This window comes from Dermacentor variabilis, chromosome 11 (assembly GCF_050947875.1).
Source record: "Dermacentor variabilis isolate Ectoservices chromosome 11, ASM5094787v1, whole genome shotgun sequence".
NCBI classification, from domain to species: Eukaryota; Metazoa; Arthropoda; class Arachnida; order Ixodida; family Ixodidae; genus Dermacentor; species Dermacentor variabilis.
Window position 1 is genome coordinate 47,995,741 of NC_134578.1, and position 71,613 is coordinate 48,067,353.

A 71,613-nucleotide genomic window follows, 5' to 3' on the forward strand; every position below is an offset into this window, starting at 1 on the left:
CGTCGGCGTTACGGCGGCTGAGAGGCGGCTTTGAAAATTTCGGACCTGAAAGACCAGCTCTGGGCCGTCTGGTAAGCCGAAGATGCCGCCCGAGTCCATAGACTTCGATACGCCACCTGAAGTCACCCCAACTAAAAGTGGTTTTGTTGTTGTTGCCTCAAAACTGCAGGCAATTCATTTTCATAAAGTTTATATTCTTCTTCTACCTGCACAGCCTAAGCTCTGCGAAAGCGGGCCACGGGGGGCTGGGCTGAGCAGACTGCGCGCCCAGGCGCGACATATGTCCCTGTACCCAAGGAGTGGAAGACCAAATACATAGAAGGTTCTAGGGCGTGTGCCGACGGGCTTCGGCGATAATATCCCTAGAAGCGTGGTAAGTGCGAGCGGCGCATGGCGTCGTAGCGGTTGTGCGCTGAGCTTCGGCGTGAAAAGAAATACGGAACTACCATAAATGCTCTCGGCCGCATAGTTCGAGGGGCTCGGTGGTGAAAGAAACCCAGTGTGGTGAAAGCGAAACTGTCAGAAAATGGTCACCCAAGAATCAAGTTATCCGTACTGTCCACCTTAAGTACTTCTCAAAACGCCGAACAAACATTTTATTCGGGGAACGTTCTACCCCTCTACCAGGCCCTTCCGACTGCCCCCTCATTTATAAAGAGCCTCTCATTGGCGCCACCATCCGAGATTCGTCAAGTCATTTACGAAGCTGTGACATTGTTAATAGCACGAACAAGACGAACGGCAAACAGGCTGGGAAAGGACACAGCGCTCCATGCTGCACCCCCCGTTTTTAAGCGAAAGCTTTACTGGCCCCGGACCTGCGATTTCGCCATGGCGGTGCTCCGAAGAGGCACATGACGTCCCAACGCGCGCCTCACAGCGGATATTTCTCTCTCGCTCCCTAGTCACTACTGCGCATGCGCCACTAATAGCACCGAGCCACAGGTGTTCCGCTTCTGCGCAGCGCCGCGCCTTTCCGCCGCCGCCATTTGGTATGACGTCACATCCCGTTCCTCTTCGTTGCGCTCGCCTCCACTCGCTTCGCCAGCTGCGTCGCATACCTGATAACATATCGGAGCATTGAAAAGGAGAGCTCGCGTGAGCCGCAACCACAATTGAGGCGGCAGTATGGAGGGCGAGAATTCTGATAAGCAGGAGGAGGCCTGGAATCGATGTCGGAACGAGATGAATAGGGAACGAATCTCTCAGGAAAGAGATGAAAAGCGCGCTGAACGACTGGCTAAACGCCGACACATAGCTTGACGACCAGACCAACCTGAACTTGCAATCAAGATTAGCCAAGGCTAACCGTGCTATGCTTTCGTTAATCTACCTATATCGTATGCCACTACGTATATCGTGGCATAGCGGAGCTAAACCACTGCCACTTTTTTTCTTTCGTATTGTTCGCACTATTAACTGTCACAGCAACTGTATCAACACCGGCTAGCCCAAGTTTCTGCGTTAATTACTTTCGCTGATGTTGAGTCGCCGAGCCGTGGCGGAGTTTCCCAGATCTTCGGTCATCGAAATAACTCCTCTGCTGATGTGGCCGTTATACCGAACGCTCTGCGTCGCCATAGCATTGCTGGTGAACGTAATGTAAGCGCGAAAGGCCGCACGGTAAAAACAACACCGTAAACGTAACACCAGGCACAAGCACAGCGGTAACGGTGTGGATTCCAACAACAAAGAAATTTTGATTTCTACGGAATTGTCTCTAGGTTGAGTCGAGACGATAAGGTACATACTGCCCCGTAATGCTAAAAAACAGCGGAACTTAGAATACTTGTTTTCAAATTTTAAATTTTATCCTTTTTCGACAGTAATGAAAGGGTTAAGTTGAACAAAAAAACATCCAGAAAACTCGCGTAACAATTTATGAAATACAGCACATTTTTAGAGCGAAGCTGTGTTTTCTTAGGTTCAGTCGGATCTCGTCTCCGTGGACGCAGACAAACAATTTTAACCCACTTGCGTTAAGAGTCCTGTGTCGCAGAAAATCTCATGTTGGTGTCGGTCGTCGCTTGGCGAAAAATCGCTCCCAGCCACAACCCCGCAGGCCCTCCGCGTGGCGCGGATGCGTTAGTAAACTGAGTGATTTCCTCAAAGTAGAATACGTCAAAAAATGGTAAAGTACAACCTAAGCATAACCTACAGACGTAGGAGCATAATTTGAATATTTAAGAAAGCAATTATGTTACGCGGAAACTCAAACACAAACCCCTTTTCCTGACGGCGAAGCCCGCTCGGTTCCTTGCATGCTTGAGAAATCTGCGGTTGCCGGAAAGCGTGAAAATTAAGCAGTCGGGGATCTTTAAAATCTATCGCGTTCCACTCTTAAAGGCGAAGCCTAAGCGTCCTCCAAGGTTTTTCATACGTGGGCGGATCTCGAATATAATGCAATACCGGGCCGGCCCCCGGCGGAGGTGAAGCAGGCGTTAATCACTCCACATACGTGGGCCGATCCCGAAGATAGTCCAATACTGGGCCGACCCGCGGTGGAGGCGTAATTGGCCACTAAGCGGCCCACTTTCACAGCTTCGCTGGACATCCTTCTTCATAGAGTGGAAGGGCAATCATTTATGTTTTTCACCATTTCTTCGTTAGGTACACGGCAACAGCATTCTCAGGGCTACGGTTTATGTCAAGAATTTAATAGATGTAACTGAGATATTATAACATTATCATAAGGAGCCAAAAAACATTGACACCAACGCCAACTTAGAAAAAATTGCTTTACACTATTTACACAGCAAATTAAAGAAATTTTAAATTAATGGAGAAGTGGAATAAAAAAGAAGTTGCTCCAGGTGCGGAACGATCCAATGTCTTCGAATTGCGCGTGCGATGCTGTACCAATTGAGCTATCGCAGTGCCGTCTTAAGATTCACTTTCTTGGGTATTTATGTTTCCTACCCGAACACTGGGATTGCTAGCCAGCGCCATCCGCCGTGGTTGCTCAGCGGCTATGGTGTTGGGCTGATGAGCACGATGTCGCGGGATCGAATCCGGCAGCGGCAGCCACATTTCGATGCAGGCGAAATGTGAAAACACCCGTGTTCTTAGATTTAGGTGCAGGTTAAGGAACCCCAGGTGGTGAAAATTTCTGGAGTCCTCCACTATGGCGCGCCTCATCATCAGAAATAGTTTTTGGCACGTAACACCCCATAATTTAATGTTTAGCCAACGCCACCACTCCCAAACCTTGGCGGCGGATGTGGACAATCTTTTCTGCTGCAGGCGGCACGAGTACGTGACGTTTTTGGGTGAAGACAACTGGTCAATAAACCAACGCATGCTAGCTGAAGGCCTCATTGTAGCCGGATTCGAGGCTCTCGTTATGCAATAAACTAGAGGAAAGGGGGTCAGCCGAGGGAAATTATTTATTAAGCATATCATAAGAAGCCAACAAACATTAACAGCAACACCAACATGGGGAAAATTACTCTTAATTAAATGAAATTAATCACAAATTGTTGCAAAACGAGAGTGGATGAAAAAATCGCTTGGCACAGATAGGGAAGGATCTCAAGTTTTCGCATTACGAATGCGATGCTCTACCAAGGACATCCCACTTGCCGCAGGCCTGCATCGTTTGCCACCTGCGGCAAGCTTTTCAACAACTTTCACTTTCGATTAATTTATAATTTCGTTAATTCATTTGGTAAATACAAGTAATGTCCTCTATGTTGCCGTAGGTGTCAATGCTAGTTGGCTTCTGATGATATGCTTAATATCGGACGCCTCGGTCAACCCCTCTTCTTCTCGTTTATGTTATGACATTAGGCGATTTTTGCGGTTTCTACGTAGACGTAATTGGTTGTGCTTCAACGCGTTAGAGAAAGACATGTTCCATGTTGATGTATCTTATACAAATGAAATCTTGATACTACTTGATAAAAAAAATATACTTAAAGAGGAAAGATAATAACTTGAGCATACTACCATGTCCCCTCTCTGTTGGCACGCGATATCCATTGTATGGTTTATTGTTGTTTGTTCCAATCAATGGAATGTGCACCGTTCCTCCGGGTTCATCGGCGAACCTTTAGAACAGCTGAACGCGGCCGCATACCGCTCCTGATTCCGGGCAGGTAGATTGCACCGCAGCACTTTGGCCGGGTACAGCGACGTTTTGTTCCATTTGTAACCGCCGACCGCGCAAAACTCGAAACAGCCGGCGATATAGAACAACTGTTCCTGGGTGTATCCCAGGATGCCCCCTTGCGCCGGCAGAGTGGAGAAGGCTAGCCGGGCCTTCTCGGTTCCCCCTGTGTCGGCCAACGTTTCAGAAAGCGCGTTCTTGCTGTGCACTTTGTCGTCAGTGAAGCCCTGTAGCTGTTTCCTGAGGCACTTGAGGCGGCTGCTGAAATTGGCGAAGGACTCCTTCGACCACCACGTGGCGGCGGCGCCGGTCCTAGTGACGTTGCTAAACAATGGGTCGAAGGCGTGCGTCAGTTCGTGTCCCAGTACTTTTCCAATGGCGCCGTAGTGAATGGCCGCTGGCACCGCCTGTGGCACGAACGGGGCGTTCATGATCGCCGGCAGGATGGCCATGACGTGCATTACAGGCACGTAATACGCGTTCACCACGTATGCCTGGTAGTCAATGTCATCACGATAAATTGTCACTGTGGATTTGTTCAGAAGGCGCTTCTGCTCATCAAGGCGTCGGTGCTTTGTTTTGAACAGCCACTGAATGAACGGCTGCGAGATATTCGGATCCAGGTAACTGTAGTACGCATCGAGTGCCTCGTTGGTTTGGACATGTTCTGGAAGAGCAATCACTGTGGCAAGGCTGTCGACGTGCTCGATGGCGCCTTTAGCTGTTGATTGGTCCATCCAAGAGAGATTAGCGAAGTTTTCTCGCGTGGCCTTCTTCACGGCGTTCCATGTGTTGTTCGTGTAATTGATGCTACGCTGTAGCTCCAGGCTGTCGACGACGAACCGACCGATGGCGAACGGCGCAACCTGCGTGTCGTACATTTCTAAGGTCAGTGAGTAACTACAACGGCTAAACACGCTAACTCAGGTTCATGGAAGATAAAGGCTTTCTATTCATAAATAATCATGGTCGAAATTCCTGTATAAAGACGCCTGCAAACCCAACCAGTTGCGATACTGGACCTATTGCTCAGCAACTCGATGGCGAGCGGCAAACAGGCCTTGCTCTCGATGGAAAAGCTAAGATACCCTCTTTCAAATACAGTAAGTGACTGCATCAGCATAGGTTGCAGATCCTTCAAAGACAAGCGAATTTAGCATGTTAATATTCAAAGTGTGCAGCTGTGCTTTAGCCTTTAAGGTGACAGCACGCACGATGCCTACTGGGTAGGTTACTTGGATAGGTTTTACTCGAATGAGTAAATATCTGTACTCAGAATGCGAGGTCAAATGTTAGAATGCGTCAAGCATGGCCACATACAGAATCACTGTCGCACTTCTCAGCGCTATATCCGTTTTGTATATAAAACGGCTTGGGAACTTGCCACCCGTGTAAGTTTAATGCGGGTGGTAGCCACGTACTTGTGGTGGGCTCTAACGTTCTACTTATGCGATAAAGAGCTCTTCATTTTAGCGTGTATTTGATGTCGAAATTTGCCGAACGCGACATGTAATAAATATATAATTAAGGAGCAGTTTTAGCCACGGTCAGTACAACTGTAACTTACAATGTTAGCGAACACTGACATACTGCGGGTACATCACTGCATTACAGCTGTTCATTCCGGAAACTCGATTAACTGGTGCCGCTATCAGACTTCGGAGGTACTAAGCTTCTTGTCAGCAGGCACGTGCCACATACTTTTAAGGTCGACTGTAACACCTACTACGACAACAAACTCTACGTTCCCAAACCTGGTTCGTGTAGCCCAAGCATAGAACCATGGAGTCCAGCTGGGCCGTCGAATCCCCTCCGGACATACAGTACAACAGCGAAGATGACAAGGCAGCACGCAGACTGACGACAATATTCCAGCCTGCGAAGAGCACGAGATCAGCGTAGCCGGAGCGCTTCGCGTTGTCGAGGATCGTTTTGAGAAGCAGGCCGCTGTTGTTGAGTGTCAGCACATGCTCGCTCTTGCCGATAGCCTGATCACGGGGTAGGCGTTTGTTGATCACCTTGAGCCAGGTTTCTCCCGTGCTGTGCCCGGCAGTATTGTTCGCTAGCTTCTCGACGGTAGTGTTGTCGAGCGTAATCCGTTGAGAGGGAAACAAGGCGTTCACGGCAGTCAAGTCCGAGAAGACAGAGCGGATTCGCTTGGCAAATTTCGAAGCTTTATCGCTTGTCGCAGATGGCGCAACCGATGAGATGCAACTGGCTATGACTTCTGTGTTGAAAGTAGCACTGTCGATGTTCAGTTGGATTTCGAAACGCAGGCCATACCGCTTGTCGGTCCGTAAGTCCGGTGTGAGGCTAAGCAATGCGGGCGTCGCGAGGTTGTACTCGAGCGACATGCCCAGTAGGTAATCCATCAGGTCGAAGTCGCTGGGAAGTGCCAAGGAAGGCCACTGGAAGTTGAACTTCTTGAATACGTCGAACAGAACCTGCGGGGATCAGATGAGTGGGTGAGTTGCAGGCGTCCATCTCTCTTTGCGTGACACTGAAAAACTCGACTTACGGAGCAAAGTAGGCAAGAATGGAGCCAAATGTTGAAATACATGCGCGCTAAGTTCCATCATCTCCTTCCCTCTCTACTGTGTTGCATAAGCTTCCGCGCCTACAACGAATTCCTACAATAAAAAAAAAAAACTCTCTCTGATCAGGCCACAGTTGGTCATAAATTTACGTGATGCGAATTGACTTTGTGAAGAGAATCGTAGATGACTGCAGTTGTATTGCCGGATATGACTGAATATACCTGCGGTGACATAGCGCCTGGAAAGCCGGCATTAATTATTCAGAATTGTGCGAAAAAATGCCGGAGATAGTGCAACGCCGGGCCGATGAGCGGCGGAGGTGCAGGTCTCCATTTAGGGGCCCACATGCACAACTCCACTGGTTATCCTTTTACACAGTGTTGAAGGTTACTGATTTTGGTTTTTTGCTTTGGTTAAGCATGGACAGGACAAAATATTTCACACGCCAATGGAAGGAAGATTAGCATGTATATTAGTTCCCTCAAACTGTTTTCGGCAGCCGAACGCTGACCACAATAAAAGAAGCTGTGCCAACTACTCGCACTTTTTTCATGCAAGGAACACGCAAACAAAAACTGAAAGTTGCACTGCAGTTTTTTTTATAAGGATACTGAGTACACGACACCGGATGGGGCCTATAGGTTTCATTTGTTTGAAGCGGCAGGCAGGACGCTCACATTTTTTTTCTGTCTGCCTTACACAAGACCTACTGATGAAAAACTATATAAGGAAGAGTACACGCGAGAGCTACATACTGCTTGAAGAATAAGAAAAATAATTGTTCTCCAAAGAGAACCGTACAATAACATAGTAGAATGAAAGCCGACACTGCGGCCGCAACGCAAGCCCTGTCGCCAAGCGGCCTTAAAAATGAAATAAAGAAGAGGGGCAAACGCATCTATTACTAAAGCGCAAATACATGCCATAATCAATTCTAAACACACCTTAAGCGGTCTGATCATAAACAGCAGCGCGCGAAGCAGTCCGAAAGAACCCGCCGAGCAGAATCGCGGGCAATTTCCAGACGCGCGAGCTTGATGCTGCCCAAGCCACTTCGATCGTAGCGTCGCCACAGTATTTTTCGTCGTCACGCGACTCACTGCAAAGCATGCGCTGCCTCAGTCGCTTGTCCCACTCAACCGTATTCGACTACGCTGCACTTAAAAGCGATCTGCGACGCAGCCATGGTGCGTGCCTGCCCTGTCCTCATGAGCCTCCCTCCCCCCCCCCCACTCTCACGTTCCAGCGATCGCCAAAGAGGGCGAAGAAACAACCGCGGCGCGTTCAAGCATGAAGCGCCTACGTGAGGCTACTGGAATATGATTGCATACTTTAATTTGTATTTTTTCCGCTAGAGGCGCCAAACACTGCTAAATTTTTGATCTTTTCATATACATAGAGCAACCGACAAGCGTAGCTAACATATCATTTTGTTACAAAAACGTAGACAGTTGTATTTAGTGGACTTGTACTTATAATGTTTGCGTTTTATTACGTGAATAAAGTTTTGGAGACCTCACTCACGTGCGATATGCAGCAGGCCACTGGTACCAATTGCAGTACGTGCTGTTTATCGATTCAAATTGTACAGCGGTAGTGCTTGCGAAAGGGGTAGTACTTTTCTTTGAGCAGCACCACGCAGGTTCATTTTAATAACATACTAATACCTCAGTCAGTTTATGCGTCCAGCATTCGATAGCCGCCACCAAGCGAACGTGTTAAAAGACGGTGAATTTTATCCGCTGGGGGCGTTTGACTGTCATAATGGTTTCATGCACTGCTTCTGTTGTTAGTGATCTGCTGCGTCTGGCCGAGTATTGACGTGTTGGTTTTTAAAAATATGCGCTAGGTAGCGTGAATATTGGCCGCTGGAACCGAGCACAGACTCTTTGGAAACTATCCATGAAAAGGGATTAACTTTGCTGCCTCTTGGCGTGTGCACAGGTGAGTAAAAAAACATTGCTTCGCATTTACAACTTTGAATTTCTTTGTGTGCGAGATGGATAAAACAGATATCGGTGGTCATTTCTTAAAAGTGGTAAGTGATATTTACGATGTAATTGCTCTTCAAAGGGAATTCAAACAAAGCGCTTGTAATTTTGCCACGTTGCTAAAATTCCCAACACGGAGTACAGTATAAATATTAAATAGTTTTGGCTGTTTCTACATAAATGATACGCTGAGAAATATCCACTGCACATTATTGAAAGTGTACTTCCGGTGAGAGTTGGAAAAATTGCATTTGGCACATAACGAAATTACCCAGTTTATTCCCTAGTAGCTAGCAAAAAGTTCATCTAATCGAGGTTTCACAAAGCGCAGCCCACACAAGGACACCATTGAAAGAAATGCACACTGAAAAGAGTGTTGTGTGTTTACGCTTTTCATTCATGAAGTCTTTTGTGCAATGTTCCAAGTCATAAATGAATCACAAGCTCACCCACACTTCCCCCATAGCAACTGAGGCTCTTTTTTTTTTTGCTACAGCGTCCAAGACGCTGCTCATATTTGTTAGACCCTTTAGACTCTGTTGTCTTTGGACGTACAAGGCAACACTGAATGTGTCACCACTGCGCCAGAATCCTCACAAGATATGTTTCTGAACACTTGACGTAGAACTACAATTTGTTCATTTATTTGAGTAGCTCTTGTTTCACCATATTTTGCTTGCATGTTTATCATGGTTTGATCATTTGGGGAAGAATTGGGGATAAAAGTTAATGGAGAATACCTTAGTAACTTGCGATTCGCTGATGATATTGTCTTGCTTAGTAACTCAGGGGACCAATTGCAATGCATGCTCACTGACCTGGAGAGGCAAAGCAGAAGAGTGGGTCTAAAAATTAATATGCAGAAAACTAAAGTAATGCTTAACAGTCTCGGGAGAGAACAGCAATTTACAATAGGCAGCGAGGCACTGGAAGTCGTAAGGGAATACATCTACTTAGGGCAGGTAATGACGGCGGATCCGGATCATGAGACGGAAATAATCAGAAGAATAAGAATGGGCTGGAGTGCGTTTGACAGGCATTCCCAAATCATGAACAGCAGGTTGCCGTTATCCCTCAAGAGAAAAGTATATAATAGCTGTGTCTTACCAGTACTCACCTACGGGGCAGAAACCTGGAGGCTTACGAAAAGGGTTCTACTCAAATTGAGGATTACACAACGAGCTATGGAAAGAAGAATGATAGGTGTAACGTTAAGGGATAAGAAAAGAGCAGATTGGGTGAGGGAACAAACGCGAGTTAAAGACATCTTAGTTGAAATCAAGAAAAAGAAATGGGCATGGGCAGAACATGTAATGAGGAGGGAAGATAACCGATGGTCATTAAGGGTTACGGACTGGATCCCAAGGGAAGGGAAGCGTAGCAGGGGGCGGCAGAAAGTTAGGTGGGCGGATGAGATTAAGAAGTTTCCAGGGACGGCATGGCCACAATTAGTACATGACCGGGGTTGTTGGTGAAGTATGGGAGAGGCCTTTGCCCTGCAGTGGGCGTAACCAGGCTGATGATGATGATGATGATGATGATGATGATCATTTCTCTTATCTGGATGGTGGTTAAAAGAGAGATTATTAGTCTGCAAGCTGCCCACGCCTAGCCAGAAGAAGCTCATCATTCACCATAAAGACAACAAGTCCTCTGGAACTATGTAACTCACCATGAAATGTTTGCAAGTTTATCAGATAGACGGAGGGTTGTGAACATCAGAAAGCCGCAGTCTACAGTTATGCATCATACCAAGCCGCAATGCTAAAACTTTACATAGAAGCTTAAATGAATTTCAGGCCATTTTATAACAACAGGAGAAGTAACATGTTGAGTGCCAACTTGTTTCTTTTCAGGTCGTTATAGCCATGACGACCAGAAAACAAAGAATGTAGCAAGCTCCTACTTGCTAATTCACAAACTATGTCATCTGCTCTTCGCAAATCAGTTTGACTGGCATTACTGCCAAGTATTAAGTGCCCCACAACGTTAATTTCTTACATGAAAATGCAAATAATTTTAAAACATTCAGAAACGCTCAATGCATCATCATCGTCATCATCAGCCTGGTTACGCCTACTGCAGGGCATAGGCCTCTCCCATACTTTTCCAGCTACCCTGGTTATGTACTAATTGTGGCCATGTTGTCCCCAAAACTTCTTAATCTCATTCGCCCACATAATTTTTGCACGCCTCCTACTACACTCCCCTTCCCTTGCAATCCAGTCCGTAGCAATTAATGACCATCGGTTACTTCCCTCCTCATTACATGTCCTGCCCATGCCCATTTCTTTTTCTTGATTTCAACTAAAATGTCATTACCTCGCCTTTGTTTCCTCACCCAATCTCCTCTTTTCTTATCCTTTAACGTTACACCTATCATTCTTCATTCTATAGCTCGTTGCGTCGTCCTCAATTTAGGTAGAACCCTTTTCGTAAGCCTCCAGGTTTCTGCCTCGTACGTGAGGACTGGTAAGACAAAGCGTTTATACACTTCTGTCTTGAGGAATAATCGTAACCTGCTGTTCATAATCTGAGAATCCCTGCCAAACGCACCCCAGCCCATTCTTATTGTTATGATTATTTCAGTCTCATGATCCGGATGCGCGGTCACTACCTGCCTTAAGCAGACGTATTCCCTTACCAATTCCAGTGCCTCGCTACCTATCCTAAACTGCTGTTTTGTATGGAGACTTACGCATTACTTTAGTTTTCTGCAGATTATTTTTAGACCCACCCATCTGATTTGCCTCTCCAGGTCAGTGAGCATGCATTCCAATTGTTCCCAGGAGTTACTAAGCAAGGAAATATCATCAGCGAATCACAAGTTACTAAGGCATTCTCCATTAACTCTTATTCCCAATTCTTCCTAATCGAGGTCTCTGAATACCTCCTGTAAACACGCTGTGAATAGCACTGGAGAGATCGTATCTCCCTGCCTGACGCCTTTCTTTACTGACATTTTGTTGCTTTCTTTATGGACGACTACGGTCGTTGTGGAGCCGCTATAGATATCTCAGTATTTTTACTTACGGCTCGTCTACACCCTGATTCCGTAATGCCTCCATGACTGCTGATGTTTCGACAGAATGAAACGCTTTTTCGTAATCAATGGAAGCTATATATAAGGGTTGGATATATTCCGCACATTTCTCTATCACATCATTATAGTGTGAATATGGTCTATTGTTGAGTAGCCTTTACGGAATCCTGCCTGGTCCTAGGCTTGACAAAAGTCTAAGGTGTTCTTGATTCTATTTGCGATTACCTTAGTAAATAGTTTGTGGGCAACTGCAAGTAAGCTGATTGGTCTATAATTTTTCTAGTCTTTGGCGTCGCCTTTCTTATGGATTAGGATTATCTTAGCGTTCTTCCAAGATTCCGGTACGCTCAAGGTCATGAGGCATTCCGTATACAGGGTGGCCAGTTTCTCTAGAAAAATCTGTCCTGCATCCATCAACAAATCTGCTGTTACCTGATCCTCCCCAGCTGCCTTCTCCCTTTGCATATGTCTCAAAGCTTGCTTTACTTCTTCCGGTGTTACCTGTAGGATTTCTAATTCCTCTAGACTATTTTCTCTTCCATTATCGTGGTGGGTGCCACTGGTACTGTATAAATTTCTATATAATTCCTGAGCCACTTGAACTATCTCATCCATATTAGTAATGAGATTGCCGGCTTTCTCTCCTAACGCATACATCCGATTATTGCCAATTCCTAGTTTCTTCACTGCTTTTAGGCTTCCTCCGTTCCTGAGAGCATGTCCAATTCTATCCATATTATACTTCCTTATTTCGGCTGTCTTACGCTTGTTGATTAACTTCGAAATGTTCTGCCAGTTCTATTCTAGCTGCAGGGTTAGAGGCTTTCATACATTGGCGTTTCTTGATCAGATCTTTCGTCTCCTGCGATAGTTTACTGGTATCCTGCCTAACGCAGTTACCACCGACTTCATTGCACACTCCTTAATGATGCCCACAAGATTGTTGTTCATTGCTTCAACACTAAGGTCCTCTTCCTGAGTTAAAGCTGAATACCTGTTCTGTAGCTTTATCTAGAATTCCTCTATTTTCCCTCTTACCGCTAACTCATTGATCGGTGTCTTATATACTAGTTTCTTCCGTTCCCTCCTCAGGTCTATGCAAATTCGAGTTCTTACCATCCTATGGTCACTGCAGCACACGTTGCTGAGCACGTCCGCATCTTGTATGATGCCAGGCTTAGCTCAGAGTATGAAGTCTATTTTATTTCTAGTCTCACTGTTGGGACTCCTCCACGTCCACTTTCGGCTATCCCGCATGCAAGATGAAGGTATTCATTATCCGCATATTATTGTGTTCCGCAATCTCTACTAATAACTCTCCCCTGCTATTCCTAGTGCCTATCCCATATTCCCCCACTGCGTTGTCTCCAGCCTGCTTCTTGCCTACTTTGGCATTAAAGTCGCCCAATAGTGTAGTGCATATTGTTTTTACTCTACCCATCGCCGATTCCACGTCTTCATAGAAGCTTTCGACTTCCTGGTCATCATGACTAGATGTAGGGGCGTAGACCTGTACAAACTTCATTTTGTACTTCTTATTAAGTTTCACAACAAGACCTGCCACCCTGTCTTTAATGCTATAGAATTCCTGTATGTTACCAGCTATATTCTTATTAATCAGGAATCCGACTCCTAGTTCTCGTCTCTCCGCTAAGCCCCGCTAGCACAGGACGTGCCCGCTTTTTAGCACTGTATATGCTTCTTTTAGCCTCCTAACTTCACTGAGCCCTATTATATCCCATTTACTGCCCTCTAATTCCTCCAATAGCACTGCTAGACTCGCCTCACTAGATAACGCTCTAGCTCTAGCCAGGTTCATATTCCAATGGCGGCCTGTCCATTCTTCCCAACGCCACCGCTACTCCTATTTTGGTCGCACTATGGAAGGTAACGTTTTGCTTCTCTAAATTCATATAGGTATTCTGCGGCCTAACCTTCAAAGTGATCTGCGATGTTTGCAGAGTGCGCGTAGTGCCGATAGCTTTGTACGCACTGTGCTATCGACGTTTTGTTTGCGTTGAAGCTAGAGGTGCACACAGGTCAATTCGATCGCTCCTGCTTCCGCGATTCCGTACTGCAGCATTCTGACAACGAGTTTCCACGCTCATCGAGCGAGTTGTGTGTGGGCTTACCTCTGTGTGCGTGCACTCTGCTTGTTAATTTAGTTAAAACGCGTTCGCGGGTTAGTTGGTTTGAATCCATGATAGAATGTAGAAGCACGGCTGAACATGAGCGTAAGAAGAAAGAGATATGCCGAGACAGCATTATCTCTGTGTGTCTGTTTCTTTCTGCGTCCTCGATCAGTCGCAGTTGCGTATTATATTATTGTTAATTTAGTCAGTAAACAAATGTTTATATGTTTCTGTGGGGGACCAAGCTATTATCCTTACTTTGTATCACTACCAGCTAATTTTCTATCTCAACCGGCCCTTCGGCTTTCGGGCGAAACTTCAACTTTATTTTAGAACGTCATATCAGTGGGATAACCACGCATGAGTATTATTTCACTTAAACTAAAGTTTTCCAACATGTTCTTGCAGCATGAGATATAGCAGTCCTGGGTGGGTGTTCTATCAATGTGTCATAAAAAAATCGGCGTTGAATATTTTTAAACGTTTTTAATACATTCCAATTATCGCTATCTTAGAAGTCTTGGCATTTTGGGGATATTATAAATAAGCTATACATGGTGTAGTTGCATACATGTTTTTGTAATGTTTTTCAGCGATTTGTCGGAATTCTTGTGCGTCCTTTCCTTAGCAGAAATTGCCCTCAAAATCGCATTATTTCGGCGTCTACCCGAGGCAGCTACTCAAAACGCAAGGTCTGGCAGTTTTCAGAAACATACTATGGGTGAGGTAAATTTTATTTTCCATGGGTGAATACGACTAGTGGTGTAGATATACGGGAAAAGAATTAGCAGAGTACAATTCGCCAATTTTACAGTGAAAGGCCTTCGAATTTGTAAAATGTGGTAGTCGTTAAAAAGCACTTCTGCATAAATAATGAAGAAATATACTTTCCCAGAGATCCATTCAAAGTTCTGCAAAACGTAGGTTGATTCCTTTCTATGAAGGCATTTTCCCGCCTCCTATAGAAACTTCCCCAAAAGATAAATATAGTCGGGACCCCCTTGGTCTTTTGTTTTGTAACCCAACCAGTGTGCATGATTTTTGTGCTAACTTACAGCCTGAAACGTAATGTTTATGAGAATAATTAAAACTAACAAAGTGAAGCAATAGATTCGTGCACTCGTCGGCGCAAGAGTGAAACAGCAGCACAAGCGCCTGCATGAAATCACTGCATGATACAGGCAACGGTACTGGTCACAAAAACAACACTGAAGGTGAAACCGTAGGCTCTGAAACCTGGCCGCGCGCGGCGGACATCTCGGAGGGTATTGAGTTTCACAGAGTCCAGCAGGTGCCTGTGTGTCCGGCTAGTTTGTTTCACTATGACCGAGATCGCTAGGAGAGCCCAGTGGGTACGCAGGGGCGTACAGGTGTGTCGGCTCTTACCATTTATTGTTGCGATAGCATTTACATGAACACTCAAGGCGCATTTCTGCCATCGGTGTCACCGCGAGATACCGTATTAAATTCGAGGACGATAAGGTCGTCGCCGCGCGCCGTATGCTATATGTGAGAGTGAGAATTTAAGCGGGTAAGCCAGCGATAGCCGCTCAATCTCGCACACACAGGAGAGAAAGGCGTAGAGGCAGCGCACCAACTTCCGTCGCGCACAAGGTATCGGGGTGTGGGTAGAGAGAGCGTTCTACTCCGGGCAGCCCGAACAGCTGTACGCCCTGCGCGGGCAGCTGCATCTTGAAAGCCATTCGCAACGCGCACACAGCCCGTCGCTGCTTTGTTCGTTTTGATGCGAGATGCAGCATGAAGTTCAATGAACATAAATCACGCGATGACCTCGCAAACTTGCTGTGAAAACGCTGGAGTGAGAAAGCGCAGCAGCAGGAGTGAGCGAATTGACCTTCATGCTGCCCATTGCATCAACGCGAACGGAAATTGTTTGCCTGGTGAAATTTTTGTCGCTGGCATTTCATCACTCATTGACAAATTAAAGCTTTCATCATCGGCTGGTGTCGACGATATCAACTCCAGACTGTTAAAAAATACTAAAGAAATTATTGCAGCGTATTTTCGTTGCTCTTTTCACTTTCACTCGAAACAGGAATTTTACCAGATGACTGGAAGGAGGGAAAGGTCATTCAAGTCCACAAAACGGTAACAAACAATCCCCCCTAAATTACCACCCCATTTCTCTAACAAGCGTCCCATGCAAAATCATGGAACACGTCATACACTCTCACATTATGCACTTGCTTGACGCTAACAATTTTTTTCATCCTTCCCAGCAAGGATTGCGTAAGTCTTTATCTTGTGAAACTGAACTTGCTACATTTCTTCATGATCTACATTCTAATCTCGACCACAACCTTCAGACTGATGCAATCTTTCTCTACTTCGCAAACGCATTCGATACAGTACCACATAAACGCCTTATACTAAAACTCTCCCAGCTGAATTTGCGCCCTAACCTTCCCACATGGATCACAACATTTGCCATCAAACGCTCCCAGCTTGTTTCAATTAAAAATAGCCATTCCGGCTCTCTCCCAGTAACATCCGGCGTCCCCCAAGGATCTGTACTCGCACCCCTCTTATTCCTCATATATATTAACGACCTGACCCTACATGTATCCTCCCATATGCGTTTATTTGCCGACGACTGTGTCATCTATCGGACAATTACAAAGATTTCTGATCAGACTGCACTCCAACATGACCTTAGGCTTGTGCAACAGTGGTGTGATCTTTGGTTAATGAAGCCTAATCACACTAAATGCAAGGTCGTTTCCGTTCAACGCGAACTTAATCCCTTATCATTGTCATACCTTATCTCTCACTCCACTGTCGAACGAGTTAAATTATGCAAATACCTAGGCGTCACCTTATCATCTGACCTTTCGTGGAACGCACACATCAGCAATATCATATCACCCGCGAACAGATCCCTCGGTAAAGCGTCATTTGCGTCGCGCATCACCAGACATAAAACTTCTCGCGTACAAATCACTCATCAGATCGAAACTAAAATATGCAGCGCCTATCCGAAGCCCGCACCAGGTATACTTAAGAAACGAACTAGAATCTGTACAAACTCGTGCCACTATGTTCATCCATTCTTCATAATCATACGACATAAGCATATCATCACTAAAACGAAAACCTGTCTTGCTAATGTTTCTGTGTGTCGCCTTATCACCAGTCTTTGCTCGTTTCACAAATTATTTCACAGTTTCCTCAATCAAGCACCGTATATCGGCCTACTGACGCGTATATCCCACCGTACGTCCTATCTTTACTCAATCGCACGCACACGTGCTCACACCACTACTTTTGCGGCCTCATTTTTTCTTCGCATAGCAGTGGACTGGAATGGCCTTCTCCGTAACAATGCAGCCATCATGTGTTCATCAACTTTTGAGGGCAACTTAGCTGCATTTGTTTGTCATGAAGATCACTCTCTGTAACCTTTATTTGTAAGCCCAACCCTTATGTAATGCCGCATAACCGGGTTCTTTAAGGTAATAAAGTGAAGTGAAGTGAAGCGGACAGGCCGCCATTGGAATATGAACCCGGCAACGTCTAACGGCAGAACGTTATCTAGTGAGGCGAGTCTAGCAGTGCGATTGGAGGAATTAGAGGGCAGTAAATGGGATATAATAGGGCTCAGTGAAGTTAGGAGGCCAAAAGAAGCATATACAGTGCTAAAAACCGGGCACGTCCTGCGCTACCGGGGCTTAGCGGAGAGACGAGAACTAGGAGTCGGATTCCTGATTAATAAGAATATAGCTGGTAACATACAGGAATTCCAAAGCATTAACGAGAGGGTGGCAGGTCTTGTTGTGAAACCTAATAAGAGGTACAAAATGAAGCTTGTAGAGGTCTACGCCCCTACATCCAGTCATGATGACCAGGAAGCCGAAAGCTTCTATGAAGACGTGGAATCGGCGATGGATAGAGTGAAAACAAAATACACTATACTGATGGGCGACTTCGATGCCAAGGTAGGCAAGAAGCAGGCTGGAGACAAAGCAGTGGAGGAATATGGCATAGGCACTAGGAATAGCAGCGGAGAGTTATTAGTAGACTTTGCGGAAGAGAATAATATGCGGATAATGAATACCTTCATCCGCAAGCGGGATATCCGAAAGTGGACGTGGAGGATCCCCAACAGCGAGAATAGAAATAAAATAGACTTCATACTCTGAGCTAAACCTGGCATCATACAAGATGCGGACGTTCTCAGAAAGGTGTGCTGCAGTGACCATAGGATGGTAAGAACTCGAATTAGCCTAGACCTGAGGATGGAACGGAAGAAACTGGTACATAAGAAACCGATCAATGAGTTAGCGGTAAGAGGGAAAATAGAGGAATTCCAGATCAAGCTACAGAACAGGTATTCGGCTTTAACTCAGGAAGAGGACCTTAGTGTTGAAGCAATGAACAACAATCTTGTGGCCATCATTAAGGAGTGTGCAATGGAAGTCGGTGGTAACTGCGTTACGCAGGATACCAGTAAACTATCGCAGGAGACGAAAGATCTGTTCAAGAAACGCCAATGTATGAAAGCCTCTAACCCTACAGCTAGAATAGAACTGGCAGAATATTCGAAGTTAATCAACAAGCGTAAGACAGCTGACATAAGGAAGTATAATATGGATAGAATTGAACATGCCCTCAGGAACGGAGGAAGCCTAAAAGCAGTGAAGAAGAAACTAGGAATTGGCAAGAATCAGATGTATCCGTTAAGACAAAGCCGGCAATCTCATTACTAATATGGATGAGACAGTTCAAGTGGCTCAGGAGTTCTATAGAAATTTATACAGTACCAGTGGCACCCACGACGATAATGGAAGAGAAAATAGTCTAGAGGAATTCGAAATCACACAGGTAACGCCGGAAGAAGTAAAGCAAGCCTTGAGACATATGCAAAGGGGGAAGGCAGGTGGGGAGAATCAGGTAACAGCAGATTTGTTGACGGATGGTGGGCAGATTGTTCTAGAGAAACTGGCCACCCTGTATACGCAATGCCTCTTGACCTCGCGCGTACCGGAATCTTGGAAGAACGCTAAGATAATCCTAATCGATAAGAAAGGCGACGCCAGAGACTAGAAAAATTATAGACCAATCAGCTTACTTGCAGTTGCCTACAAACTATTTACTAAGGTAATCGCAAATAGAATCAAGAACACCTTAGACTTCTGTCAAGCATAGGACCAGGCAGGATTCCGTAAAGGCTACTCAACAATAGACCATATTCATACTATAATCAGGTGATAGAGAAATGTGCGGAATATATCCAACTCTTATATATAGCTTCTATTGATTACGAAAAAGCGTTTCATTCTGTGGAAACATCAGCAGTCATGGAGGCATTACGGAATCAGGGTGTAGACGAGCCGTAAGTAAAAATACTGAGATATCTATAGCGGCTCCACAGCCGCCGTAGTCGTCCATAAAGAAAGCAACAAAATGTCAGTAAAGAAAGGCGTCAGGCAGGGAGATAGGATGTCTCCAATGCTATTCACAGTGTGTTTACAGGAAATATCCAAATACCCAGATTGGGGGCAAGAATTGGGGATAAAAATTAATGGAGAATACCTTAGTAACTTGCGATTCGCTGATGATATTGCCTTGCTTAGTAACTCAGAGGACCAATTGCAATGCATGCTCACTGACCTGGAGAGGCAAAGCAGAATGTGTCTAAAAATTAATGCGCAGAAAACTAAAGTAGTGTTTAACAGTTTTGGAAGAGAACAGCAATTTACAATGGGTAGCGAGGCACTGGAAGTGGTAAGGGAATACATCTACTTAATGCAGGTAGTGACGGCGGATCCGGATCATGAGACGGAAATAATCAGAAGAATAAGAATTGGCTGGGGTGCGTTTGCAGGCATTCTCAGATCATGAACAGCAGGTTGCCATTATCCATCAAGATAAAAGTGTATAATAGCTGTGTCTTACCAGTACTCACCTACGGGGCAGAAACCTGGAGGCTTACTAGAAGGGTCCTACTTAAATTGAGGATTACGCAAAGAGCTATGGAAAGAAGAATGATGGGTGTAACGTTAAGGGATAAGAAAAGAGCAGATTGGGTGAGGGAACAAACACGAGTTAATGACTACTTAGTTGAAATCAAGAAAAAGAGATGGGCATGGGCAGGACATGTAATGAGGAGGGAAGATAACCGATGGTCATTAAGGGTTACGGACTGGATTCCACGGGAAGGGAAGCGTAGCAGGGGGCGGCAGAAAGTTTGGTGGGCGGATGAGATAAAGAAGTTTGCATGGACGACATCGCCACAATTAGTACATGACAGAAGTATTGGAGAGGCCTTTGCCCTGCAGTGGGCGTAACCAGGCTGATGATGATGATGAAGTGAAGCGAGCCGCGACGGGCTCTGTCCCCGTCACAAATGTCTTTCAAGATGCAGCTGCCCGAACGGCCACGCACCATGCACGGGCAGCGGCCTCCTGAAAGCCATCTGCGACCTGGACACAGCCTGTTGCCACTCTTGTTGATGCGAGAGGCAGCAAGAAGATCAATTCACTGGCTGCTGCAGCTGCGCTTTCTCACTCCAGCGTTTTGACCGAGTTTCCGCGGTAACAGAGTGATGTTTGTTCATGCTTGAATGTGTGCCCATGGCACCACGCTTGTTAATTTAGTTAGTGTGCCTCTGCTTGCATGTTTACACGGCCGATAAGGCTGCTTTCCGTACATCGTATAGCTGTAAACTAAGTTTATATCGTAATAGATTATTCGCGTTTCAGCGAATCTGAAACTATTCTACCGCAGCTTGTATTGGCTCACTCGTGCCGGCGTTGGTGTTTCCGTACGAAAAAAACTCAAGGTGCGCGAAAGTAAAGATCGCTCTTCGGACTACGGATTCGAACCACCGATACCCGGTTTGCGAGGCCTCCACGCTTACCGATTCAGCTACTGTCGGTGCATCATACGCGACCTTTAAAGCGGGTATTTATGTGCACCACGAAGTAGGCGCAGCACAAGGTGCGAGCCAATAACAGGCGTCCCCTGCCTTCGGAGGAGGTAAAGAGTTTGATCGCGTGTTCGCTCGCCTCGCGCCCGCCGACACCCGGCAGTTCAGGTCCGGCAGGGAGGGGCCGCGCTTGGTTAGTTCTGGTGAAGAGCAGGCTGCATTGGAAGAACGGCAGCGAGAGCGGGCGTCTTCCGTTCGGCAAAAGAACAGGCGGCGTTTGAAGAACGCCACCGGGAACTCGCTCGAGAAAGGGCTCGTCGTCGACGTGCCGACCTCGGCGCGAGGCAGCGCGAAGCCGTGGCGCTACGACAACGAATTGGCGCGGATTCCGAGCTTCGCTAACACCCCTTTTCACAGCGGTGGAAGGTGGTCATTTTTTTAAACTACTCGACATTTTTATGTCAACGGGTGTCTTCTTCCACGTAACATATATTTCAGGCTCAGTTATACACGCTTCTAACACGCTGGGTACAGGTACAGGGCTTAAAATTACAGTGATTTATTTTTGTTCGCGTGCCTCACCAAAGGCGTTTTCATGCGCTTCGAAAAGGGATTATGATAATATCGCCATAAGTGACGCACGTTCTCTTGTCTTTGGCAATCGGGCTAACGTTGGTGATAGAATGTTAATTATAGGCTCCAAAATTACGCGATACGAATTTTATTGCGGCAGGAATCACATGGACACTCTAGGTGCATTTCTGCCGCCGCCGTCGCCTTGAGGCTCCGTACGAGTGAAAGAGTGTGAGGGTGAACCGGCTAACGCCGTTCAACCTCGCGTGCACGAGCCAGGAACGCGGTCCGGATGCGTGCCCTCTTTCGTGGTGCGCAAAGCAAGGCGTGAGGCGACGAGGAGGGGGCGTTGTTCTCAGGCGGCCTATACGATGCGTCGATGTCCTGCTCCGCTCCACAAAGAGGGGAGAGAACCGCGGTGGCTACTACGGCGTTGGCAACGCGAATCGCGGACACCGTAGTAGACGCCTTTGCCGGAGGCCGTGAGGACGCGTTGCGGGCACTCGTGTGTCTTGAAAGCGGTCTGGAGACGTGGCTAAAGTTGTGGGTATTGCGTGGCTAAAGACGTACTTATTGCATGGCTAAGGGAATGACGCAGGTACCATGTCATCATGGATACCAACCGAATCACTGGCTCAATGGTTGTCGCTTGGCACGGGTAAGCCTCTGTCACCAGCGAATATGAATTTTGCTACTGCCGCTCTCAGTAGCCCTCAGTAGAATCCGTCGTCATCGACACCATTAAAATCCTCATGAAAATAGCAATTTACTGCATTATGCACCTACCTGACTAGGTCGAGTAGCCGGTGACTACAAAGGACTTACTATGCTCAGTTCCGTGACATCGCTGTTTTAAACATTGCTGTTATGGATATTGTATGAAATGTTAAAGAACGAGAGATTCAAGCTCGCCTATTAGAAACTGTTGCGTTTAAGTCAGTTGTGATTATGAATAATCTATTATTCCTTAGAGTGGGCAGCTTTTGTTTCGGTATGTTTTCATTGGTTTAAATCAAACTGCGATAAAATGAGCATTTTTTTTTCATGACTCCCAAGTCAGAACGCCGAGTGATTAATGATCATTAGTTATCCGTTTTGTTAAGTACACTCATACTTCCCTCAGCGAAGTGTCGTGGTTTATGAAATAAATAGTCAATTTAGCGACAATTCAATGAAGGTAATTCAGAGACGCTGGGATTGAGTCACAAGGAACCTTGAATAACTATAGTTAGACATTGCCAGCTTTCAACCGTGGATGTCGTCATTGGTATGAAACAAACTCTCGTATAATCAGTATTTTGATATCATAGGTAAAAGATAACAACGAGTCACCAGGGATCCCTTGTGGTGTCATCAGTCCGGTGTTCTTTTATTCATGGATGTAAAATAGAAAATATCTTAAACAGCGACTCAACTTTATGTATATGGTGCTAAAGTGTAATAACTAGCGATAACGAATCATTTTGTTTTGTATACACCGGTAGCCTTCATTTGGGCACATCGTCATTTGTATTTATCAAAATGCCTTTGATTGACAGTATTTTGTGCTACTGATGAGAAATAGTTATGCAGAGTTATTATTTATTACTATAGTGATGACCTCAGTTCGCAGCTGACTTAATTTCATACAGCATATCATAATTGGAATAAAGAATTATTCAAACAGCTATTCAAGTTTAATAGTTATGGGTTGCTAAGTATGAAAAAAATTAAATTGTGGGAGTTTGCGTGTCAAAACCACTTTCTGATTCTGAGTCACGCCGTAGTAGAGGACCCCCTGGGATTTTTTAACGTGCGCCTAAATCTATGCACACCCGTATTTTCGTATTTCGCCCCCATAGAAATGCGGCCGCCGTGGCCGGGATTCGACCCCGCCACGGATCGAATCCCGTGGATCTGGATCGGCCAGTGCTAAGTGTGAGTCATTGCCAATTAGGCATGACTGCGCACATTGAGTTAGCAATTGTAGCAGAAAAAATACTCACTCACAGACAATAATAAAGATACCAATAAGGACGTGCACTGAAAGGCTACGATTGTGATACAGAACAAAGTGATCCCTGATCGCTAGCGACTGTGCCATATTATATCTTTGTAACCCTAATTGAACTGCTCGTTAAAAGAGTTTTAATTTGACATTGATTATGCCATGATGCACAAACGTACAAGAACACCGGGCTGATCGCAGTACTGGACATCCCAAATGAGTAGGTGTGAACATCTAACAGTGATAACAAAAATGCTCACTTTATGAAAATTTGATTGATACCAATGATGACCAGCACGAATGAAAGCTACTTCCGTCATACGGAAGATCGTGATACATGATCACCATGGGCTCCATCGTAGCCTCTTTGAACTGAAAATATGAATGTAGGAGACAAAACATGAAAGTAGGAGAGAACCAAGCCGTGCGCATCACTAGGGATCGCTAATGACTGGGGCCTATGATTGCACTGATACAAAAAATTTTCATTTTATGACAGATCTATTGATACAATTTGACGATATGCGAGAATGACAGCTACCACAGTCACAGAAAAGAGGTGATCCATAATCACCAGTATCCTAAGCACACGATTTCCTTACAGGCCTGGTTTAATCACCATGTTTTGACGTCTCATTTGATATCCATAACGTTGTATTTAAAACTGCAAGAATACTGAACTTAGCCTAGTGATTTACGATAACTAGTTAACCTTCCCAGGTGTATGATGCAGTTCATTCCTAATTTTATTAGCATGCGAAAAGCGTCGATAACAACGCGTTTGATTGCAGGCTACTCACAGCTGCAGTAGAAACAGTGAATTGTAATAATAACCAAGGCCTGTCAGTGCATAATGATCGTCACTGAGTCACTATTTGGTGTTTCAGGTGACACCCAAGACAACATCACACCTGCGTCGCTTATTCTCCTAACGATCCAATGCTGACATTTTGTCGGACTTGTCTACGCGAATTTGCTGTCCGCGCCTGTGTCAAAACGCGAAGAAGAAAAGCGTCCAAAAGTTCTCATTTGCGTGACAGGAACGGTATTTGTCTTTCACGTTGCCCTTTTATTTTGAATAAAAATATAGGCGCATACTATTTCTTAAAAGCTTCATGTCCGTTAAATTCGAATGCTCCTAATGTGGGTTATGCTTTGAGGAAATTCGCTGGCGCTTGCAGTAATTGGGCTGGTGTTTTAATTATTTAAACCGCATTTCAAGCGGAGCTTGTATTGGCTCACAAGTGGCGCTGACGTGGCGACGCAAGCAAACCGCTTGCTCCTAGAGCCTAGCAGCTGTGGGAACGGGCGGTTGGATAAATTCACAGCTGTGCTAGAGCGTGTGTCATCACCAAAGATTCCAACTTTATAAGGCCACGCTCGTGCCGCGCGGACAGCCAATCAGAGCCGTTTCACTTCCGCAGAGGAGGGAACGCGCAGCGGCAATGGGTCTCGTCCGTGCTGCGCCAGCTTTGTTTTCATTTAGTTCGGTCTTGGAAAATGGATGGGATGGCCAGACGTTTTGGGTTCCCCCTAAGAAGGAGCAGCGCTCGACGAGCGCCGTCGAGAACTCGCCTGTGAAAGGGCTTAAAGTCGGCACGCCGATAGCGCCACCCCAGCACACGTAATCTAACAACAACGACAAGAAGATCCCCAGCTGAGAGAGTGGTAGGCCGAAGCAATCAGGCACCGTTACCTGTGGGTTACTTGACCGTGGCGAAGGTAAGGTGCGCGCAGGAGAAGCTTCGCTTATCCCCATTTTCCGGTAGCCGAAGGATTAGTCATTTGTACGTGTAAATTGATTAGTGGATAGATTAAAATGACTGGCAAATGGATTAAACTGGCTGTCACTTCAATTAATTAGTGCGGGGAAGCCCGTTGCTGGTGTTCCATGTACGGTAGAAAACGAATGTTTTCTTTGCAATTTTCAACGTGTTGCTCCCATTATTGTCTTTTCTTAGATTGGCGACCTTGATAGAAATGTGACCTTGTTGTTAGATACGAAATTTGAGGCCTGCGAGTTGCATTTATTGCATAGCGCGATTGTAAAATGTCACTTACAACGTCGCTGGGAAAACGCTTTTGTTATCTATAGCCAAGAGCTTTTCGTAGAAAAAAAAAAGCATTACAGAGCGATCGACTCAGGCGAACCAGCAAATTGCCTATTATTCAATATAATGAATCTGCGTTACTGTGAGGGGATCCGCATTTAACAAGCTGTCAGTACGGTATGTAAGCATCTACGATGGAAAACCAACTTCCAATTTTGCTCTATTTTGTCGTGCTCGCTGCAGTGACGTACGTTAGCTAAGAAGCCACAGGAAGCCTCGTGAACTAAGAGTATGAGGAGAAACAGCAAGTGACTCCGCCCGTCGTCGCGTTCAGTCGTGTAGCATTCTGTAGTTCAATTGTACCAAACAATAGCTCACCTTTGTGTCCTCTCTGCTCTCCGAGTAAACTGTCTGGCAGCTGTGGAGCGCGGTTAGGCTCCTTCGCACTGACAGCACGGGGTGCTCAGGGGGCGAACGATCCAGCTCGCCCAGCACGAACGACAGCACTCGAAATTTGAGCAGAGAGAATTGATCCCAGTCTCCCGCATCAATAAACGGGCGTTGCCTGCCCCATTTGCCGCAGACGTGGTCGTACAGGCTGTCGCACGGGTCCACTCTGGGGTCGACGCTGGCGGCCAGCTCCTGCGCGTAGTCGAAGCACTTCGTCGGGTGGTCGCAGTAAGGGAAGGCGAGACGCGACAGCTTGTCAACCAGCAACCGGCCAGCGCCAAACAGGATCCCCAGGACAAAGACTATCTTCATGTTCACGACAGCCATGACGTAGGTAAGAATGATATCCTTGCAGATCAACGAATCAATCAATGGCGGCGACGAGACGGTCGAGGCCGGCTCCATTCTCTTCTTTTTCCTCTCGTATCACTGCTCGTGCCCTTTACGGGGTTTTCGTAGCTTGCTTGCTACTTATATACCGTGGAGCTTGCCCACTATAGGGAATTAGTCACCACGGGTGTGGCTAAACGGATAAGGCAAGAGGCAAATTCTCAGAGAGTATAAGGCAGGGTAATGCGGAAATTTCACTTTAATTTGAATATTCTTAGTAGTTGTAATGAAAAACGTGTAAGTTACAAATATTAGCTTATTCGCAGCTAATTGAACACTTTATTAGTACAGTGTTATCATTCTAACCACTGCACGTGTGAATTCTGTAAACTCACCTAGTTTTTTTTTTGTGAGGCAGAGATATTAGCACTTTCTTATCGGGCTTTTTTTTTGCTTAAAATCAAAGCTAAGACGTCAAATGCGAAATCATCGTGAATGTTTATCAGAATATGTAATTGTGGGAACTAACTCACTTTGTTCTGTCTAGGAAATACACGGCAGGGTGAATAAAATATAACAGTTTAACGCTCTATCAGATATGGTACAGAAGCGACAGCGCAAGCCAGGGGTCGTAGTAATAAAATTATTATAATGATATACAACAGCGCAAATTTCGCGAGGAGGATTGCAAGCTACAGTTGACACCATTGATTGCCATATGCAAAAGCAAAATTGTTCTTTTTGTATATAAATCGTCACTTTTGTAGAATTTTGAAACAGGAAATTTGTATACTTTTCTTTAGTGATGACGGAGTCTGCAGAGCAGATATAGCAGATATGCTATGATATAGGGCTCTTCAAAGCTTTTCTATTGTATTTATGCAATCAACCCTCAGTGACTGGTCAAATTTTATTGGGCCCAAGCCCAATTCGCTTGTCCCTCACGTGATGTTAAGAAAACTGTGAGAGCTCCTCATCTGACATTGTCATAAATCGTCGCGAGTATCGAGCGTCACCAGCTGATCGTCAAGTTATTCATGCAGCTAGAAGTTCGAAAAATGCTTGCGAAGAACATTATTGAACCGCCATGTAGTGCATGGGCGTCACCTGTTGTACTGGTAAAAAAGAAGGATGGCTCATGGCGCTTTTGCGTGGATTATCGGCACCTTAACAGGGTTACCAAACAGGACGTGTATCCCCTACCTCGGATTGATGACGGCCTTGACTGTTTCCACCGTGCTTGCTATTTCTCCTCTATTGACCTTTGCTGCGGCTACTGGCAGATTTCTGCGGACGATCTCGACCGCGAGAAGACTGCTTTTGTAACACCGGACTGTCTTTATCAATTCAAAGTGATGCCGTTCGGTCTATGTAACGCTCCTGCCACTTTTGTACGCATGATGGACTCCCTTCTTCACGGTTTGAAATGATCCAAGTGCCTGTGCTACTTGGACAACGTTATAGTATTCTCCCAAACGTTCGCTACGCACCTCGAGCGCCTCTCAGCAGTCCTGAACGTTTTTCGTCGAGCCTGTCTGCGACTCAGCGCATCGAAGTGGCAATTCGGCCGTCACCAGATTACTATCCTTCGGTATCTCGTTGACACGAACGGAGTCCAACCGGACCCAGGCAAGATCCATGCTGTTGCGCACTTCCCTGTTCCGTAGTGTGCCAAGGATGTGCACTACTTCATCGGCCTTTGTTCGTACTTCCGCTGTTTCGTGAAAACTTTCGCGGCCATAGCACGACCACTAACCGAACTTTTGAAGAAAGACGCCCCTTTCCAGTCGGGCGCCAACGAGGCTTCTGCATGCTCGCAATTAATCGACCTTCTCACAATGCCTCCAGTTCTGGCACATTTCGATCTTTCTGCGCCTACCGAAGTCCCTACTGATGCCAGTGGTCACGGAATTGGCGCAGTACTGGCACAACGCCAGCGCGGCAAGGACCGTGTTATCGCTTATGCCAGCAGGCTCCTCTCAGCCGCGGAGCGCAACTATTCCATCACTGAGCGTGAGTGTCTGGCCCTAGTACGGGTGGTTGCGAAATTCCGCCCAAACTTATATGTCCGACCATTTTCCGTTGTCACAGACCATCACGCGATTTGCTGGTTATGCTAACAGAAAGATCCTACAGGAAGACTTGGTCGCTGGGCCTTACGCCTCCAAGAATATTGGTATACTGTCACCTAGAAAGATGGCCGATTACACAAGGACGCTGACTGCCTGTCCCACCACCCGGTAGATGAGCCTGACGACACCGACAGTAGTACCACCTACGGCATTTTCTCAGTGTCTGCCTCCGCTAACATCGCCGATGAGCAGTACCGAGACCTCTCACTGCGAGGACTCATCGAGCGTCTGCGCTTTACACCTACCGACGCATCCGCTCGCCGATACGTCCTCCAGGGTGGCATTCTGTACCGAAGGAACTTCCTCCCTGACGGATCTGATGGTCTTCTTGTCGTGCCAAAACATCTACGACAGACTAGGCTTTTTCACATGCATGACGCACCCACTGCAAGACATCTTGTGGTAACCCGCAAGTACGACCACTTCCGCCGCCGCTTCTTTTGGCGTGGTCTCGCTCGCACCGTCCAACGCTATGTTTCTGCCTGTGATCCTTGCCAGCGTCGGAAAACACCTCAGGTGCTACCTGCCGGTCATCGCCAGCCGATCCCCATCCCAGTGCAACCGTTCTTACGTGTTGGATTAGACCTCCTCGGTCCCTTTCACAAGTCATCCTCTGAGAAAAAATGGGTAACGGTCGCAACTGATTACGCCACCCGATACGCTATCACGCGGACTCTCCCTACCAGTTCGCCACTAACGTCGCGGACTTTTTCTTGCATGACATTATTTTACTTCATGGCGCCCCACCACAGCTGCTTACTGACCGTGGTTGTAACTTCCTCTCGAAAGTTATCGCCGACATTGTGCGTTCCTGCTCAACTCAACAAAAGCTGACTACCTCATACCATCCTCAGACCAATGGCTAGACAGAGCGGTTAAACCACACTCTTACCGATATGCTGTCCAAGCACGTTTGCAAGCACCACCACGACTAGGACATTGCCGTTCCTTACGTAACATTTGCGTATATTTTTTCCCGGCACGACACCGCCGGATTTTCTCCATTTTATCTACTGTACGGTGGCGTACCGACCTTGCCCTTTGACACGGCACTCCCTCCTGCTGCGATCTCAACAAGCGACTATGCGCGCGACGCCATCGCCCTCGCCGACCATGCACTCCAGCCTGCCCGGGCTCGACTGACGGCCTCGCAAACCACTCAGCAGTGTCAGTACAATGCCCGCCACCATGACGTACAGTTTTCGCCTGGTGCGCTCGTGCTCCTGTGGTCGCCCTCTCGTCACGTCGGACTTTCAGAAAATCTCCTTTCGCGATACACAGAGCCCTACTGCGTGCTGCGCCAGGTGATGCCTCTGACGTACGAAATTGCTCCGGTGAGTTCAACCTCGTCCTCTACTCTGGCATCTAGTGATGTCATGCGCCTCAGTAGCTTCAAGGCCTACTACTCTGCTTCCGACTCCGTCCTTTAGTCGTTCCGGGACGGCGTTTTTGCCGCCGGGGGTAGTGCTACGGAACAGTATTTGCAATGACCAGGAGGCGAGCAGTGAGAAGACGACGACGACGATTGGAGGTTAGCGCGGGCTGTTGCCCCTTGGCCAAGTACAGCGCATTCCCTTGTAAGTATACTTGTATATAGCTCTTCGTCTGCGTCTTCCTACGTAACAATATATAGGCAGATATAATAAAATTAGAGATCTTAAAAAGCAGCAGCCTTTCAAATGGGAATTTTTTCAGGAGTCTTTCCGCATTCATTGCTTCGTAAGATGCTGTTCTACGTGCTGCCCCGAATTTTCGATATAATTCGCTACAATGCAAACAAATTTACCAAAGTGTCCATGCTAGGTAGTTTAACACTCGCACTCTTAGTCTACCGCTAGAAGTACTTGCTGTCCTCGTCAATGCTTTCATTTTTTCTAAATCTATGTATTGCACTCAATCAAATAGGCATCGCACGTGCTTTCAACTTTAATGCTAAAGCACAGGAGCACACTATAGATATTAAATATCATGCTAAATTCACTTGTCTTATTAAAGGATCTGCAACCTATGCTGGTGCAGTCACTTACTGTATTTCAAGGAGGGCATCTAAATTAAGCTTTTGTTTCGAGAGCAATGTCTGTTTGCCACTTGCCATCGAGTTGCTCTGCAACAAGACCAGTGAGGAAACTGGCTGGGTTCGCAGGAGTCTTTATTCAGGAATTTTGACCATGCAGGCGTTTTTATACAGGAATTTCGACCAAGATTAGTTTTCAATACAAAACCTCTATCTTGCATGAACCTAAGTTAGCGTGTTTAGCCATTGCAGTGACTCACTGACCTTAGATATTTACGACACGCAGGTTGCTCCATTCGCCATCGGTCGGTTCGTCGTCGACAGCCTGGAGCTACACCGTAGTTTCAATTGCACGAATAACACATGGAACGCCTTGAAGAAGGCTACACGAGAAAACTTTGCTAATTTCTCGTGGATGGATCAACCAACAGCCAAAGGCGCCGTCGAGCACGTTGATAGCTTAGTCACAATGATTCCTCTGCCCGAACATCGCCAAAGCAACGAGGCACTCGATGCGTACCATGGTTTCCTGGATCCGGATATATCCCACCCGTTCATTCAGTGGCTGTTCAAAACAAAGCAGCGACGCCTTGATTAGAAGAAGCGCCTTTTAAACAAATCTGCAGTGACCGTTTATCGTATCGAAATTCCCTACCAGGCATACGTGGTGAACGCGTATTACATGCCCGTAATGCACATCATGGCCATCCTGCCGGCGATCATGAACTCCCCGTCCGTGCCACAGACGGTGCCAGCGGCCGTTCACTACGGCACCATGGGAAAAATACTGGGACATGAACTCACGCACGCCTTCGACCCATCGATTACCAAGCTTACTAGCACCGGCGTTGCCGCCATGTGGTGGTCGAAGGAGTCCTTCGGTAATTTCACCAGCCGCCTGGAGTGCGTCAGGAAACAGCTGCAGGGCTTCACTGACAAGGAGGTGCACAGCAAAAACGCGCTCTCTGAAACGTTCGCCGACACAGGGGGAACCGAGAAGGCCCGGCTAGCCTTCTCCACTCTGCCGGCGCAAGGGGGCGTCCTGGGATACACCCAGGAACAGTCGTTCTATATCGCCGGCTGGTTCGATTTTTGCGCGGTGGGCGGTTACGGATGGAACAAGAAGTCACTGTACCCGGCCGAAGCGCTGCGGTGCAATCTACCCGCCCGAAACGAGGAGCGGTATGCCACCGCGTTCACCTGTCCTAAAGGTTCGCCGATGAACCCGGAGGAACGGTGCACATTCCATTGATTGGAACAAACAATAATAAACCTTACAATGGATATCTCGTGCAAACAGAGAAAGATGTATAAGGGGACATGATATTGTATCGTCAATTTATGATCTTTCCTCTTTAAGTATATTTATTTTACCAAGTAACGTCCACATTGCTTGTAAAGATTTATTGCACATTTCATACGAACCATTTATACCTTTTTAGTAGCTCCTATTTGAATAAGATACATCAACATGGATCATGTCTTTCTTCATGACGCGTTTAAGCACAACCAATTACGTCTACGTAGAAACCGCCTAATGTCATAACATAACAGAAATACGCCTAATGTCACAACAAACGAGAAAAGGGGGCCCGATATTTATTAAGCACCTCGTAAAAAGCTAACAAATATTCACACCAAAGTCAAGATACGGGAAAATACTTGTATTTAGTAAATGAATTAAGGAAATGATAAATTAATTAAAAAATTACCGACGATTACGTTACTTCCTAATGCGAAATTTGAGCGCAGCAAATAAGCTGTTTCACCTTTTGGATAGATTGAGGCAAAGAAATCGAGCAACACATGTATGCGCTATCACAGAATTTTTTTTTCACACGTATTCCTTTAACAAAGACTCCACTAACAGTTCTTGACAGTCATGAAGGAAGCTTTGTGGTCGGAGAAATAGACTGATATATGTTCGACTTGGTACACCAATGCTTGATTCTCAAAGACGAGATCTATACAAGTGGCTCGCGAGGTTGTCACAGCCATGGGGGAAGCAGAGGCTAAGCGCCGCCGCCGAGAAGACCCTGCCGTTCGCGCCGCCGAAGCGGAGGCTCATCGCCGCCGTCGAGAGCAACCAGCAGTAAGCGAGGCTGAAGCAGAAGCTCATCGCCGCCGCCGAGAAGACCCTGCAGTTCGCGCCGCCGAAGCGGAGGCTCATCGCCGCCGTCGAGAGCAACCAGCAGTAAGCGGAAGCGGAGGGGGGCGGCGTGTACACCCAGCGGCAAACGATGGGGGCAGAAGCGCGCGCAGCAAGCGGACAACACGATAAAGGGAGGAGGGAAGAGATAGCAGCGACCCTTTCCTCCTCTTTCTGCATGGCGGCGACGGTGTTCTATGCAGTCACGTTATCTTGACTCTCTAGCGGCGTCAGCGGCATCCAGCGGTATCAGTCGGTCGCTGCTAGCGCTGGGGGGATGAAAGGGGGGCGGAGCTGGTTACGAGGCCGACGACGACGACAACGCCGACGACAACGCCGACGACGACGCGAAACCCAGGAACGGACGCCAAAGAGCTGCGCTCTAAAAATAAAAGTGGATGAAAGATCTTGCTGCAGGTGGCAAACGATGCCCACCGGCGGCAAGTGCGATGCACTTGGTGGAGCATCGTACACTTAATGCGAAGAGTTGGGATTGTTCGCCATCTGTGGTAAGCAACTTCCTTCATCCAATCTCATTTTCCAATAATTTGTGATTTATTTATTCCATTTAGTAAATAAAATAATTTCCCCATGTTGACGTGAATGTTTCTTGGCTTTTTATGACATGCTTAATAAAATCGCTCCCTTCAGTTAAGCCCCTCTTCTCTCGTCTATTACATAACGAAATCCTCGAATCCGGCAACATTCATGCCTTCAGGTAGCATGCGTGGTTTTATTGACCAGTTGTCTTCACCCCAAAAGACCACGCACTAGCCACGCCTGCGGCAGAAAAGATATTCCACATCCGCCGCCAAGGTTTGTGAGTGATGGCGCTGGCTAGCACTCCCAGGGTTCTAGTAGGAAACATAATTACCCAAGAAAGTGAATTGTAAGACGGCACCGCGGTAGCCCAGTTGGTACAGCATCGCACGCTTAATGCGAAGGCATGGGACCGTTCCCCACATGCGGCAAGTTGGTTTTTCATCCACTTTCATTTTCGCTTAATTTATGATTTCCTTATATTGGTCTGTAAATACAAGCAATTTCTCCTATTTTGGCCTTGGTGTCAATGTTGTTTGGCGCCTTATGATAATGTCATAACATGTCAGTAACATCTATTAAATTCTTTACATATACCGTAGCCCTGAGCAAGCTGTCGCGGGTGTACCTAATGAAGAAATCTAGAAAAACAACATGGGTTGCCCTTCCACTCTATGAAAAAGGATGTCCAGCGAAGCTGTGAATGTTGGCCGCTTAGTGGCGAATTACACCTCCGCCGCGGTTCGGCCCGGTATTGCACCATCTTGGGAATCGCCCTACGTATGGGGAGTGCTCAACGCCTGCTTAACCGCCGCGGTTCGGCCTGGCATTGCTCAATCTTAGGGATCAGCCCACGTACAAGGACCGCTTAACGCCTTCTGAACCTTCGTCGGGGATCGGCTCGGTCTGCACTATCTTTGGGATCGCCCCGCGTATCGGGAGTGCTTAACAGCTGCTTCACATCCTCCGCTGCTCGACCCGCCATTGCATAATATTCGGGATTTAATTCAGATCGAATCTGCTTTCAACCCGAATATCAGATATCAGAATCCGGAATATCAGATTTAGACACTCGGAGTTTAGTTCAGTAACGCATCCGCGCCACGTGGAGGGCCCGTGGGGTTATGGTCGGGAATGGTTTTTTCCAAACGATGTCCGACGCCGAGGCAGGATTTTTTTGCGACACGGGACCCTTAAGGCATGAACAGCTTCGCTATAAAAAATGTACAGTATTTACTCAATTGTAACGCGAGTGTTTCTTAGATGTTTTTGGTTCAACTTAATCCTTTTGTTACTGTCGAATAACGACAGAATATACAATTTTAAAACGAGTATTATCAGTTCCGCAGTTTTTAAGGTTAAGTTAGAAAGATGTACCTTATGGCCTCGATTCAATCTACAGACAATTCGTGCGGAAGTCAAAATTTCTTTTTCGTTGGAATGGACACCGTTTCCGCTGTGCTTTCGCCGGGTGTTACGTTTACGGTGCCTTTTTTTACCGTTTCGCCCTTCCATTAGGTTCATCAACAATGCTAAGGCGGCGCAGAGCGTTCGGTATAACGGTCACTCCAGCAGAAGTGCTATTTCGATGACTGAGGATTTGGGAAACTCCGCCGCGGCTCGGCGACTCAAGGTCAACGAAAGTAATTAACGCACAAATTAGGGCTACTCGTTGTTGATGCAGTTAGCTGCTGTGACAGTTAATAGCACGAACAAGACAAAACGCAAAAAGGGTGGGACAGCATGGAGCGCTCTGTCCTTTCGCCCCCTTTTTACCGTTCGTATTGTCCGCGCTGTTAACAGTGTCACATCTACGTCAATGGTTTGACGGATGGTGGCGCCAATGGGAGGCCCTTTGTAAATACGGGGACGGTCCAAAGAACTTTGTAGTGGCCTGGTACGTGCCCCGAATGAAATGTTTGTGCAGCCTTTTAAGAAATACTTAATTTCAAACCAGGTCGATGGTACGGATAATCTGATTCTCGGGCGACCATTTTCTGACATAGTTTCGCTCTCTGGACATTTGGCTTCTTTCGCCACCGAACCCCTCGAAGTATGCCGCCGACAGCGTTTATGGCAGTTGCGTGCTTCTTTTCTTGCCGAAGCCAAGAGCACAACCGCTATGCCGCCATGCGCTGCTCGCACTTGCCACGTTTCTAGAGACTTTATCACCGAAGCCCCACGGCACACGCCCTAGAACCTCCTATGTACTTGGTCTTCCACTTCTAGGGAACATGGACATGTGCCGTGCCTGGGCGCGCAGTCTCCTCTGCCCAGCCCCCCGTTGCCCGCATTCGCAGAGCTTAGGCTGTGCAGGCCGAAGAAGAAAATAAACTTTATTAAATAGAATTGTCCGGCAGTTTTGAGGCAACAACAACAAAAACAGTTTTGGTTTTGGTGACCTCAGGTGTCGGTTCGAAGTGCTTGTACTCGGGCGGCATCTTCGCTTTCCCAGACGTCCCTCAACTGGTCTTCCAGGTCCGAAATTTTCAGAGCCGCCTCCCAGCGGCCGCGACGCCGACGGTGATGGTCGCCGGTGGCCTCCGCAACACAGGCCGCCAGAGACGTTATCTTTCACGCGCAAGCGTTACTGGCCAGCTCGTGTAGTCGGCGGTGTCTTTCTGAAGCCACGAAGCAAGCGAACGAGGCAGGCGCCTGGAGGTGAAGAGAATCGCTTGATGGGGAAATTACGAGGGAGCCCGATGCGAGCGCGGCAAGGTAACCTCACTCAGAGGAACGTGTGGTTGAGCGAAGAGGGGATAGAGAAACATGAAGAAGCGTCGCGGAGTAGGAAAGCTGGTGCAGCAGCACTGGGTTGGCTTCATCTGGCAGTTGCTACAGCTTTTCATAGCGATGCATACATACTGGGTCTTTGTCGCGATAACATCGTCCTCGCGCGCTATACGCTGTGTGTGGTAGTGAGAGCGTGCACAAGGGGAGCAAGCGGGCCCTACTTTGTCGTGCATGACACCCGGGAGGGAGAGGAAGAGTGCTTTGTAGTTCGGGCATTGTGCATGTGCCCCCAAAGCGATCTTCTTTGGAGGCACAATTTATGTGGCTCAACGGCGTGGAGTTTTACGCACACTACGATACAAACGATATAAATGTGCTCGAGTTTAAAATACTTGCGATCAAAGACAATTAGAAAGCGAGAAAAATTATGTATATGAAGGCCATCAGCCCGAGGCCATCGTGTTGTACAAAACACTTTAAAAATTAGCTTTGCGACGGTCATATTGAGGTGCAGCAGAGCAAAGGACGGTTATGTAGTATATATGTACTGCATATATTGCGCGCTGTTATCTGCACTGCCTGAACTTCTTTTATTCTTCACAAAGATTAAGGAAACAAGGCAAATGACGTGTTCTATGAGCATTAGGATGCATTGCGAAAGAATGACATATAAGAAAAATAAAAAAATAGCGGATGCTTAAATTGACTAGAGCACCACTGCTTCGTTAGAGCCATTGAGACACAAAGGCCTGGAGGCATGTGCTTTACAATACTGCTATCGCAGCGGCAAACTCTAACGAGAAGAAGCGCTACGAATGTAAGGGACTAAAAACATGTAGGACAAACTCATTCAAGAAACCGAGGGCTGGTTTGCTGGTAAAAAGTGTTTTTTTACAAAGAAACATAGTCTGGTGAAGTGGGACCCAATAGCGGTATGCCAGAGAAAATGTTTCTTTCTCTTAGCTTCGGCTTCCCGACACTCCAGTAGAACGTAAATGCACAACATAACTGTGGCTTATTGAAGTGGAGCTTATTATTTGTTTCATTTTCCTACATGCGTTGCCAGTAGCTTCGCAGTTTCGTTCGCAAAAAAGGCTTGAGATCTGTGGTAGGAATAGCATTGCTAGGATTAATAGCTTGCATGTAACTGATGTGGCCATTCGGTGTGCCCATACATTACCCTCCATGCATCTATGGCCAGGAACCCAACACAGTTTCGCTATATAAATACAGAATATATGTAGATATAGGCAGTTTGACGCGGCCAAAACCTCTTCTTGCATTTCGAACTTCATTATATATATACATATCTACCATAGAGAAGAGGAGTTGCGTGGATAACAAACAGGATGAGGTTTCGAATGATGTATTTGTTAAAGAACTCTCTTGAAAAAAAAAACGGAAGACTCTTTGTCGAGACTAAGCCTGACACCATTGCCAATGGCGATTTGTTGCGTCGGAAACACAACGGAGGCATATAACCCGTACGCTGCTATGTAAATGCTTGTTTGTTTATTAAATACCTGCGACATCGTTTACACCTATGTCTATCGTTTCAATGTCTTCTGAGTCCGTCATTTCAAAGGTGTCATCTGTAACGATGCCGGCTTGCAACTCATGGCCGGTGAATTGCTTGAGCTTTAGTGGGTCCACATCCAGCATGGCTGCTTTATGTAAGTCCTTGGCCCGACATGTGGTACAGCAACCGCGAGATCTGCATAAATGGGATGCGGGGGGAGACCAGTCTCTCGCTTACTGTGTTCAGGGATGGTAGGTGTGCCGGCTTGGGAGGGTAAACGTAGCCGTTAATGGTCGAGAAGTTGGGGATCTTACCGGCGCGAAGCGATTCCACGCACGTTCGGCACACGACAAACGTTTCTACGTGCCGCCCGAGGAAGTACTGCCGCAGTAAGTCGTGACTGCATGCGGGTGCTACACGGAGGTCCATGGCGAACCACAGCCGATCTCACATAGAGCGCGTGCCGCCGAACTCGTTCTGGACGAAGTGTCTGTTCAAGTAATTTGTGGCCACCTGGAACTGTCGCAGCGCCGTTTGTGGATCAGGAGGAGACGCGTCTTCCATGGCGGCGTCGGGATGTAGTTCTCCATCCTCATCATCCACTTCACTCCACTGGCTTGTACTTGCTCGGCTTGCCGCGGCAAGATGGTGGTCACGGCACTTCCGAGCTGTATTTGCTTTGGTACCCGGATATGCAGCGAGTCGCTTCAAACGCATTGCCTCTCTTGCTTTGGCCCACCGCACCCCTGGACTCTTTGGTGTCGGACGCGCCTCGCCGCCCTGATGCTTGCGACGTATACGCTCAGCTTCTCTTGAGCACCGCTTGCATTCAGCGGCTGCCGCACGTCGCGTGTTGGAGACAGTGGTTTGGTGAGACGAGCCATCCTTCCCACACGATACCGCAAAGTAAACTGCTGCCACCGCCACCGACACACCGCAGCCAAGCAGACGGCCGCGACGCGCGACTCGTAACAGTGACGTCAAGCCACACAGCGCCCAATCAGGAGGCCACCTAAAGCACCAGACGACAGTGACGTCAGGGCGCACCGTTGAACACACTGCCGCCACGCGTGCCGATGTGATGAGTCATCCCGCGCGGCGCCAAACCATTCGGACGCCCGCACTTGACGACAGTGATATCACGCACGCGAGCAAATCAGGAGGCGCATACCCGCGTCTCGCGACAGTGACGTCACGACAAAGAGACCATTCAGGAGGCTGGAAAACTGTGACTGTTTCTGCCAACGGCAGATGACCTTGACAACGAGCCATTAAAGGCTTCCGACTTAATAATCATAACTGAATCTTAAATATATGTAAGCTGAACATTTGATTTCGTAAAATAACATTTATTAAAGGTGTAGTCGCCTACTTTGCCCCCGCTCGTAAACTCAAAAAACATAACTAACATTGCTCCCTTTCTGGCAGTTATCCTGCAGAAGGGTCGCAAAATTTTTCAAGGCACTCAAAAACTCGTTTGCTGTCTTCTATGTGCATGCTGCTGCCATAGTTCATGATTTGGAACTATTGAAATCACTTGTGTTTGCTTTCTTTTTTTTAAATTATTTTCGGACAATATATGAAGTATTGCTATTACGCTACGCAGTTTGCCTCGAGCAGAAGAAGAAGCCTACCACGGGTGTTTCCCATCTGATCATTTCCTTTTTTCTCAAAACACAAAACGTTTACTTTTAAGCTCACACGCCCAAATTGTTAACTCCCTTGTTATCATTATTATTTTTAGGCACCTAATTAAACCGCCCGATTCTTGGCCAATCCCTCACTGTGGGTTTGTTAGTTAGTTAAATGGGGTTTAATGGCGCAAAAGCGGCTGAGGCTATGCTGCGCCAAACACGAGGTGTTTTAAAATCCAGTTTGTGAAGGAAAAGGCTGGGTTAGTAATCTATATTTTATGTAAAAATCCAGTGTCGTGTAGAAATTTACGGACGTCACATAATGGGACTAGCGCATCATCCCCTAAAATCAGAGCAGGGTGTAAAGGTATGTGTAGTTGATATAATTTGTGCAAAAGTGTTCGTCTGTGTGTTTCCGTCTGCGTGCATGTGAGTAATATGTGCATAACTGTTAGTGGCTGTAGACATTTCTCGCATGTTGGTGTGTCTTCTTTCGTAAGTAAGTAATTGTGTGTGAGGTGTGTGTGCCCAATGCGCAGTCGGCATAAAACTACTTCGATGAACCGCCCCTGATGATAGCATAACTTCCACTCGCCAACTATGGGTTTCGTGAGATGTAGCTTATTGTCGGCACAAAGGTCCCATTCGCGTTGCCATTTTACCGTTAAGGCTTTTCTAATTGCACGGATGCTATCTTTGTATGGGAGTGTTGTGTTTGTAATGTCTTTGTGCGCTGCCATCAATGCATATCTATCAGCTTCTTCGTTACCCGGTATCCCAACATGGCTTGGGACCCAGCAGAAACGAATTGACCTCCCGTATTCGTTAAGCACCACCATGTTTAAAATGTCTCCAATCAAGGGTTCACACTCAGATTTAAAATTTAGAGCCTTTAGTGTGCTTAAAGAATCTGTGTATATGACTGCATTTTTGTGTTTATCAGCGATAATCTTTTTTACAACAAGCCATATAGCAAAAACTTCGGCCGTGAAGACAGAGGCGTGTTGTGGCAATCGAATACTTGTTCCCCAATTTTCCGTTACGGCCCCCACTCCCACGTGATCTTTTGTTTTAGAGCCATCAGTGTAATATTGCATGTTGTTTTGATATTTGTCCTGAAGTGCACGGAATTCTTGTATAATGTGTTCGTGTGGGATGTCTCTTTTCTTTAGATGTGTTAAAGTCCAATCACAAAGGTATGTGAAATCGTACCACGGGGGCAAACGCTGCGGCTTTCTGGCAACCTGTAGGACTTCGCAAGAAATGTTATAATCCCGAACATATTCCTCATATCGCAGGACAAGCGGTTTAATCGTGTTTGGTTTATTTGTATAGTGTAGGCGTGAGTTGCATTGTGTGAGTATATTGTAGCATATGTGTTGTGGTGATGACTGAATCCTTAGTACGTAGGAAAAAGTGAGTAATGCTCTGCGCTGATGTAATGAGGGTTCATTACACTCTACATATAAACTTTGGACAGGTGACGTTCTGTAGGCGCCACTTGCCAGTCGCAGTCCAAGGTTATGTACTGGATCAAGTCGCTTGATGTATGACTGTCTGGCTGAGCCGTAATCCACGGCGCCGTAGTCTAAAAGGCTACGCACAAGAGACCGGTAAACTCGTAAAAGGCACGTTCAGTCGGAACCCCAGTGCTTATGGGACAAAACTTTAAGGATATTTAGAGCTTTATTTGCTTTAATCTTTAGTGCTTTTATGTGAGTTAGGAAATTAAGTTTGCTGTCAAAGGTTACTCCTAAAAACTTATGATCTTGTTTCACCGGCAATATGGTGTCGTTCAATTTTAGGACTGGATCGCTGTTTAGTCCTCGTTTCTGAGAGAACAAAACAGTAACTGTTTTCTGTGTGGAGAAACGGAAACCATTTTTGTTAGCCCATTGTGTAAGTTTATTTATTGTCATTTGAAGCTGTCTTTCACAGGTTGGCAAACTTGAGGCGCGGCAAGCTACTTGGAGATCGTCTACGTAAACAGAGTGCATAAGAGATGACGGTATAATCTTATTAATTGAATTCATCTTTACTGTAAACAGCGTCGTGCTGAGAACACAGCCTTGCGGAACGCCATTTTCCTGTGTAAATTTATTAGAATGAACTGAACCCAGACGTACCTGAAATGTTCTGTTAGACATAAAATCAGCTAGGCAATTCAGCATTTTACCACGAATGCCGAGGTCAGCCAGGTCTCTTAAAATTCCATATCTCCATGTGGTATCATAGGCTTTTTCTAAATCGAAAAAAACTGCAAGACAGTGTTGTTTGTGTAAAAATGCATGTCGAATTTCATGTTCAAGACGGACAAGATGGTCGGTGGTTGAACAACCCTTTTTATATTCACACTGATGGGGGTCTATGAGGTTCCTTGATTCTAAAATAAATGAGAGTCTTACATTGATAATGCTTTCATATCATTTTGCCAAACAGCTTGTGAGGGCAATGGGTCTGTAGCTGCTTGCGGATGTTGGGGATTTACCGGCTTTTAGAAATGGAACTACTATTGCTTTTTTCCACTCTTCGGGCATTATACCAGATTCCCAGATTATGTTGAAAAATTTGAGGAGAGCCTCTACAGATGCCTGAGATAGATGGGCCAGCATGGCGTAGTGAATACGATCGTCACCTGGCGCTGTTGTTTTCCCTGTAGAGAGGACTCTGTTTATTTCTTGTTGTGTCAGGGGGGAATTATATGGTTCATTTGACGCGCCAGTAGTGGGCAGCTTCTGTTTTTCAGCGGACTGTTTGTATTGCAAAAATTCCTCTGTATAATTCCCTGAACTGGATACATCATAGAAATGTTCGCCAAGTATATCTGCCTCTTCTTGTATTGTTGTTTGTGTGCCTGGACATGTGAGTAGTGGAATTGTGTACGATGAGTACTCTCCTCTAAATTTTTTTACCTGCTCCCACATTCGTTTTGATGTTACTGTACTGTTGATTGAAGATATGTATTTTTGCCATGAAGATTTTTCAGCATGTCTTCTAATGAATCGTGCTTTGGCTTTGGCTCGTTTGAAGTTTAAGAGGTTGCAATAGGTTGGGCACCTCCGTAGGATTCCCCAGGCCTTATTTTGTTCTTTTTTAGCGTTGGTACACTCCTTCGTCCACCAGGGGTTTAGCCTTTTGCTCACATTTCCCGATGACTGGGGTATCGCCTTTTCTGCCGCTGAGATTATTACCTCAGTGAATTTTTTGTTAAGTTCATGAACGCTTAGGTCTGGCGAAAAGACATCTTCCAGTTTCGAATTTTCCGTAAAGAGCGGCCAATTAGCCAGCTTTAGTTTCCATCGGCGTGGCCTAGTGGTTAAGGTTGATGGTGATGATAGGAGTTTAATGACTGCTGGTAAGTGATCACTATCATATGGCGTGTCCAGGGCTTCCCACCTAAGATCATTAAAAAGAGATGGTGAGCAAAAAGCTAAATCTAAACAGCTAAAAGTGCGGGCAGTTGGTGAAAAGTACGTTGGGGCACCTGAATTTAAAAGGCAGATATCATTGGATAGGATAAAATCTTCAACCAGCTGTCCTCTTTGGTCAGTTTTGGCGCTGCCCCAAAGAGTACAATGAGCATTAAAATCCCCTACTAAAACAAATGGTTCCGGTAATTGATCTGTTAAATTTTCTAATTGTTTAATGGTGAAGTGGGTGTGGGGTGGTATATACAGTGAGCAAATGGTGATGGTTTTGTAAGATAGGATGGTGACAGCTACGGCTTCTAAAGATGTATTCAATTGGACGTTTCGGGTAGGAGTGCCGCCCTGCACGACTATAGCCACTCCGCCTGACAAACGGGTGGAACAATCGCGGTCCCTTCGGACAACGGTGAAACCTTTGAGAATTTGACTATTTTTTGGACCGAGATTTGTTTCCTGAAGACATACGGCAACTGGTGAAAAGATGTTGATGATGTCTTTGATGTCACCTAGATTGTGCATGAGACCTCTACAATTCCAATGAATAATAAAAGCCATTTTAAAATTGAAAGGTAGGAATTGGCACTATGGAATGAATAAGAGGTGAGATGTTAGGTGACATGGAATTTAAAAGGCTTATACAAATGAGCGATAACCTTTAGGTTATCGCTTTCTTATTCTGAGTGGTTATTGGGATCTTGTCCCTCTTACCGCGCTCAAGAGAGCGCTTGTCCTTTGCTGTCAATGACACCGGGGTTTTTACGTCGACCTCCATCGCTCTCTCTGAGGCGCTGGAGGACCGAGAGTTAGGCGCCGAGACACGTGTCTCGGGCCTTGGGGTTCGCTTGATCTTAGGGCCCTGCGGGACTGGTGTTTGCTGGGCCGTCGAAGAGGGTGGAGCAGTACTGACTGCTTCCACCACGGGGGCGGGAGGAGTCACTCCGGCACCACTGCACGTGGGCTCGGAGGACTCCGGAGGCCTCTGTGACGCTGCCCCCGCCTGCGTCACTTCGGCATAACTTCTTCGCGGAAGATACGATAGCCGCTTTCGGGCTTCAAAGAACGAAATTTTTTCTTTTACAGTTAGAGCAATGACTTCTTTTTCTTTTTTCCAGCAAGGGCAGGACCGTGAATAAGCTGGGTGATCTCCCTTGCAGTTAACACAATGTGGGGAAGAGGTGCAATTCTCAGATTGGTGTTCGTTGGAGCTGCATTTAGCACAAGTTGTTTGTCCTCGGCATACATGTGAAGCGTGTCCAAACCTTTGGCACTTGAAACATCGTCTGGGGTTTGGAATATATGGTCTTACATTGACTTTAACATAACCTGCATCGAGCGAGGTAGGCATTACACTTGTTCCGAAGGTGAGTATAACGTGTTTGGTGGGGATTTCTTGATCGTTTCTGCGGATTACTATTCTTTGTACTTTGGTAACATTTTGTTCCTGGAAACCTTCCAGCAGTTCCTCGTCGCTTAATCCAATAAAATCTTCTTCAGATATTACTCCCCTACTTGTATTGAGTGTTCTGTGGGCTGAAACAGTCACTGTCGCCTCGCCAATACTGTTGAGTTCAGACAGCTTATCTGCTTGGTCTTTACTATTCAATTCTAGGAGGAGGTGCCCGCTAGACATTTTGGAGGCTTTGTATGTCTGTCCGATTTTATCTTTCAGGCATTTGGCGACCAGGAATGGAGAAAGCTTTCTAATAGGCGTGTTACTTTCACTGTGGACTACGTAGTATTTGGGGAAAGATGGAGCGTTGCTTCGAAAGGAGAACTGGAATGGTACTTCGGTGCGGCATCTTTTGAGACGCCGATCATGGACAACAGAGATTTGAGCTGCCATAGGAAAGTGTGTGTTTTCGGCAACAGCGCCGACCACCCACCACGGAGCCCAACGAGGGGACGCGGCAGGGCTTGTGTCCAAGCCTGCACGACGCCAGCCGTACGCCGTCACTATAACCAAATATGGTGTACCCAAGGTAGGATATCCACACAAGCTTAACCCTTGCCGCCGTGGAGAAAGGAAGTAAATGAAAGAGAGAAGAAGACAGGAAAGGTAAATAAGTGAGAGATAAAGACGAAGGTTTGAGGAGAGAGAGACAGGAAGAGGCGACTAGCGATTTCCCCCGGGTGGGTCAGTCCGGGGGTGCCGTCTACGTGAAGCAGAGGCCAAAGAGGTGTGTTGCATCCGCCGGGGGGGCCTTAAAGGTCCGATCACCCAGCATCGGCTCAACCTCCAGGATCCCCCTTTCCCCGGACACGGCTAAGCCGCGCACGACTACACGCGGGAGGGTCCAACCCTCGTGTGCTCGGGTCCGTGGTGTCGCAACACACCAAACGCCTGCTGACGCAGACGCGCCTGCGGGGCTCACTGTGGGTTTGTGCCACGGCCACTCAGGACAACAACAACAACAACAACTTCCTTGCAACATCTACCCTGCATCTACCCAAAATCCTGCCCGACCAGAACAAACGCTTCACATCATGGGTGCCCGGAGGCTAACGAGAGTTGCCGCTGTCGGAGTCGCATACGGCGTCAGCTGGCTCCTGGTCGATGTGCTGTCGCTGCTCGCATACCCCTACTGCGACCACCCGACGAAGTGCTTCGACTACGAGGAGGAGCTGGCCGCCAGCGTGGACCCCGGCGTGGACCCATGCGACAACTTCTACGAGCACGTCTGCGGCAATTGGGACAGGATGCACCCGGTTCTAGAGACGAGTGGTCCTGGTCAGCACCTTGTGCTTCAACGCCGGGTATCCGCGCTCGTGCTGAACGAGCTCGAGCGTTCGCCTCCCAAGCATCAAGTGAAGGCAGTTCGCAGAAGCGTTTCCGCATACCAGAGATGTCTCAACGTTTTTGTGGAGCGGAGAGACGACACCAAGGTAAGCCAGCGCTTTAGCATCCCGACTGCGTGACTGGACGGTACACGAGAAAAGAATAGGAGTAACCAACGGCGGTTCCTCTTAAGACACCGAATTCGGGCAAGTCTTCTAATGCATGTGGGCTTTCTGATAAGCCTGCGCGTAGGCGACATTCAGTCAGCATAGCGAGGCTCTTGATAAAGAGCTGCAGATAATTATGACGTTCAGTCGCACGTGGTACATGAGTAAGAACACTGTTTGGAATGCAGATTCAGTCACAAGTGCATTAGAGCAAAAACATAAGAATTAGCAAAACCACATGATTTCATCGCCCTGCTTGTCCTTCTTACGACAAAAACTCTTGTCCATAGATAACCCTCCCTTCCAAAAATGCTCCGAAAAGGCAATTTGCGAATTATTTCAGAAATACAAACAAACATACATTCTGCTTGAGAAAGGTAACAAGAAATTATTTGGTTTAAATGGTTGAATGCGCAAAATAATTTGGAGGCACGCCATAGTTCAGGACTCCTGATCAATGTCGATCACCTGTGATTCTTTGCCTTGGCCGCGTTGCATAGTACGCGACAGATTTCGCATTTCGCCCTCATCAAAATAGAGTCGCCAGAGCGAGTATCTAAACCTGTCCCCTCTTGGATTAGTGAGCCAGTGCCTTTTACACTGCGCTGTGTCAATTATTATGCGTATTTGAGACAATCTGCTCACTGTGCGCTCGTTTTTGTATTCGTTCTTTTAGCGGGAAGTTGTGGGAACTCGCAGGAAACTTCATTATTTTTTTTCAATTATTTGACTGACGTTGATGACGTATTCACGATCAATTGATTATTCATAAAGGAATTAAGTGCATTCACTCGACAGAAGTTAAAATGATGCCTATTTGAAATTGCGAGCATTCCTTTGTTACTCGTCATTTACGTTAAGCTTATGGCACGCAGTGGTATAACGTGAAAAGCGGGATGGTGAACTCGAGTAGAGAGCCTTATTCTCGTTCCATTTTAGTACCTTAAACAAAGGGGGTGGAGAAAGGGGACATAACTTGTGGGATTTAAAGCGAATGGACAATGCGGTACTAACCGGCCTCACATACGCAAGCGGTTTGCAACAGCACTGAAACACTGCGATTGGCAGGTGATGGCAGTAATGTGCAGAAGAAGGCCGTTGCACACAGTGGCTGCTCGAAAAAATAATAGCGAAGGAAATGTCAAATATTCTTCGCGCAATGTTTCGATATTAAAGATGCATTAAAGTGTGGCAAGTGTGCTGAAACTGTTATTCGTTCGCAATATTTCACGTTGTGTCAATAGAATAGTGCAAGAAGAGAAATGCCTATGACAGAAACATGCAACCTTCTTTAAGGGATACCTTGGGAGGAGATTCCTGCTGTCGCAGGTGTGTCATATCTGTAATACGGAACTGGATTCTTCGTCAATAATATAACGTCTATCGATTTCCGAGGAAGAGTGTTCGGCAGTGCAAAGAAAAGTGCAGAGATGTTGCCTTGGCGATGGCAGCAAAGTCCTTGCGAGTGGCACTGACTAGTTTGGAAAAGTCACATACCAAGTAGTAATCTATTTTCCTTAACTTTCGTCGGGTGACCACGTGAGCTACATTGGTTTAAAATGTATAATTTTAACAATAACGGCACGATAGCATTCGCAATAGTGACAATCCAGGGCAATGCGCTCCCCTAATTTCTTCATGAATGAATGAATTAATTCAGGGCTTTCACGTGTCAAAACCGCAAATTGAATGTGAGGTTCGCCGTAGTCGGGAACTCCAAAATCAATTTTTACCACCAGGGGAACCTTAACGTGCCAGAAGCGCAGAGAAAACGGGCGTTTTTGAATTTTGTTTCCCTCGAAATACGGCCGCATTGGCCTGGATTTGATCCCGCGACCTCGTTTTTAGCAATGCATTACCATAGCCGCTAAGCCGGTGCGACTGGTGCATCACTTATTTGTTTCGGATAGATACTATCGTCAAGCTACTCGACACAGCGATGTATGATTTGCACTTTTGATTCAGCGGATGCGTAGCTTTAAGCAGAGTCAGGCAGGTCGTAACAAAAAAAAATATTTCGGCGTGATTAGTATTTCTTGCGTAGGCCAGTCGCTGCGCTAAGTGTTTCAGTTATGCACTGCATGTGCGCGTAAAACGGGGTTATCCATTGGATATTTAGCAGTACGGCTTACCTGCTTCCACCAAATCACTTCTATCCAAGAACACTGTTTAAAAAATAAAACCGACGCTATCTATTGTTTTTAGTTTTCGAATACAATGAGCTAACAGGCGTTCGGCCTTTCGTGTACCTTCGTTCTCGCTCGAGTTTTCGTACATGGCTTGCATTTTAGCTCAAGTGTAACTCGTCAACTCGTGAAATCGGTGGTGTCTGTCTGAAACCCGGAAGCAAGGGGACGAGTAAGACGTCTGGAGGTGAAGACAATCGCGCGGCGAGGCAACTGCGAAGGGGCGTGGTGACCGCGCGGTAAAGTAACGGCATCTAGAGGAATGTATAGGTAATGTTACGCCAAGTGGGGATGCAGAAATGATGCAAAGGGTCGCGGAGGAGGAAGGTAGGCGGAGGCGCGCTGGGTGGACCTCCTCAGGCATTTCCTGCAGGTTTTCTTTGCGATGCATACATACAGGGTTGCGTTTTCCCAATTGCTAATAGGTACAGCGGGGCGTGGCGCTTTTCCCGGTGCTCGACGTTTTAGCGCAGGCGCGAGTAAGAACCGCTACGAGAGAGGAAATTTGGGGGACTTTGTTCCTTGAATATGTGAGTCTTCCCAGGCACAACTGAGGAGGTTTCTTAATGCGTGTTGTATGTGTTTGTCCCCTAGGCATGCCGGCATTGCGGTGTGCGGTCCAGTTTGTTCACGCTCCGCCGCTGGCTGCGCGTGCGGTGAGGCAGTGGGCCCGGACGCCCCATTCGGTGATCACTGTGTCTGAACGGGCAATGTCCTCACTGCTGCTGTATAAATCGCGGGCCGCTTTTTTAGTGGCGACGACGGATTGCATTTTTTAGACGCTGCTCTAGGAGGGCACATGTAACTGGCAAACGCAAGGCCTCAGGAGAGCACCTGAGCTTATATTAAAGCAGGTGGCGCAGAATCTCCGGGGCATCCAAGCGGTAGCGGCGGCATCAAATCTGGAAGCACGGCGGCCAGTGGGTTGGAGCCGTGGAGGCAGAAGCGTGCCATGGGGTGTCCGCATAAAAAATTGGCTGTCCGCTATCGCGGACAGCCGATCTTATACTCCCGTGGCACGCGCAGGGCCTCTTCGAGCCCCAATCCACGCACCAGTCCGGGTTCTAGCTTTGATGTCCCCGCTGCCACGTTGGTGTCCTGGAGGCGCCGCCAATAATAAGAAATAATGACACGTTGTTTCAATTAGTAAAAAACACGACTGAATAAATATAATTGCGTCAAGCCGCCAACTTGCGATGCTAACTTGAGCACTACCGCGCCCCGCGACTTCTCTCGGCATGCCTAGGGACCAGCGCATAAAACACGCACTAAGAAACTCCTCCGTAGTGCCTAGGAAGAGTCGTATATTCAAGGAGCAAAAGTACCCATATTTCCTCTGTCGCACCCGCTCTTACTCACGCATGCGTGCAAACGTCCATCATCTCCGCACGTGCCGCGCCCCGCTGCACCTACCAGCAATTGGAAATACGCCTTTATCTCGAAAGCGATCTGCTTTGGGGGCACAGTCTACGTGGGCCGACAGCTCGTAGCAAGATTGGCCCACCAATATAGGTAAAATCATCGTTGAATCAGCTGGTCTGAGCTCGGACCACATTGCATCAGACATCATATGCCCGAACGTCAACCAAAACATAATTGTGGCGAGTACGCCGGAAGCACAGAATGCTGAGAAATATCGGAGAATAATGTCAATTAACCTGGATGGATGCAGCTTCGAGATCAGTGCATATGAGGCTGCTCCTCGCAACACGTGCAAAGGGGTGATAAGGAAGATTGACTTAGCAGATAGATGATCCGGCGGAGCGTGAGAAGAACATAGTCTATCCACCAAACCCTTTTGCTCTCGCCGTTAAAAGAATCAAGAATACTGGTGTAGTGATCATCGTCTTTGATGGACAACAGGTTCCGAATTTCGTCAGATACGGCCCGGTCCTCGTAAGGTGCTCACCATACACGAAAAAAGTCGACGTATGCTACGGTTGCGGTCTGCTCGGTCACAGAGCTGACGTGTGCCCGTATCCGCAAGAGTGGATAACCCCAGGTTGTGGTACAGTGAATCCGATTGACGAACATTAGTGCAAACCCAGGTGTTAATTGTGTGGCGGCCCACACCCAACGGCGGACAAAATCTGTAAGAAGCGCTATACAACTCCATACGCGGTCAGAAAAGGGAGAAACGAAAGAGCACTAGCAACCAACGTCAACAAGGACAATAACGACCCGCCGCCAAGATCAAGGTGCCATGTCAAGTCCCAGAAGAGTGGGAAACTTCACAAGTTATGCTGATACCGAAACCGGGTAAACTTCCAAGCTTGGACAATTTAAGACCAATATCACTTACGTCATGCGTAGGGAAGGTCGCTGATAATGCAAGTCTTAAAGGGTAACTGAAGAGTCTGTCGAATTCAATAACGTGCTCATATACGGAGGAGGAAACCTTATAAATAATGCATGTAAAATTTTGGGGGGGATTTTTTACTTATGAGTGACGTAATCGTCGGTTAAAATTGCGCTGTCGCTCCGCCCACCGTCGAGCACCGCGCGCTGCTGCTGACGCTGACGATGCGAGTGGAGACCGGAAACCGCGGCGTAGTGACGTCAGCACTGGTGTTCCGTTCCTTCGCAGTCTCCGCGACCCTGCCCGACCGCGCTTGTTTCTGCTTGCGTGCCGTCATAATCTGCTTCGCTCAACCCGGCATTCCTTTGTTTTTGTGTATGTAGAGGGGTAGTTGACTTGCGCAGCTTCAATTGAAGTGGTGCCGTCATTCTGTGCAGCCTACAGTTGCACGAACACCAGCGTCCGCGACGATGTTCCATTGCTTCCCACTAGACAAGAAGCTTGCAGCTAAGTGGGAGGATGCTGTGAATCGAAAGAATTTCAAGCACTCAAGAACAACAGTACTGTGTTTTAACCACTTCCGTGACGACGATTTCTACCAGAGTTTATCGATAACGCGTGAATCAGTGAGAGTAGGACTTGATGCTAGCAGGCTTTCTAAACGCAGCGCTAGAAGGTCGGGGCAACGAACACATAAGACGGGAAGGGTGCGGGCGGACGGATGATAACTTGTCTTGGAAGACCTTATGAATACACGAACACGTCAAAACCTGGATTTTCATTTACTGCTAGCTCCTTCGTGTTAGCCCGCTGAATGGAAGGTGTGCATATTTATCCCCCGCCCTTGACGCAGGTTTGGTCGCAGATCGGCGTCAATTTTCTATTCGCAAGTGTGTTGTGAAAGTGCCTACATGCAGCTACCATAACCCAGTGCCTTGTAAAATTTGCATTTGTTTGAAAGCCGGCGCACGCCAGGACGCTGCGCTCCCCATCTAGCGCACACAGAAAAACCGGCCGTCTCACGTAGCCGACGGAATTCACCGCCTTTACGGCTCCGGTTAGGAGTAGCGTGCGAATGGCGTGCTGATGAGGATCAGTACACGTGCTGCAAGAGCCGGAAAACGTTTCCCTCATGTAAACCGTCTGTGTAGATTACCAACCGGTTTGGGCCAGCGCACAAATGCCAACAATCGCATCCCCGCTTACGTTCCACAAGGAGGCATGTAGGAACATAACAGTACCGTTGTATGCCCGGAGACGAACTCACTGAATCGCAAAATGCAGCTTTGAAAAAAAAACTCACCAAAGAACATTTCGAACGCAAGGAGATGCTAACACTTCGTTTTCGTTCCCGTCGAAACCACTGCTTGCTACCAGCATCTTTAGCTTCTTCGAGAAGCCGGCTCCTCGCAATCGGCTCGTACATGTAGGGAGCAACGCCGAAATCTTCGAGAAACGTAAGCTGTCCAAATTTACCATTACCCTGTCAGCAAAACAACAGCGCCAGACCACCTTGCACCGTGCTTCATGTGTAGCGGCAGCGGTCGGTCCGGACGAACGCCATTGTTGACTTCACGAGGCGCCAGACCAATCACAGCGGCCAATCACAGACCAATCATTGCAATGCATGCTCACTGACCTGGAGAGGCAAAGCAGAAGAGTGGGTCTAAAAGTTAATCTGCAGAAAACTAAAGTAATATATACACTCACAACATGCTGGGCTTTAGGTCCGCACTTTCCATGCAGGATGCCATGAAGCAAATTAAAGATCACATCCTCGACGGTACGTAAAACAAGGCAAACGAGGCAGGCGAGCTGCCCCGAGTCTGCTGTTGCACTTTTCGTCGAAATAAAATCTGTTTGCGGTTTCTTTAGCTCAATTTTGATTCGATAGTAGAGTTCGGAGGGTTACAAACCGTGACGTACAGCTACTCACTCTTTTTTTCTGGAAAGCCCTACAGCTTCCTTTAATAGGCTAAAAGACCACTTAAATCACAATAATATATACACTCACAACATGCTGGGCTTTAGGCCCGCACTTTCCACGCAGGATGCCATGAAGCAAATTAAACACCACATCCTCGACGGTACGTAAAAATGCTGAAATATATATATAGCGGTCCCACAGCCATCGTAGTCCTCCATAACGAAAGCAACAAAATCCCTATAAAGAAAGGCGTCAAGCAGGGAGATATGATTTCTCCAATGCTATTCACCGCGTGTTTACAGGAGGTATTCAGACACCTGGAATGTGAAGAATTGGGGATAAGAGTTAATCGAGAATACCTTAGTAACTTGCGATTCGCTTATGATATTGCCTTGCTTAGTAACTCAGGGAACCAATTGCAATACATGCTCACTGACCTGGAGAGGCAAAGCAGAAGAGTGGGTCTAAAAGTTAATCTGCAGAAAACTAAAGTAATGTTTAACAGTCTCGGAAGGGAACGGCAGTTTGCGATAGGTAGCGAGGCACTGGATGTGGTAAGGGAATACATCTACTTAGGGCAGGTAGTGACCGCGTATCCGGATCATGAGACTGAAATAATCATGAATGGATAATCATAAATAAGAATGGGTTGGGGTGCGTTAGGCAAGCATTCGCAGTTCATGAACAGCAGGTTGCCATTATCCCTCAAGAAAAAAGTGAATAATAGCTGTGTCTTACCAGTACTCACCTACGGGCAGAAACCTGGAAGCTTACGAAGAGGGTTCTACTTAAACTGAGGACGACGCAACGAGCTATGGAAAGAAGCATGATGGGTGTAACGTTAAGGGATAAGAAAACAGCAGATTGGGTGAGTGAAGAAACGCGAGGTAATGACATCTTAGTTGAAATCAAGAAAAAGAAATGGGGGGGGGGGCTGGGGCAGGACAAACAATGAGGAGGGAAGATAACCGATGGTCATTAAGGCTTACGGACTGGATTCCGAGGGAAGGATAGCGTAGCAGGGGGCGTCAGAAAGTTAGGTCGGTGGATGAGATTAATAAGTTTGCTGGGACGACATGGCCACAATTAGTACATGACCGTGGTAGTTGGAGGAGTATGGGAAAGGCCTTTGCCCTGCAGTGGGCGTAACCAGGCTGATAATGATGATGACTCAACGGATATTCTACAAATACTAAGGCCATACTCGGATTAGACTTGGAAAAAGCATTCCACAGCATCAAGCATATGTAAATCCTCAAAACGATAGAAGACATTGGACTCGGGTTGAGGACGTTTATATACGTGAAATCCTTTCTCGAAGCACGCACTGCGAGGATAAAGGTCGGCGACACAAACTCGGAAGTGGTTCAGCTCGGAGATCTAGCTCGGTGATCTCCTCCTTCCTTCAACCTGTGCATGATTGGTCTGTCCAGAAAGCTGTGCAACATTAAGGGCGTTGAACATACCATATATGCTGATGATCTCACTATATGGTGTGCTGGTGGCAGTGAAAGGCAGATACAGGACGCAGTGACTGAAGCGGTCAAGACGGTGAAGGAGTACCTGAAACCCACTGGACTCAGGTGCTCCCGACATAAATCGGAGTTGTTACATTATAGACGTGAAAAAGGGGGCAGGTCTAAAGGCTGGAAACCTTATCGCAAAACAGTATACACCTACATACAGAAACTGGCGTCAATTTACCCCGAGTCAACATGATCAGGGTACTAGGCTTTTTCGTGAATGCAAAGGGTTTAAACCATACGGAAGTCAAGAAAACCACCCTTGAAATAGACAACGCGTGCAGGATGATCCGACGCCTGGCAGGATGACACAAGGGCATGAAAGAAGATAAATTCATCAGGTTAATATCTCTTTCGTACCCTGTGATATTTTATACGCCGCTGCTATGTACAACTGGACGCAGGTTCAACTAAAGAAGCTTGACGCAGTGATCAAGAAGGTTGTTAAAAGCGCATTGGGGCTCCCAATTCGAACTAGCACTGCAAAATTGCCCAAGTTAGGAATACACAACACGGCCATGGAGATCGCGGACGCTCAAGAAACATCACAGATAGCGAGACTATCTACAACCAGCATGGGAAGATCAGTCCTGAACAAGATCATGATCAACCCCATTACGGATTCAGCACTGTACACTAAAGTTCATCAAGAATTCGCAGACAACATAATTGTCGCACCGCTACCCAGGAATATGCACCCAAAACATAACATCAACAGGAGAGTTGCACGAGCCAGGGCGTTAATCAAGAAGATGGATAAAAGAAGCAGAGGAGCGGCTTTGTTGATTCGGCTGCCTACAAGGATCGAACTAAGTTCGCGTCGGCGGTAGTGGATCATCAGGCAAATGCACCAACTGCCACCACGGTCTACACTGGAAAACCTGAAGAGGCTGAACAAGTTGCCATTGCATTGGCACTAACAGACGATAGATTCACAGAAATATATAGTGACTCGGAAACAGCTATTAGAGCTTTCAATATGCGAAAGATTGCCCCACATGCTGTGAGAATAAGTAACATAATGGACACAAATGTTACACGTCATATTTATTGGTTCCCGGTGAACCTTGGTTCACTTGATGACATTCTTGTGAATCCAAATAAATCGGCCAACAGCGTCGCCCGCGAACTTTCAGACTGGGCCGCTTTTACATATGGTTTTGATTCTGCTGGATTGGAGAGCCTACAGAGAGAGACGCGCATTACATACAATGAAATTACAAAACAATACTACATGGAAAGGAGTCTTCCACCCCTTCACTATAAGCTAAACAGAGCACAAGCAGTTACACTTAGGTAATTACAAACACATCCTTATTATTTACCTGCACGAATAAAGGAATCTTATGACATTGCAGTCATGAATTTTATATGCGAAGCATGTGAAAAGGAGATATAGACGCTTGAAAATCTGCTCTGGGAGTGTGGGTCGCTTGGTCCTGGCATTTCCCGGAATCGGTTTTTAGGAATGATCAGATCTCCAGATCATATCCCTCGAGTACTGACTGCCCAGTACGCCCGTGATAGGGCTAGGAGCCTTGACCTCCTGGTCGCAACATGGGACTAGCCAGGCAGGTGGTAACACCTTGTATAGGACCAGAATAAAGTTCTTCCTCCTCCTCCTCGTCACGTTTGGTGCGCTGTGTTCTCACTGCTCAATTTGCGTTGAAGCGATAGACAGCAGGAAGGTGATTTCGCGCGCCGCCACTGCCACGGTTCCTCACGACAGAATTTGCAGCGAGTGTCCACGCTCGTCGAGTGTGAAGAGTTGATGTTTGCCTCTGCGGGCTGACACCATGAAGGTTTAGATAGTAAGCGAATGTTTACAATGGGGCCTACTACTCCAGCGGCTGCTGCTTATGGTGCGGCCACGTGAGCCCTGTCTTGAATACGACTTCCGATGTGTACAGTGTAGGCGTCTACGCGCACCGAGGGCCGATAGGCACCCTGCAATGAAGTTTGCCTGTACATGTCGCGCCACCTAGCAGCGGCGGTGAGCACCCGCGGGTAGGCGCTGACCGTCATTTCGCCATTGTCCGTGGTGTGCTCAAACCCGCCTGAAAGCCAGCTTTTCCAATTTCCCAATGGATTCATCGCGGCTTCTTGGCAGCTCCTTCGTGAGAAGTGTGAACAAAAAGAAAAGCGCAGATAGATCTGCTTTAAGGATTGTTAGATCCGCGAAAGGGATGTCGGTATCGAAGTGTACCCCTTCCCTTCAAAACCGGGGAAACAACCAGGTGGCTGAAGTGGATCATCGCGGTTCGTGTCGGTCTTGCGAATTTCTATTAAACGAACTAAGACGTAAATGCAAAAACAAGAAAAAATAAACTACCAGCAGCGGCATCCGTAAAAACACACAATAAAGCGTCAACTGCATAAAAACGCGTGAAGTTTTTCGCGCTCTTGTAAATTAATTTACGTATACTTGTTTAGCTCATCTTACTCCAAAACGAACTCGCAGTGGTTGTTACGTGTCAAATCTAGCTTCGCAAGCGCTCCGTGCTGGAGCTTCGTACGCGCTGCGTTTCTTCCTGCGCCAAGATCCAGCCGCGAATTCTGCAACCGAGCTTATTTGTGCCGAAATTTTCTCGCGCTTAGAACAACAGAACTAAGGTTGGAGTACACTGCAGCACACGTCGAATATTCGAAAATTAGTATTTCTCTCGCGCACGCTAGCGGATATTTGTTCAGTCTTCACTGTTCAGTCTTCACGTTGTCTAGTTTCAGCTGATTGCTCTCTATGATGCTTCAGCGGTAATGCCCTCTCACATTCAAGCCCTAACGACAATACCAGAATATGCTCGAGGCGCTATGTCAACGGAGAAAAAAGCACTTACCTGAAAATTCGCCAAAACCTCTACAATTGTGAGGTGCAAGGCACGCTCCAAGTAATGAAGCGACAGTTAACAGTTCAGACACGTCCACGGCCCTATTTTCTCATTTAGGCGGCATAAAATACTTATTTGTTAAATAACTTTGTGTTCGTCGTCGTAAGCACGCTTGATATGTTATGACAAATATTTCGCGACCGGCGGTGGTTGCTTAGTGGCTATGGTGTTGGGCTGCTAAGCAAGAGGTCGCGGGATTAAATACCGGCCACAGCGGAAGAACTTCGATGGGGTCGAAATACCAAAACACCTGTGTAATTAGATTTAGGTCCACGTTCAAGAACCCCAGGTGGTCCAAATTATTCCGTAGTCCCCCACCACCGCGTGCCTCTTAATCACACCGTGGTTTTGGCACCTAAAACGCCATAATTTAATTTATGCACCTCGCGCTGATGTCCGTGATGTTTACTTCTTTGACACGATATACATGGTTGTAGTCATAAATCTGACGTCCTTTCTCAAGCGTCGGTGGTCCAAGATGGGCCTCGATGTTTTCGATTACCTTGAAACCGCAATTTAGAACGTCCGACAGGTTTCAAACCAGCGCCGCAAAAGCATCCCTCCGTAGCAGCGGCCGCCTCGGTGTTTCGCGCAGGTGACACGGTGGCGCTGACGGCTGAGCCGATCGCTGCGCCGCCTGACCATTGCAGGCCGCCCATGGCGTCGTTTGCCCTCAGCACTCATACGCTTGCGCGTCATCCGTGTTCACGAAGTAACACGTCACTGTAACTTTTTAGTGAGTAGTCTGGCACGCTTCACAACATTAACGAATATATTATGGCATAGCAGCTGCCCTAGGCATTCAGCTATCACGGACGGAACGGCCGCAGTCTCCGAGCCGTTGTGGCGTTACGCGGCTGAACAATAGGTTGCGAGATTTAGTCCCCGTCGCTTTCGGAAGATAGTAGAAAGTTTTAGTGTAGGGGACGCAACGTGTTGGGGCCCCTAGCGCTTGGGTGCGTTTGCGTTTGCGTACGCAAGCAGAAACACGTTATAGGTTAGCGGCCGCAAACGCAAGCCGTAGTGAGGTCGCATGCGCTCGCAGCGCCATCAACGTCTGATCTTCGCTGCGTTATCATTTTTTGAAACACGAAATTAAGCATATGAAGTAAATCACATAAAACAATTCTTATTAAAAGCAATTAATAGAGAGGTTTACAGTGTTCGCTAATCGGGTAAACGCAGGCTGGGGCGTTGGGGCCGAGCCATGAACTAGAGCGGCCTGCATGGTGCTGCCACCTGGTGGCGCAAAGCTCAAACAGACAAAAACAGCTAATATTGCAGTAACCAAGTGTATTTTACTTTGCTGCGGGTATAAATTTTCGGCAGCAACACAATTACGCCAGTGCCGAAAATTTACACCAGCAGCGAAGTAGAATAGACTTGGTTACAGCAATATTAGCTGCTTCACGGCCGGTCTCTAGGGGAGCGAGTGCGCGCACCCCTCGAGACTGGCCGTGGGTGCTTTTGTCAGTTTTAGCTTTGCGCCACCAGGTGGATGCACCATGCAGGATGCTCCCGTTTATGGCTCCGCCCCAACGCCCCAACTGCGTTTATCCGAATACCAGACACGCTAAACCTCTCTAATGCATACAAGAACGACGTCTGTCGACACTTGGCGAAAGATTTATTAGATTATCTACCCGCTAACTACTCGTAAGTTCTCCTACAGCGCGAGTGTCACGTGGGTAACGTGACCATTTAGGGCCAGCGATGTTTTCGGCCGGCCAAACAACCCAAGGACGCAAGTAGACGTAGAGGTCCGCGCATGCGCAGTACCGTCGCCCCTAGTTCTTGCGTACGCAAGCCGCTTGCGTCCCCTAAACTAAAACTCTCCAGTGAAGTACGAAACGCCACACCACCTCCCATGTCGTTGCGCATGCTCTTCTGCAGGCACTGAAAACCACATAGCCCACAGCGCTTTTAGGTTTCTGTGCTCTTTTGTTCAACTGTGGTTCACAACACGTCGCTACGAGAGCTCGAACCACGTACAGCATACCAGATTACTTCAAGTAGGCTGGGGGACTTCTTGTCACCGCCCCGTTTCCAATGAAATGCGAATAAATCATATCATCATTGCTATTTACTGCTCCGGCAACCAAAAATTCAGCAAACAGTGCTAGGTTTAGAGACAGCTTACACTTTTTTAATAACAAGTAGAGCGTTTAAAACAATGTTCACATGTTATAATGTTTCCTAAGAGAAGACGCCAGCAAATAATTGAATTATATATTTATTGAAGTGCCTGTTTACCAATAGAAAGCATAAATTACTCATACTCTCATGATCGCACTCTTTCTCCATATTAAAGAATGGCCTTTTGATCCTGTTTATGTAATTACAACCCATTTTGAAGAATAACAAAGCATGCATAGAAAGGGACAAAGTGACTAATCAGACAGGGGCACTGGACACTGAAATTGTACCTTTGGGAACCGCTGATGTAGTAACACTGAATGCGTCAGCAATAACGACCAACGCATCCTAATGAAGCAGAGATGCACGATTTTGATTGTTTATTTTAACAACTGTATATTCTCTAGCCTTGTTCAATATCAAGAGTATTTACTACCAGCACATCTAAAAGCAGGCCGTTGATACTGGGTGAGCTTTATAAACCCCGGAAAGAGAGATACGAGGAGGACACTGATTCGTTTATATGCTGCCCGCAGGTGATGTTCGAGATCTTCAAAAAGTTCAACTTCGAATGGCCTTCCCTGACGCTTCCCATAAAATTTGACCTTATGGAGTACCTGCTGGGCATGTCGCTAGAATACAACTTGGCTACTCCCGCTCAGCTATACCTCGTGCCGTACATAAAGACCTACAAGCGTTACGGCCTCGGATTTTCTGTCAGTCAGATATTCCAAGGCCCGAAGGTCCCGAAGGACATAGCCGAATGCATCACCGTGGTGGCGCCGTCGGTGAAACGTGATTTGGCCATTGCGTTCGCTGAGCGAATCCTCGCCGTTCTGCGAGACCTGAGCACGTCCGTAGGCGCAGTGCTTTCAAGGCTACAGAAGTGGATCGTCTACACCACCGTCAAAGAACTGGCCAGCGAGGCCGGCGGGCTTGGCATGATAGCTGCCTGGCTGAAAGTCATCAACGACCACCTGCCGTATGATCGGGCTGTCAGCGATACGGAAGAGGTTCTAACGTCCGGCAGCAGTGGCTTGCTTCTCAAAACCATCCTGGACAATGGCAAGCGGTGACGGTATGCGGATATTGTGCTGTACGCTGGCTGGCAGATTCTCGTTGCTCTGCGTTCCGCGGTGTCGCCTTTGCTGGTGGAGTGCCTGGCGGCCAACGACCTTCATTCCCAGATGGACTCCGGGCTAGAATTCCTGAAATCCACGCGCCAGGTTTGTGTTCCTAGGGCAAGCTATCACGAAAACCTGTCTTGAGGCGGCGGCTAACGTTTATGTCTCGCTAGACATGAAAAAAATAAAGAGCTTTATATTCCGGCCGCGGAAAAATTCACCTCTCTTGCAATGCTTTCGCAATAAAACTTATTGAAATTAACAATGTAGTGAAAAAGATTACTACGCTATACAACGTTACCAAAGTACCAACTGAAAATGCCTTGTAGGAGAAGCCCAAAAAATTACTAACGCTTGCGGTGTGACCATTATTTCATCTAGAGCGAAATTCCGCCACTCCCGAACACGAGTATTCGAGGGCAGATTTGAGAGTAAGCGGTCTAGACTGCGCAACTGAGTTACAGGATATCAGATGATAACAAACAATTTGAGGACGCTTAAGCTTCGCCTTCAAGAGTGGAACGCGACGGCGTTGTCGAACCCTGTTCCCACCGCCCACTCAAAACGATCTACGCGAGCCAAACGTCGTGATCGGCACGGACAGCCGGGACGCGACGCGCCATGAAGGCGGGCGCGATCATGGCGCTGACGCCTCCATGGGATCGTCCTCTATCTCGCTTGGGAACACCACGTAGACACATGACTCCTTGCCACTAGCACCACACACATCGCAGGGGACGCTTTGCCACCGGACGCGCTACGGCGCAGCGATCACGTCAGAGGCATCCCACATCGGACGCTGCATCTAGAAATCGCGCTGTGAGCGGAAAGAGGTGCCGCGCCGCCTAAACATGAGGATTCGAGTGACGCACGCTGGAAGTTGGAAGGGGTGAGAGCGAGGAAACTTAATAAACGCAAGGGTATTGGGGCATCCTCACTTCGGTCCCCGAACGAGACGAAGGGGAGAAGCGGGCGAGTGGCACGCCACCTGTCGGGGCAGCGCCGTACATTGCGAGGATGGGGTCTTCTGTGTTTGCCGCAAAATGGCTCCACGTGTGCGCCAAGCGCAGAAGAAATGTAGCGGAAATGCTCTTCGCTACTCGTTTAACTGCGACTTCTGTAATTTACGTGCTTATGATTACCGATATAATCTCCAGTATAACTTTCTACAGCACGTTTCTAATGCAACAGAGCATTCACTAGAGGCGCTTTTGTAACGCTTTGAACGATCGAACTCATGGCTGAGCACTTCCTCTTGAGCCACCGAGGTGAGCGGACGCGGAATGTCGGGCTCTTGACGAGCGGTCTCAGCGGCCCACCCGGGACGCGGTAACAGGGTGGTAGAAGAAGTCGGCAAGGATTTTGAGATTATTTTGCCGCATTTGCCAACAGGACACGTCGCTTGGAACACATTGTTCTTGCACGGAGATGTTCGAGCGCGACCCTTCAGGGTCGAAGATTTCCGGGACGCTTTGCACAAGGAACGGCTGCTTCCCAACGTTGTGGCTTTGGCTGCCCCTACCACATCAACCATGCGTGGCCGTGACCTAAAACAGCCCAGAGGCGACGAAGCAGTTGGCTGGATTGAAAGAACTTCAGATCAAAGGGCGACGCTGTCTCGTCATCGACCCGCAGGAGCAGCAGGTGAGGCTTTGGCTTTATTGGTTGCTATACGGCGTGACGGACGAGGACGTGCGTACGGCGTTGGCACCGTTTGGCAAAGTGACCGAGGTTATTCGAGAACGCTGGCCACACCTGTGGAGGGAGTGAACGAGAAAGGTTGGACTATCCGGACTGTGCTCCTGAAGCTCAAGAGTAGTCTCAAGGCTGACGACCTGCAACACCAGATTCGCGTCGCCGTTCAACTAGCGCTGTTGGTTGCACCAGGTCGGCCTATGCAGTGTTTGCGCTGTCATGGTTAGGTACATGTTCGTCGCGAGTGCAAGGTGCCACGTTGCTCATACTGCCGGTGTTTCGGCCACGGCGACACCGAGTGCGTTCAGTCCTACGCCACAGTAGCCTCAACGGCCGGTGAAGAGGATTCAACGGTGCACATTATGAACGTTACCGCGGCGGAGGACGCAGCGAAAGGTAGCGGAGCACAACTGGGCCACATTGTAATGCCTCAACTCCAGCAAGTGAAGATCGATCAGAGGCAGCGCACAGCCCGCCGGACTCTGCGGCAAAGACGGCTGAGGGAACAGACGACTCCGCAAAAGAAGTAAGTTCTCAAGTAGCCGAAACTCCCACACACGGAGTGTCTAAAAGGGGGCTCGTGAAAAGCGTCCGTCGTAGTTCAAGTACGGACATGGACGCTTTCGGCGCGTCACCGAAAGCCAGCGGCGTCGCGCGGATGATGATGATGAAAACGTTTTATTTAAAGAAAAAAACGGGAGAGGGGAGTTAGGAGAAGGGTGGTCGGATTCCTATTCCGGAATTCCGTTGGCTAAGGCCGCCGCCCTAGCTCTTTCCACGAGGGCTCGCTGGTCCTTGAGGGTTGAGCTGGACAGGGCTGCGTCCCATCCTACCCACGTTGGCTGTTTTATAGCTTCTAAGGCACTATTAGCCTGGCAGGCCCATACGATATGGTACAAATCTGCTTTCTGCCCGCAGAATTTTCACTCGGCCGAAAAAGATTGTGGCTCAATAGCATGTAGCTTCAGTGGGTTATTAAATGACAGGGTTTGTAACCTTTGTAAATGGCATTCTTCTGATTTGTCTAATCCCTTAACTGGGCCCGGGTATTTTCGTCGCGATAAGCGCAAGTCTTGTAATACGTCTGCATAAGTTATTAATGGCACTGGGAAGGCCGAGTCTTCGGGGAGGGAGGAGGAGGGACCCCGGGGAAAAAAAGCTCGGGCGGCAGCGTGTGCACGCTCGTTTCCCTCTACACCCTCGCGACCTGGCACCCAAATCAGCTCTTTGCGCGAAGCAATGACCCCAGATTCTTTGAGGATCCTGCAAGCTAGCGGTGCAATTCGGCCCCGCGTGTAATTTCTATATGCAATTTGCGAGTCTGTAATGATGTATTCTGAACTAGGATGCGAAGCCGCCATGGCGATCGCCGCCTCTTCCAATTCTGCAATTTCCCCGTGCCGAACAGAAAGTCCATTGACCGTCTGCCCTTGATGCACCACCGATATTGTGGAGACTCCTCCCACCGGACCAGCAGCATCCACGAAGAAGGCCCCCTCTAATTTAGAATAGATCTGGTCCATCTTCTTGGCTCTTGCCCTCCTCCTTGCTTGATGATGTTCTGGGTGCATGTTTTTACGAAGGGGCAGTGTCGCGAATTTGCCCCTCCACTCTTTCGGAACGTCTTGTCTTGTTGCCGTATAGTAAGGACAGCCGATATTTAGATCCTCTAGTACCTTGCGTCCTGTTTTCGTTCCTGCCAATCTGGCATATTGACTTAATAGGTGGGCCTCAATTATCTCATCTGTTGTATTGTGCACCCCCAAGTGCAGTAAGCGCTCTGTAGATGTTTTGACCGACAGTCCTAGTGCCTTCTTATATGCTGTTCTGATCATGACATCGAAATGTTTTAAATCGGACTTCCTCATCCGAAGGTACGGAGCTACGTACACAATTCTTCTGAGCATAAAGGCTTTGACCAACCGAAGAGTGTCGTTCTCCATCATCCCTTTCGTTTTATTGGTGATACGTGTGATCATTCGCATTACTTGTTCGCATGATGTACGGAGTTGAGTAATCATTGCTGCGTTGACACCCTTGTTGTTAACCAGTAATCCCAGGATACGCACTGTCTCCACTTCAGGGATCGCAGCGTCGTGCACCCTAATTTTGACCGGGGCTTCATCTTCTCGTCTGCGCATGATTAGAAGTGCCGATTTTTCCGGAGAGCAGCGCAGTCCGCACTCCTCAGAAAATTTTGGGCTGTGGAAGCAGCCTCTTGGAGCGCCTCTTCCATCTGCCCCAGACTGCCCTTCGTCACCCAGACCATGATGTCATCTGCATAGAGGGCGTGCCGAATTTCTTCTATGCGATCGAGTTGCTCAGGCAAATTTATAACAGCAATATTGAAGAGCAGAGGGTAGAGGACGGCTCCTTGTGGCGTACCCCTGGTGCCCATAGGGATTGGCTGGGACCTAAAATCTCCAATTTTTACATGAGCCTGTCTGTCTAGTAGGAAGTCTCTGATGTATTCAAAAGTCCTTCTTCCACACTGTGTCTTCCGCAGGTTCTCCAGGATCTTTGATTGCTTCACATTATCGAAAGCGCACTTGAGATCTAGGGCTAAGATGGCTCTGCTACTGCCTTTGTTGGGTGGGTCAATAACTTCCATCTTGAGCTGCAGCAGTACGTGTTGCGTGGATAGGCGCTCCCTGAAGCCAAACATGGCGTTGGGCATGTAATCGTTTTCCTCCAAATACGCTGAAAGTCTGGCGTGCACTGCTTTCTCCATCAGCTTGCCGGCACATGACGTGAGCGAAATCGGACGGAGGTTGTTAATATTTACCTCTTTGCCCGGCTTAGCGATAAAGCTGACGTCTGCCGATTTCCACGCCAGCGGCAGCTTGCCAGCTCTCCAGCACTCATTGATATAATCCGTCAGCTGGCCTAGCATCTTCTTGTTCATGTTGGCGAGCAAGCCGACTGTAACTTTGTCCTGTCCTGGCGTCATACCTCTTCTCATGGTTAGTAGCGCCGCCTGTATTTCTTCTACTTCGAAGTCTCTGTCGAGTTCTGGATTATCTTTGCCTTCATACTGCAACACAGGCTCGTCATATTTGGTCGTACAGAGGTATTTGCTCGTCAGGGATGCCACCAGCTGCTCATCCGTACCCTCATAGCCGTGGAGGGCTCTCTTGAGGTCCCGCTGCTGCTCTCCGCTCGTCTTGCTGGGTTCGATGAGACATCGCAGGAGGCTCCACGTAGACTTGACGCCAAGCCCGCCTCTTAATGAGTCGCACTTGATCAGCCAGTTGTTTTTGGCTAAGGTCCACGCGTATTCCTCCGCTTGTCGTGTAATTTCAGCGATCTTGATTTTAAGCTTGCGATTGTGTTTTTGCTTTTTCCACCGTCTGCTGAGGCCTCTCCTGGCCTCCCAGAGGTGGAGAAGGTGGTTGTCGACTGCCGGGACATCATCTGAGGTGTGCAGCGTTCTTGTATCTTTCTCTCTGGCAGCTAGAAGTGACTCAGCCCATTGCTCATAATCCTCAATAGGCGAGTCGAGCTGAGGACCCTTGGACTCTCGAAAAAGCGACCAATTCGTAAGCCGAGCTTGTCCCCTATGTTTACGATGCTTGTTGTGGTCGAGGCAAATTCGTAGTATATAATGATCACTGCCTAAGGTTTCGTGCGTATTTTGCCACTCGCAATTTATAACATTTTTGACTAGTGTTAAATCTGGGCATGTGTCCCTTGAAACGCTATTGCCTATTCTTGTAGGATGCTGCGGGTCCGTCAGAATAGTAAGAGCTATATCTGATATTGCTGCTGCCAGTTTCCTGCCTTTTACGTTTTCGTTGTTGTAACCCCAAAGAAAGCTGTGCGCGTTAAAATCCCCCACTATAATGAGAGGCGCAGTTTTTGCAGCCTGCATTGCTTTTCGAAAAATTTCGTCAAAGACTGCTGTCCTGTGTTTAGGGTGGCTGTATCTGTTAAGTACGTACGCCCCTTTACTGGAACCAGTGTTAGGGAGGATGCGAATAAACACATGTTCTATTTCAGCATTAAGTTCAAGGTCTATAGTTGAAGCCGTACTGTCTTTATGTACAAGTAAGCAAGTCGAAGTGTTAGTTTGATGCGTACTGTACGACCTGAGTTTAACTGCGACATTAACGTCCTGTGACGCGATTACATCCGGCCTCTCATCTAGACAGTCCACATACTGTTGCAGAGATTCACGCTTACGTTTAAAACCCCTGCAGTTCCATTGTAATATTGTTAACTTAGTTTGACGAGCCAAATTGCATGCTGGAAAAGGTTAGTCCTTGTTCTTTACTCAAGTCAAGCGCATCATCAGACGCAATCTGCCTGGTGCCCATTTTTCCTGTCAATCTGTGTGTCTTAGTGCGCCAGCATTCAGCGAATTCTTGTAACTTACGGTCAATCCTGATCTCGTAAGCATGGAGTTTTGAGAGATGTGGCTCTAACATTTTATGAATTGTCTGCTCTGTCATTCCTTGTAAGTTCTGTTTAATTTTTTTGCTTATCGTCTCTTCAATTCTTTCTACGCTAGCCTGTAGGCTTGGTAGCATGCGACATTCCATTTTTTCGATTTCCTCTCGCATGCGCTTTTCCATGCTTTCCATCCATGAACTGAATTTATTTGTAATTGCGTCCACATGTGCGCGTGTCGTACACTCCTCTGTCGAGGGTGCAGCCGCCAACGCCACGCTGCCGCCCGACGCTCCTCGGCCGAATTCTGACATACGAGGGGGTGACTTAGTCGCACTACCTGACGGAAGCGGGGGAGGGTTTTCCTCCTCCATCGCCTGAGCTGATGGTACCTGAAGTGCTCTAGAGTTTCCTGTATCGTTCGCTGCCGTCTTCTCTCTAAGTTGTTGTATTTCTAGTTTCAGCCTTTCGTTCTCAGCCCTAAGACTCTCATTAGACAACGTGAGGGGAGGGGAGGCAACCACACTGGCCCAGCTCACCTTGTTGCTGCTCGTTTTGTGCCCGGGACTGTGTTCTGGCTCTGGCCCATCGTGCTTGTCTGCTGGACGACCGCCTCCTTTAGGGCCCCCTCGGAAGGCTCCTGCATGCGGTCGAGGCGAAGGGGTCGCGCCCTGCGTCCGAGCTTGCAGATCGGTGGCTTCGCTCCCTCCAGCGTTCCTGGAGTGATGTTGCTGACTGGCTTTTCCATTGACGGGCTTCCGCTTGGACCCAGTTCCAGCACCACCTCTCCTGTACTTTTGCGTGCACTGAATTGATCCCGTGGCATGAGGGCCCCCGCAAATGAGGCAGCTGGGTTGACACTCGTGGCCCTCCTCTAGATCCGTCTCGCCGCAAGCCTGGCATCGACCGGCCTGTGGATTAGGGCAAACATCGGCGCGATGTCCGATCGTGCCGCAGCGGGGACAGGCTGGCGTCGTCTTGCGGTAGAGGCGAACCGCCACAGCTTCGCTCCAATAATAAACGTTCAAAGGCACCCTCCGGCCCTCGAACGTGATCGCTGCTACGTTGGTCTCTCCTAATTTTCGGACTCCTACTACTGGAGCCTCTGGCGAATAAATGGCTTGAGTAATATCCGCCTCAGTGGCTGTGGGATCCACTTGAATAACACCACGGCTTGTGTTGTCCGGTGACTTGAGGTAGGCTTGAACCGCTCGGGCCTGTCCTACGAGTTGGAGCTGTCCGATCGCAAGGACCTGACGAATAAGTTGGGCGTTCTTGATGCCAATAATAATTATATTCTGGTCCCAGGCCGGCCAAACAGCGACCGCCTGCGACGCCCGCGGAATGCCGGCAGCAGCGTACGTTGCTTACCCGATCTGGTTGCTGCCCTTAAATTGTGCGAGGTTCAGAGTTCCCTTTGGCTTGATGATGACCACAGCGCCGTCCGCTCCGAATTTCGGCATGACTTGTGGCTTCCAGCGTTTACTTTGAGCGTGCTTGCCAAGAGCCAGAGTGGTGACGTGATCGTCACCGCCGCCACCGTGGCTGCGTTGATGTTCGGAACGGGCGTGCGTCGAGGTTGCTCGCTCCCACTGTTCTAACTTTTTCTGGATGGTATACTCCGTAGCTTCATCAAAAACTGGCGTCTCCGCGGTCGAAAGCTCCATTTCTCGCATGCTGTCTGAGTCATAGCCCCGTACGAGAGCCATGGAGGCCGCGTCTGGTGCCGCGTCCGCGGCTACCGCGCCTACGGCGTTCGCGTGTTTGAAGAATAGAGTACCGTAGAACTGCCAAAAATTGGCTCACCTGGATAATAATGATGTTCACGGGTTCCTGGTAACTTCACGGATGTAGTCCAACTGGTTTCGGGCGGTGCAGAACAAATATTTGGTAGCAGGACATCGATTCGATGGAGCCGACGTGAAATGCGTCCACTCTCCTTGACAGCTCGCAGCGCCCCCTCCGCGTCGCGGGGAGTACTGGAGTCAGCTCGGCAGTTAAAAGACCCCTGGAAGTCGCCACAGGCCAAGGAGACAAGGTCGGCGCGCGAAGCATCGAGGGACCACCAGCGAAGACACCAACGGTAAACGCACATACCTCAGCTCAAGGCCTGGGGGCACGGCGGATAGGAAAGTAGACGACAAGCCACTTTCGCAAAGTGGTGAGATCGTCTCACCGGGCGGTGAGAGCGCCATGCTGTAAGCGCCATGTGTAAGCGCCATGCATGTATGCGCCATGCTCCTGGCCTACCTTTTCCAGAAATCAATGATGGCTTCTGAAACGTCACCCACACTCGCCACTTTAAATGTTCCCGGTCTCGCCTCTAGGAAAAAAACAAAGTCAACTGCACCGGTTGTTAATGCAAGAAGAACTGGACCTTTTGGCTGTGCAGCGGACGAAAGTGGAAGGGGAAGAGGAGAAGGCGAATATGCGGTGGAGGTTCACTGCACGGTACCACGCCGTTGTCAGCCACAATATCGGCAGGTACGGAGGGTGCGTCCGCCTTGTTCGAAGGAATCCAGGACTGTCAGTGCAAAACGTTTCTTCGTGCTCTTCCGGTAGATTTGTGCTGTATGATTTCACCTACACTGATATTGCAGGGCGTGTTATGTGTGTTTATGCTCCAAGTATGGCGCAGGAACGCGTGAATTTGTTTTCTAACCTAAGACAGTATCTGTGCATTGATAAGCAGCTTGTGTTGGTTGGGGATTTTAATTGCGTTTTGAACTCAAGTCATAGGTGAAATGGAAGAATGGTCAAAGGCAAAAGCAGTGATGTGTTGTCCCAAATGATTGCAGATCATGAGCTAGAGGATATTGCAGAGTGCCTGGAGGCCTCGCGAGCTGTGAAGTACACTCATTTTCAGGGCAACAACCATGCCCACTTGGACCGACTGTACCTGTCAGTAGATACGATCCCAAAGTGTCGCAGTTGTGGAGTTTTGCCAATTTCGTTTACTGATCACAGCCTTGTAAAATGTCAGATAGGATCAACGAAAGAGAGCAAGAGGTTTTCATGGGAGCAATGGAAATTGAATTCAAATTTATTAAGGGATGAATCTTTCAATGAAGCAGTGATTCATGCAATTAGGAATACCCATGAAGATAGTGAGGAGAAAATAGGAGAGCAGTGGGAAACCTTTAAGCAACAGATAAAAATTAAAGCGATAGAGAGATGCAGCATATTATTGTTTGAAGCCAAAAAGAAAGAGAAAGAGCTCAAGATGATTTTTGAGAAACTAACAGCGCTTGAATGCGAAATGCCAAGTGTGTATGCCGAAAATCTGCGTAGTATCAAACAGAAACTGTAGCGTTATGATGAGAACCGTTATCGCGGAGCGTAAGTGAGAGCAAAGGTAGAAGCGATGGCTGTAGATGAATGTCCGACAAAACGTGCACATGGACTCGAAAATGTCGCGCTTCGCGGAACCATATAGATGTTATTGAAGATAACAGGATAGTAATGACAGACAATGACAGCATAGTACGTGCTTTTGCTCGACATTAGAAAGCGTTTTTTTGCTTCTACACCTGTGTATGGAGAAAGATTTAAAGAAGAATTTCATCAGAGAATGCCACGATTGCAAGATGACACCAGAACAGAGTTGGAATCACCCATATCACAAACGGAAGTAGAAAAAGCTATAGATAACATGAATCACGGCAAGTCGCCAGTGCCTGATGGTCTGGGCGCTTCGTTTTACAAGACGTTTAAAGAAGAATTGTCTCATCTGCTTACACTTCTTTTTAATCAGGCTTACGAACTAGATGTCCTGCCCCGGCGTTTTGGGGAAGCACATACTGTATTAATACCATAGACAGAAGAGACAGAGATGTTAAAATTGGTTTCCTCATACAGGCCTATATGATTAACTAATTGTGATTATAAAATCCTGAAGAAAGTGCTAGCAAGACGCCTACAGAAAATAATTAAGGAATTGGTTGGTCCTCACCAAACATGTGGAATTATGGGGCGTTCGATTGTGGCTAATATACATCAGATGCGGTGCGTGATGGAGTGCTGCGAAATTATGCAGGCAGGGGTAGCAATTCTACAGCTCGATCTTGAGAAAGCATTTAATTGTGTACCTCGTGGTATTTTGCTTGACATCCTAGACCCCATTAATGTCGGATACATCATTAGAGATGGGGTAGCTTTGGCGTACCAGAACTGCCCTACGCGATGAATTTTTAACAAATCAGTGGGGGCCCCCATTAACCTAAAGCGTTCTGTACGCCAGGGCTGCCCCCTGAGTCGCCTTCTCTTCAGTGCATATATATATATATATATATGTACATGCCTAGCGATTATTGAAAGCTGCAGTATTCACGGCTTCAGCATATATGTAACGGAAGTTAAAATTCTGGCGCATGCGGGTGACGTCGCAGTTTGTTGTACAGATAAAGAGAGCGTAACTGCAGCTATCGCTGTAGTGAAGACTTTCGACAAGGTAACTGGAAGCATGGTAAACTGGGGAAAGTGCCTTGGCTTCTGGCATGGGGAATGGCCTTCCACCCCGGTCACTTTCGCCAACGTCAAGTGGCGCTCGACACCAGTTAAATACGTAGCTAGAATATTAAAAAAATAACGATGAGTATTGACAAGATCAAACATGAGAAACACAGATAAAAGCGAACAAGTGGAATGGTGGACATTTGTCAATGTTTGCAAGAGCTACAGTTTGGAATTGATTTTTTGTCGCAAAAATTTTGTATGTAATGCAGGTATTGCATTGTTCAAGGGTAAATATACAGAAGTTGCACCGAGTCTTCGCAGTATTTCTGCCGGCTTCGAATTGGGAATGGTGCAGTCGAACGAGTTAGAGGCGGAGGTTTGGGAATGACGCACCCTTTTATACGACAGGTCGTAACCCGGTTTTTATTTTTCCGAGACTTAAGCGATCCTTTCTCGTGCACGGTGTACCAAGTGAGGCTAAGAAGCGCGTTACCTGGCTATGCAGTCTGTACAGAGAATGTGAGCGGTCCTGTTCGTGGATTTCTTAAGTTGTTTTAATTGTACGGTTCTTGTCCGTTAGATTTTCAAATAAGTACCTTTTTTCAGTGAAACGTAAAACATTGTACAAAGTTGTATGCGATGTCGTTCTCCATGTGCCAATGTACAGGGCCATATACAGTGAAGGCCAGGGGCGACACTAAGCGGGTGAAAAGAGTGCAAGTAACGCCAGAGACCAAGTCATTCTTTTTTAAGCTTCACACGGGTACGTTGACTGTCAGAACCTTTTTAGAAGATCGTGTTTTTTTTTACCCTGCGGCTCACATTGCTTTATCTGTAAGAAACCAAAAACGTTAGATTATGTATTTCTAGATTGTTGGGCGGGTGTCTTCTTTTGGGATGTACTTCAGAGGACTATCAAAAAAGACTTTCCTTTAGATCCACAGGGTATTACATATTCATCTATAGAAAACGATGATGGACTGCCGTTTGACCTTATTATGCTAGTTGGCCTTTCCTATCTCTGGCGCGCCCATATGGCGGGGTATCACTGCGATCCGGATGCTCCGGCTGCACGAATGCTTTCGGAGAATGCATGTTGAGATTTGTGGAAATTCAGAAAGCATAAGATTGCGTAACTGCGTGGCTGTCAAGGGTGGAACCTTTGACCGCGCTCAAAGAATCCTAAAATAGTCAGCCCTGTAAGGCTGACACTTGGTGCTGAAAACTTCATAATTTATTTTGGTTTCCCAAATGTCATTGTTGTTTGATATAGAAGTACAAAACAGGCAATAAATAAAATTAAAAAAAAAACTTATGGCTATGACATCTCACACTCCAGAGACCCTGGTTCGATTCCCACCCAGTCCATCTTGCAAGTTGTTTTTTTTATTTATGAATTGCCTTCCGGGATTCTTTCGCTCATGACCAACACCACCGACACCGACGCCGACGACACCGGTTTTCCTGCGACACGAGCTCCTTAACGCTGTCGCTTTGAAACGCGATGCTCCTGCACTCTGCGACGAAGGATGACATGCGACATGTATGTGGGCCTTTTAATAGCGAACTGCGTCTCCACCGCGGGTCGGCCCGGTATTTCACTATCTGCGAGATCGGCCGAAGTTTTGGTAGTGCTTTAACGCCCGCGTCACCTCCGCCGCAGGTCGGCCTGGCATTGAACCATCTTCGGGATTTTTCCCTATACGTGGAGACGATACTAGGAAAAATACCCCTTAACAGCTTCAGTGTGAAAAAGTTTCTGCTTATAGAAGACACTCTGTAATACAAAAATACGAGCCATATTTAGA

The 71,613-nt window shown here is 47.5% G+C and overlaps 4 protein-coding genes across 4 annotated transcripts in view; 3 read left to right on the forward strand and 1 right to left on the reverse strand.

The window, feature by feature from the left end:
- Positions 1-3,883: 3,883 nt before the first annotated feature.
- On the reverse strand, positions 3,884-26,088 carry LOC142563242 (endothelin-converting enzyme homolog). The gene is made up of 3 exons (XM_075673795.1): positions 25,690-26,088; positions 5,863-6,552; positions 3,884-4,974 (listed from the first exon to the last, which is right to left on the reverse strand). The coding sequence occupies exons 1-3, from the start codon at positions 26,086-26,088 to the stop codon at positions 4,009-4,011; spliced, it is 2,055 nt and encodes a 684-aa protein (XP_075529910.1). The 3' UTR covers positions 3,884-4,008.
- A 4,840-nt stretch (positions 26,089-30,928) lies between these two features.
- Positions 30,929-31,489, forward strand: LOC142563243 (neprilysin-1-like). The gene has a single exon (XM_075673796.1). It carries the CDS (start codon positions 30,929-30,931, stop codon positions 31,487-31,489), a length of 561 nt encoding a protein of 186 aa, XP_075529911.1.
- A 5,861-nt stretch (positions 31,490-37,350) lies between these two features.
- LOC142563244 (uncharacterized) lies at positions 37,351-59,449 on the forward strand. The gene is made up of 3 exons (XM_075673797.1): positions 37,351-37,429; positions 44,639-45,123; positions 58,679-59,449. Exons 1-3 carry the CDS (start codon positions 37,351-37,353, stop codon positions 59,216-59,218), a joined length of 1,104 nt encoding a protein of 367 aa, XP_075529912.1. The 3' UTR covers positions 59,219-59,449.
- Positions 59,450-68,102: 8,653 nt separating this feature from the next.
- LOC142563245 (neprilysin-11-like) overlaps positions 68,103-71,613 on the forward strand; it is a 7,005-nt gene continuing 3,494 nt past the window's right edge. The window contains exon 1 of the mRNA XM_075673798.1: positions 68,103-68,255. Within this exon, the coding sequence (XP_075529913.1) occupies positions 68,103-68,255 (153 nt within the window). The remainder of the gene's footprint in view (positions 68,256-71,613) is intronic.

Bases quoted from the DNA above. Each gene is read 5' to 3' on its own strand.
- LOC142563242 (XM_075673795.1), bottom strand. From the start codon at position 26,088: ATGGCTGTCGTGAACATGAAGATAGTCTTTGTCCTGGGGATCCTGTTT. The intron at 6,553-25,689 runs GTGAGCTATTGT...TGATCCCCGCAG, and splicing joins AGAGCAGAGAGGACACAAAG to GTTCTGTTCGACGTATTCAA. The intron at 4,975-5,862 runs GTTTGGGAACGT...TACGACACGCAG, and splicing joins GCTTGGGCTACACGAACCAG to GTTGCGCCGTTCGCCATCGG.
- LOC142563243 (XM_075673796.1), top strand. From the start codon at position 30,929: ATGCACATCATGGCCATCCTGCCGGCGATCATGAACTCCCCGTCCGTG.
- LOC142563244 (XM_075673797.1), top strand. From the start codon at position 37,351: ATGTGGTACAGCAACCGCGAGATCTGCATAAATGGGATGCGGGGGGAG. The intron at 37,430-44,638 runs GTAGGTGTGCCG...ACGGCCACTCAG, and splicing joins GCTTACTGTGTTCAGGGATG to GACAACAACAACAACAACAA. The intron at 45,124-58,678 runs GTAAGCCAGCGC...TGCTGCCCGCAG, and splicing joins AGCGGAGAGACGACACCAAG to GTGATGTTCGAGATCTTCAA.